The sequence below is a fragment of the Mustelus asterias genome, chromosome 1, assembly GCF_964213995.1.
Source record: "Mustelus asterias chromosome 1, sMusAst1.hap1.1, whole genome shotgun sequence".
Lineage (NCBI taxonomy): Eukaryota > Metazoa > Chordata > Chondrichthyes > Carcharhiniformes > Triakidae > Mustelus > Mustelus asterias.
Genome location: NC_135801.1, coordinates 186336777 through 186408865, shown reverse-complemented (window position 1 = coordinate 186408865; position 72089 = coordinate 186336777). Strand labels below are relative to the sequence as shown.

General features: G+C 46.6%; 1 protein-coding gene across 4 annotated transcripts; it reads right to left on the bottom strand.

The window, feature by feature from the left end:
• Positions 1 to 12191: 12191 nt before the first annotated feature.
• Positions 12192 to 39798, bottom strand: LOC144500753 (apolipoprotein L3-like). Of its 4 annotated transcripts, none has more exons than XM_078224165.1 (4): positions 39022 to 39798; positions 37881 to 38116; positions 31037 to 31113; positions 12192 to 13732 (listed from the first exon to the last, which is right to left on the bottom strand). In XM_078224165.1, exons 3-4 carry the CDS (start codon positions 31051 to 31053, stop codon positions 13000 to 13002), a joined length of 750 nt encoding a protein of 249 aa, XP_078080291.1. In that variant the 5' UTR covers positions 31054 to 31113; positions 37881 to 38116; positions 39022 to 39798; the 3' UTR covers positions 12192 to 12999. The 4 variants fall into 4 exon arrangements, with proteins under 4 accessions (XP_078080291.1, XP_078080280.1, XP_078080301.1 ...); XM_078224154.1 differs by having other exon boundaries at positions 37881 to 37994; positions 39022 to 39282; XM_078224175.1 differs by having other exon boundaries at positions 37881 to 37974; positions 39022 to 39097.
• Positions 39799 to 72089: the final 32291 nt, after the last annotated feature.

The following is a 72089-nucleotide window of genomic DNA, read 5'->3' as shown; positions in this document are numbered from 1 at the left end:
ATGCTGGAAATTGAAATATAAACAGAAAATGTGGGGAAAAACGCAGCAGGTCTGGCAGTATCTGTGGAGAGAGAAAACGAGTTAACCAGTGGGATTGTTATAATGTAACCAATGGCAACATGCTGTGAGGGTCAGCTGGTCAGTATAAATAGAAAGTGGATGGTGAATGTGGGCAGCATTTGTGGCCCAGAGCAGTGCAATGAAGTTTCCTAATTAAACCTATACTTTGATTTACTTTTGTGAAGTTAGTTCTTTTATTGCTTTCTACTGGGCTATCCTTACTGCCGAATCATGCAGAAGGAGGCCATTCGGACCATCGAGTCTGCACCGATCACAATCTCACCCAGGCCCCATTCCCATAACCGCACATATTTACCCGCTAATCCCCCTGACACTAAGGGGCAATTTATCATGGCCACCCAACCTAACCCACACACCTTTGGACTGTGGGAGGAAACCGGAGCACCCGGAGGAAACCCACGCAGACACGGGGAGAATGTGCAAACTCCACACAGACAGTGACCCAAGCCGGGAATTGAACCCGGGTCCCTGGCGCTGTGAGGCAGCACTGCTAACCGCTGTGCCACCGTGCCACCCCATGTTTTGAACAGGTGTTCTGTGGTCTCGTCCATGGCAAGGCCAGTTGCAAGCGGGAATGGAAAATTTGGCGTTCCGGCCGAAACTGTGCATCAGAAAATCCCAGCTGCCAATGAGGACGGAAGATTTTGGCGAACGTTTCGAGTCCGCATGGCTCTTCAGAGCTGACGAACGGACTGGAAATGTTAACTCTGTTTCTCTCGCCACAGGAAAAAATAAAATACGTCTTGCAGTTAAGGATGCCTGGAAAATAGGCACTTCAAGACTTTCCATTGTCAATCTGGAATAGTTAGTCTTAGTGTCATCTTTACAGTAAAATCCAACTCTACTGTACCCATCAGTATAGCTTGATAGCAAAGAGTGAGTTAATATTGTTCCTTGCATCCCTTTGTCCGCAAACTCACTGAAAAGGAGCAATTACTATAACCTAAAATAAACTTTCGCTCCAGAAATAATTAGCTTTCAATTGTTAATGATTTTATCAGAATCTATTCAAGTTATTAGAACTAGACCATAACTACAAACTATCGTTTCCCCACTGATAACTTGTACTTACAGATTCCAATTCTTCACAGTGGGTTGATTTAGTTAAGAGTTTGCAGCAACCTTGATGCACTTTGCACAGACTGAGGGTGACAAACTGAAAATATGACATTTAATATAAGTGGAGTTATTTCAGCCAACCAATAAAAATCAAAAGTTTCTGCTCAGTAAACAGGACGCCGTTTAGTGCCTGGTTATAGCGAAAAGGCAAATGAAGATTTATCTGGAAACAAATTCTCAGAAAAGTCCCCGAACGGGGAGAGAGAAGTTTCACATTGGTGGAGGCAGGGCGGTGGAGGGAGGTTTCATCGAGGTATTGGAAAGGGAATTGGGTTGCTATCTGAAAAAAAAGAATGTGCAGGGTTACAGGGATAAGCAAAGGTGGGACTTAGCTAGAATGTTCTATCCAGGAGCTCGAGGAGCTCGATGGACCGAATAGCCTCCTTTTGTGTTGTAAAGCTTCCATGCACAGGAGACACTGTACACAGGAGAGATGGGGTGCACGGGAGACATGCATTTCATTCTACTCTTCTCCCCTATTACTGAACCTGCATGCTGGCTTTTTGTGATTTATGCAAGAGGACCCCCAGATCCCTCTGTGCTGCAGCTTTCTGCAGTCTTTCTCCATTGGAATAACATTCAGCTCCTTTATTCTTCTGACCAAAGTGCATGACTTCACATTTCCCTGCAATGTTTTCCATCTGCCAAGCTTTTACCCACTCTCTTAACCTGTCCCTATCCCTCTGTAGACTCTGTGGGTAGAATCTTTCCATTCCGCCCACCACGGGAATCGTAGCAGACGGGAAAGGACTGTGCAAAGGTCTGTTGACCTCGGGTAGGATTTTCTATTGAGGATCGTCATCCTCAATATTTGCCTTTCCACCTATTTTTGTATCATTCACAAACTTGGAAACAGTGCATTTACTTCCCTCGTCCAAGTTGTTCATATATATTGTAAATAATTGTGGCCCCAGCACTGATCCGTGCAGCACTCCATGAGTTACATGTGGCACGGTGGCACAATAGTTAGCACTGCTGCCTCACAGTGCCAGGGACCCGGGTTTGATTCCCGACTTGGGTCACTGTCTGTGTGGAGTTTGCCCATTCTCCCCGTGTCTGCGTGGGTTTCCTCCGGGTGCTCCGATTTCGTCCAACAGACATGCTTTTGAGGTACATTGGCCATGGTAAATTGACCCTCAGTGTGCTAAACAGGTGCCTGGAGTGTGATAACTAGGGGATTTTCACAGTAACTGCATTGCAGTGTTAATGTAAGCCGACTTGTGACTAATAAATAAACTTTATGTGGCCATCCTGAAAATGCACCTCTTTTCCCAACTCTCCGAGTGGGATCTTGAGTTCATGTTTGCTGTCCGCGGGAATGGTGACGCGGGTTCAAAATGTGGCGAGTTTGGAAAAGTGTGATTCTCAACGGCGAGATCGCCTTTTCCGACTTTCAGCTAACCTCATCAACGGAGTGATGTGGAAAATGCCTGGGAAGGGTGGAATCTAATTTGAATGCACCAGCATTTCATTAGCAAGCACTCACTCCGGATATTGAGCCCGCACCCAATGTTCAGCGTCACGTCAGCACCATTTGCAACAGCTTTACATAAACGTGAACCTGGCGCCATCACCCTCAAGGGGGATATCGGAGGTGAGCATTCAGGCAGCCATTTTTTCCTGGGCAGTCCAACACTTGAGGGGCACCAAGGAGAATGTTGGCGATGCACGCAATTGCGGTTCAGGGCCGGGAGTGAGGGTCACGGTCACCATCGGGGGACGGTGGGGAGGGGGGAAGGGTTCGGGGTGTATGCGTGTGGGGCACTCAGAGAGCTTACCTCTCCTTCAGATCGAGTCGCCACTTGCTCCAATGGGATATGCTGGCTGCCAAGTAGGTATCGCTTCACGGTTCCACCTTGCTGGGTTACTGTTCAAACAGTAGCTGAGTGGGTCCCCTTTGTTATTGGAGCTGCAAATTTTGTGGCTGGTGGCCACAACAGAGGGGCAGTACTGAGTACAACAATGAGGTCCTGGCGTCCTGCTTTGGGAGAGGCCAGGCTGCAAGTGCAGTGTGGGGGTATCAATGATGGGGAGCTACTCTGCCTCATGGGGCATAAAGATCCTCTCACTTGAGAGAGGGCGAATGTAGTGAAGCCTACAACCCTCCCTCTGTCAATAGTGTGAGGCCAGAGGGGGATTACAGGACAGGAAGTTCAAATCCACTTCTCTGCGAACTCTGACTGTCAGGTCCAGCAGTGGGACTGCGTTGATTGTTCCCATGCAAGGCTGCTTAACTGCACACCATTGAAGATCCCAAAGAATGAAGTGAATTGCATACCTCTAGAAATCAACTGTGTCTCGTCAAGATGATTGTTGTTGCCAGAGCGACTAACTGACAAATCTTGGAGAAGACCAGCATGCCGGTTTAATAGCCTGAGCTAGATCTAATTGCACAGCCTGGGGACAAAGGTTAAGCCCCAAGAATGTAGGTGTGCCTTTCTATTCAAGCCTCAGCAGTACACAACTCACACTGTGGAGAACCGCCTGGCAATGTTGGATGGCCATGACGTGGAGATGCCAGGGTTGGACTCCTGAAGGGGCTGTGTTCCGAAAGATTGTACTACCAAATATTGGACTTTAACCTGGTGTTGTGAGACTTCTTACTATGTTGGATTGTGACAGCAGACATCATCCACCCTGTTCAATATCAGGACTGGGCACCATTTTTAACATGCCCAGGCAGGTTGCAGGCCTTGTTGTCATGCATTCTGTTGTTGCACTTCAGCACTGTGGGGCTTGTAGGAAGGGACTAAAAAGGAAATTAGGAGAGCCAGAAGGGGTCACGAGAAGGCCTTGGCAGGTAGGATTAAGGAAAACCCTCAGGCATTCTCTAAATATGTGAAGAGTAAAAGGATGAGACGTGAAGGAATAGGGCCTATAAAAGGTGAAGGCGGGAAAATCTGTACGGAACCAGTAGAAATGGCAGAGGTGCTTAATGAGTATTTTGCCTCGGTTTTCACAGAGGAGAAGGATCTGGGTGGATGTACTGCGGGCGTGCGGTGGACTGAAAAGATTGAGTATGTGGAATTTAACAAAGAGGTTGTGCTGGAATCTTTCAATGGCATCAAGATAGATAAGTCGCCGGGTCCAGATGGGATGTACCCCAGGTTACTGTGGGAGGCGAGGGAAGAGATTGCAGAGCCTCTGGCGATGATCTTTGCGTCGTCGATGGAGACGGGAGAGGTGCCGGAGGATTGGAGGATTGCGGATGTGGTTCCTATTTTCAAGAAGGGGAATAGGGATAGCCCAGTAAATTACCGACCGGTGGGTCTAACCTCAGCGGTTGGTAAGCTGATGGAGAAGATCCTGAGGGACAAGATTTATGAGCATTTAGAGAGGTTTAGTATGCTCAAGAATACTCAGCATGGCTTTGACAAAGGCAGATCGTGCCTTACGAGCCTAGTGGAGTTCTTCGAAAATGTGACCAAACACATTGACGAAGGGAAAGCGGTAGATGTGGTTTATATGGATTTTAGCAAGGCGTTCGATAACGTCCCCCATGCAACGCTTCTGGAAAAAGTGAGAGGGCATGGGATCCAAGGGGCTGCTGCCCTGTGGATCCAGAACTGGCTTGCCCAAAGGATGTGGGGATGCTGGCGTTGGACTGGGATGAACACAGTAAGAGTTTTAACAACAACAGGTTAAAGTCCAACAGGTTTATTTGGCAGCAAATACCATTGGCTTTCAGAGCGCTGCTCCTTCGTCAGATGGAGTGGAAATGGAGTGGAAAAGCCCAAAGGAGGCAGAGAGTGGGTATAGATGGGTCTTTTTCTAAATGGAGGTCGGTCACCAGTGGTGTGCCCCAGGGATCTGTTCTGGGACCCTTGCTGTTTGTCATTTTCATAAATGACCTGGAGAGGAAGTGGAGGGATGGGTTGGTAAGTTTGCCGATGACACGAAGGTTGGTGGGGTTGTGGATAGTCTGGAGGGATGTCAGAAGTTACAGAGGGACATAGATAGGATGCAAGACTGGGCGGAGAAGTGGCAGATGGACTTCAACCCAGATAAATGCGTAGTGGTCCATTTTGGCAGGTCAAATGGGATGAAGGAGTACAATATAAAGGGAAAGACTCTTAGTAGTGTAGAGGATCAGAAGGACCTTGGGGTCCGGGTCCATAGGACTCTAAAATCGGCCCCGCAGGTGGAGGAGGTGGTTAAGAAGGCGTATGGTGTGCTGGCCTTTATCAATCGAGGGATTGAGTTTCGGAGTCCGGGGATAATGATGCAGCTATATAAGACCCTCGTCAGACCCACTTGGAGTACTGTGCTCAGTTTTGGTCGACTCATTGCAGGAAGGATGTGGAAAAGATTGAAAGGGTGCAGAGGAGATTTACAAGGATGTTGCTTGGATTGAGTGGCATACCTTATGAGGATAGGCTGAGGGAGCTCGATCTTTTCTCCTTGGAGAGATGTAGGATGAGATGAGACCTAATAGAGGTATATAAGATGTTGAGAGGCATAGATCGGGTGGACTCTCAGCGGCTTTCCCCCAGGATGGAAATGGCTGCTACGAGAGGACACTGGTTTAAGGTGCTGGGGGGTAGTAACAGGGGAGATGTTAGGGGGAAGTTTTTCACACAGAGGGTGGTGGGCGAGTGGAATCGGCTGCCGTCAGTGGTGGTGGAGGCAAACTCAATAGGGTCTTTTGGATGAGTACATGGGACTTAATAGGATGGAGGGTTATAGGTAGGCCTAAAAGGTAGGGATATGTTCGGCACAACTTGTGGGGCCGAAGGGCCTGTTTTGTGCTGTAGTTTTTCTATGTTTCTATGTTTTATGTGGAGATGCTGGCGTTGGACTGGGGTAAACACAGTAAGAAGTTTAACAACACAAAGTTAAAGTCCAACAGGTTTATTTGGTAGCAAAAGCCACACAAGCTTGTGTGGCTTTTGCTACCAAATAAACCTGTTGGACTTTAACCTGGTGTTGTTAAACTTCTTTCTATGTTTTATAGCATAGGTGCGCAGTGGGGGAATGAGCATGTCAGAAGCCATGAGATAGTAGATGTTCCACACTATTCATCCTGCTGAAATAAAGCTATGTGGGGATGTGGCTGTAGAGGGGATGGTGTGAGGGGGAACAGAAATTCACACAAGCACTGGGATGGAAGTCAGGACTCACTTTTGATACCCCAGTGCTCACTGTGGTGTTCTCACTCTTTCAGTGAGAGTGGAAGCTCTGTGAGTGAACGATAGAGTCATAGAGGTTTACAGCTTGGAAACAGGCCCTTTGGTCCAACTTGTCCATGCCGCCCTTTTTTTAAAAAAATCCCAATTGCCCGCATTTGGCCCATATCCCTCTATACCCATCTTATCCATGTAACTATCTAAATGCTTTTTAAAAGACAAAATTGTACCCACCTCCACTGGTACCTTTGGCAGCTTGTTCCAGACACCCATCACGCTCTGAGTGAAAAAATTGCCCCTTTGGACACTTCTGTATCTCTCCCGTCTCACCTTAAACCTATGCCCTCTAGTTTTAGACTCCCCTGTCTTTGGGAAAAGAGATTGACTATCTCGCTGATCTGTGCCCCTCATTATTTCATAGACCTCTATAAGATCACCCCTCAGCCTCATTTGCTCCAGAGAAAAAAGTCCCAGTTTTTCCAGCCTCTCCTTATAACTCAATCCATTAAGTCCCGGTAGCATCCTAGTAAATCTTTTCTGCACACTTTCTAGTTTAATAATATCCTTTCTATAATAGGGTGACCAGAATTGCACACAGTATTCCAAGTGTGGCCTTCCCAATGTCTTGTACAACTTCAACAAGACGTCCCAACTCCTGTATTCAATGTTCTGACCAATGAAACCAAGCATACCGAATGCCTTATTCACCACTCTGTCCACCTGGGACTCCAGTTTCAATAAGCTATGAACATGTACCCCTGGATCTCTTTGTTCTGTAACTCTCCCCAACTCCCTACTATTAACTGAATAAGTCCTGCCCTGGTTCAATCCACCAAAATGCATCACCTCACATTTGTCTAAATTAAACTCCAACTGCCATTCGTCAGCCCACTGGCCCAATTGATCAAGATCCCGTTACAATTGGAGATAACTTTCTTCACTGTCCACTATGGCACCAATCTTGGTGTCATCTGCAAATTTACTAACCACGCCTCCTATATTCTCATCCAAATCATTAATATAAATGACAAATAACAGTGGACCCAACATTAATCCCTGAGGCACACCGCTGGTCACAGGCCTCCAGTTTGAAAAACAACCGTCTACGACCACCCTCTGGCTTCTGTCAAGAAGCCAATTTTGTATCCATTTAGACACCTCGCCCTGGATCCCGTGAGATTTAACCTCATGCAACAACCTACCATGCAATACCTTGTCAAAGGCCTTGCTAAAGACAACATCAACTGCACTGCCCTCATCTACCTTCTTGGTTACCCCTTCAAAAAACTCAATCAAATTTGTGAAACATGATTTTCCACTCACAAAGCCATGCTGACTGTCCCTAATCAGTACTTGCATCTCTAAATGCCTGTAGATCCTGTCTCTCAAAATACCTTCCAACAACTTACCCACCACAGATGTGAGGCTCACTGGCCTGTAGTTCCCAGGCTTTTCCCTGCGGCTCTTTTTAAACAAAGGCACAACATTTGCCACTCTCCAATCTTCAGGCACCTCACCCACGACTATCGATGATTCAAATATCTCGGCTAGGGGACCCGCAATTTCCTCCCTAGCCTCTCACAATGTCCTGGGATAGACTTCATCAGGTCCCGGAGATTTATCTACCTTGATGCGCTTCAAGACTTCCAGCACCTCCTTCTCTGTAATATGTACACTCCTCAAGACATCACTATTTATTTCCCCAAGTTCCATAACATCCATGCTTTTCTCAATAGTAAATACTGATGAGAAATATTCATTTAGGATCTCACCCATCTCTTGTGGATCTGCACATGGATGACCTTGTTGATCCTTAAGAGGTCCTACTCTCTCCCTTGTTACTCTTTTGCCCTTTATGTATTTGTAGAAGATCTTTGGATTCTCCTTTGCCTTTTCTGCCAAAACAATCTCGTGTCCCATTTTTGCCCTCCTGATTTCTCTCCTATACCTCCTATACTCTTCAATGGATTCACTTGATCCCAGCTGCCTATGCATGTCATGTGCCTCTTTCTTCTTCTTGACCAGGGCCTCAATATCCCGAGTCATCCAGGGTTCCCTACTTCTGCCAGCCTTGCCCTTCACTCTAAGAGGAATGTGTTTACCCTGAACCTTGGTTAACACACTTTTGAAAGCCTGCCACTTACCAGAAATCCCTTTGCCTTCCCACAGACTCCCCCAATTAACTTTTGAAAGTTTCTGCCTGATACCATCAAAATTGGCCTTGCCGCAATTTAGAATTTTATCTTTTGGGCCAGATCTATCATTCTCCATTGCTGTCTTAAAATGAATAGAATTATTGTCACTGGTTCCAAAGTGATCCCTCACTTCTGTCACCTGCCCTTCCTTATTTCCCAAGAGGAGGTCAAGTTTTGCTCCCTCTCTAGTCGGGCCATCCACATACTGAATGGGAAATTCCTCCTGAACACACTCAGCAAACTGTGCAATTTATTATTGTAACTATGTACAGTGGTGATCTCTCTGCACTAGTGCCCGCTTACACCAGTGCCATTTAGGTGCCTATCACTTGTTATTTTTCCTCATACTCCCACTATGTCCAGGTGTTTCCTTAGGATCCACAGCTGATGTTTGAGGAGGCCTGCTGACTTCCACACCCCGTTGACTGAGATGATCTTGGTGGGCGTCCCCTGGGGGGCCTTGACCTCGAGGACCTTGCCTCCTTTCAGGTATTGCAGTGCTGTCCTTATTGGTGTGTGGGGCTGAAGGGAAGAGGGACTCATATAGGCTGGACACCCCCAGCGTCTCCTGGGCGGAGGGCCCCAGGCTGTGAACTAGACTGCGTCCAGTTCTGGTCGCCGCACTACCAGAAGGACGTGGAGGCGTTAGAGAGAGTGCAGAGAAGGTTTACCAGGATGTTGCCTGGTATGGAGGGTCTTAGCTATGAGGAGAGATTGGGTAAACTGGGGTTGTTCTCCCTGGAAAGACGGAGAATGAGGGGAGATCTAATAGAGGTGTACAAGATTATGAAGGGGATAGATAGGGTGAACGGTGGGAAGCTTTTTCCCAGATCAGAAGTGACGTTCACGAGGGGTCACGGGCTCAAGGTGAGAGGGGCGAAGTATAACTCAGATATTAGAGGGATGTTTTTTACACAGAGGGTGGTGGGGGCCTGGAATGCGCTGCCAAGTAGGGTGGTGGAGGCAGGCACGCTGACATCGTTTAAGACTTACCTGGATAGTCACATGAGCAGCCTGGGAATGGAGGGATACAAACGATTGGTCTAGTTGGACCAAGGAGCTGCACAGGCTTGGAGGGCCGAAGGGCCTGTTTCCTGTGCTGTACTGTTCTTTGTTCTTTGTTCTTTAGACGATCCTCACCCCTTCGGGTGCCCGATGTGCCTGGTGCTCCTCCATGGAATAGAGGGGCAGCGGGAGTAATATCCTCTGGCGCAGACACTCATGGATTCCCACAAGTGCCTGCATCATGCAGTTTAAGCCCTGCACCATGGAGCTCATGTCCTCAGACATGGAGATCATCAAATCATCGAATGATACAGTGCAGAAGAGGCCCTTTGGCCCATCAAGTCTGCACCGACACATTAGAAACACCTGAACTCCCTCCTAATCCCATCTACCAGCACTTGGCCCATAGGCCTGAATGTTATAATGTGCCAAATACTCAGCCAGGTACATTTAGAGGATGTGAGACATCCCGCCTCCACCACGCTCCCAGGCAGCACATCCCAGACCGTCACCACCCTCTGGGTAAAAAACAGTTTTTCCTCAAATCCCCCCTAAACGTCTTGTCCGTCATCTTGAACGTTTGTCCCCTCGTGACTGACCCTTCATCTAAGGGGAACAGCTGCTCCTTATCCACTCTGCCCATGCCCCTCATAATCTTGTACACCTTGATCAGGTCGCCCCCTCAGTCTTCTCTGCTCCAACAAAAACAGCCCAAGCCTACCCAACCTCTCTTCATAACTGTTCCAACACAGGCAGCATCCTGGTGAATCTCCTCTGAACCCCTTCCAGTGCAATCACATCCTTCCTATAATGTGGCAACCAGAACTGCACACAGTGCTCGAGCTGTGGCCCCACAGCCATACAACTCCAACATGACTTCGCTGCTTTTGTAATCTATGACTTGATTGATAAAGACAAGTGTCCCATATGCCTTTTTCACCACAGCACTAACATTCCCTGTTGCCTTCAGAGATCTGTGGACAAACACGCCAAGGTCCCTTTTTTCCACAAAACTTCCTGGTGTCCTACCATTCATTGAATACTTTGTCAAATTACTCCTTCCAAAGTGTATCACCTCACAATTTTCAGGGTTAAATTCCATCTGCCACTTATCTGTCCATTGGACCATTCCTTCTATATCTTCTTGAAACCTAAGACTGTTAACCAACCGGCCAATCTTTGTGTCATTTGCAAACTTACTAATCCTACCCTCCACATAGTCAATGTCATTTATGTAAATGAATATAGGGGGCCCAACATAGATCCCCGTGAAACGCCACTGGACACTGGCTTCCAGTCACTAAAGCAGCCTTCTGTCATCATCCACTTTCTAGAATCCCTACAATACAGGAGGAGGCCATTCGGCCCATCAAGTATGTACCAACCACAATCCCACCCAGGCCCAATTCCCGTAACCCCAAGCATTTACCCTGCTAACCCCTTTAAGGTGAATTTAGCATGGCCAATCAACCTAACCCATACATCTTTGGACTGTGAGAAGACTCGGAAGAAACCCATGCAGACACGGGGAGAAAGTACAAACTCCACACGGACAATGACCCGAGACAGGAATTGAACCTGGGATCCTGGTGCTATGAGGCAGCAGTGCTAACCACTGTGCCACTGTACTGCCCTGTACACTGAATCCCATACAAATTTACCTTCGTTACAAGTCTCCCATGTGGAACCTCATCAAATGCTTTGCTGAAATCCATATAAACTACATCAACTGCACTACCCTGGTCTACACACCTGGTCACCTCTCAAAAAATCATGAAGTGAACCATGGTGTGGACATCTCCTGCCATGGAGGGCACCTCCTGCGCCAAGGTCTCCACTGCAGACCCCACCGTCAGTGTTGGCCTCATTACACTGGAGTGATGAAACATCTCCTTGGGCAGAAGGCCCTCCCGTCGGCCTTGCAGGGACGCTGTCATCCCTTTCTGATGCTGGTGACTCTGCCTTTGCACTTCCATCAACTCTGGGATGACAGAACCAATGGGCACATCATCAGGTAGGAGCCCACCAGTGTCCTGGCCTCTGGTATCCCTTGGAGTGCCGGTTCCCTGGGAGATTCCTGCCTCCACCTGCAAAGGTCAGTATATCGCCTGGCGTAGAGAGACATGGTAGGCAATGCGCTGTCAATGCCCCCAGCACAGTTTGGCACTGCCAGCCTGGGGGAGCAGGGGAAGAGGAGGGGGCGATGGCCAGGGAATGGGAGTGATGCCAGCGATGATTGGTTGTTGGGGGGCGGGGGGGGGGGGTGGGTCACAGATAATATTAAGGTTAATATTTGTTCATGATTGGAGCGCCCTTTAAAAAGGCGCCCTGATCTCAGTGAAGCCGGTTCCCGGCTTTAAGAGTCCCCGTCTCGCCAGACTGACAGTGCAAACCACTCCCACTGTTTTCATTGCCAGTTAAAGTGACAAGATCTGGAGAGAAAATTGGCTGGTGGAGATGGAGAGTTCCACACCGCGTTCTCACCAGAACTGACGCTCTGCCAATTTCCCATAAGATTCACCCATTCTCTGTTGGTTTTTCTCTTCTTATTTGACTGTAATTTAGTTGATTTCATCGAACTTTCACCCAATTTGCCATTTAATAAATTCACCTTGGTTCGGACAAGACTTAACCAATCGTGATAAAAGTAGGAGCCTTTTGATAATACATTTTAAAGATGTTTATTAAATGAAAAAGATATGTTGAACAAAATAGCTTTTTACAACTTCATCCGGTGATCAGTCTGTTGAAACATATCCCTCTTGGACGCGAGTTCTCCAGAATTCAGCCTCGGGGGGTCTTCAATACTTGACTACCAATGAAGTTCCTCGGAACATTTGCTTTTAACCCCTAAGTGACCATTACCCTATATCAGAGTTCGATTCTTTCCAAGTTAATAATTAGTCCTTTTTGTTGCTAAGTTAATTTTAAAAGTAATAAGATCTTTTCATGCTTTGACTGATTTTGTACAATTTACATTAATAAAATGTTATTAATGCCACTTAAAACCCAATTTCTTCTCAGGCCATGGCACACTTTTCAATGCTTATCAGAGTCTGCCACACCTTACCTGAACTATACATTCTTTCCATAGACAGCAAACAGACTTAAGTGACTTTAACAAGCTGACAGCGAAAGTTTCAAATAAAACCCAGGCTTCCTGATATATAATTGATTCACACAAATACATCAATTGTAACTCAATTAAGGCTCACTACATGCTTAATCATCATTTCTGACTGGTGATTATCTTAATAGAGTAATGTTGATTAGTACATTTGGTTAATGCAAAATACAGAACGCAGAATACAAAATAGCTCTTTATGTTTGTGTCAAGATGGCCCCTTGACCTTGTCGATTTTCATGACTCAGGCCTATTTATGCTTACCAGGAACATGAAAGGTTTCTAATAATTTGGGGAGAATTGTTCTGAACATTGTCAGATTGAATTCCACCTCTCAGCCATAAAAAATTTACAACTTCATCAGTTCATTGTAAACTTTTTCATATTCTTGTACTTCCTGCTCTATAATTTCAGCTGCTTCCCGTATCTTTGCAGCAACTTCAGTCTTACTTCCACTTGCCAGGTCCTTTGCATCTGTCATTACAGAATAGATATCCCACGCTATGAAGAATGCTGACAGAACTCCTGAGACGCTTTTGAATAGTGTTAAGCTCTTTTTGGTCACTGCTGAAGCCACTGAACTAACAACAGTCAAGCTTTTTGAGAGAGTTCCCGATGTACGAATAAAAACATCTTTTGCTAAATCTCCCTCATTCCCTTGAATCCATGATTGAATTCTACGACTCACCTTCTGTAAACTGTCTGCCATGATTTTGCTCTCATTTTGATATTCTTCTTGAATTTTAGCTACTCTTTCCTGTTTCTGTGTTTGGGTAGCAGATTCAGTAGCGGTGGCTGCAATGTTAGTGGCACCACCAGCTACACCCAACCCCACCCCGACCCCAGTTAGGGCTAAAGAGGTACCTAATGTGAACGGAGCAGCAATTAATCCAGCAATGCTGAGAATTCCTCCTGCAATTCCAATAGAAGATCCTGTGACATTCGCATAGGTGGCAGTTTTGTGAAAGTCGTCAATCTCATCTGCAATTGTTACCAGCTCACGGCTGCTTTCTGTCATCTTCTTCTGATAGCAAAGGAAATTCTTTTTAAAATCCTCGATATCCGCATTCCCCTTCATGACACTAAGATTGAAGACACAATAATTTTCTTATTTAATACGCAGTATCACAAATACTGACATAACACAGATGCACATCAAATGCAAACCAGACGACAGCTTCCCTCATTAAGCATTTCGCAAATTCATTCTCTACAAAAACACTGTTAGAGGGGAGGGAGGGGTGGCGGTAGCAGCAGCTAATGGAAAAGGAAACCAATCAGGGATATCGACAAAAGAACATGAGGGGCCCGATTTTACCATTTTCATTCCAAGTGCTGAATCTGGGCGCAATTCAGATCCGACTTGGAAATCTGCTTTCAGGCGCCCCGATACGCACTTAGCCTGAAAAAAAAAATCACCAGTCTGAATCGCGCTGTGGGCGGGGCTTAGCGCACCCAAAATGATCGGAGCTCTGAACTGCGCATGCGCAGTGAGGACAAAATTTTGAAAATCGCGTCGCTGTCACATTGCTCCTGGGCCGCAAAAAGTGGATAAAACAGACCAGGAGCGATGGCCCCAAAGACATCACCCCTACAACACAACTGTCCCCCTTATCCACCCACCCACCCCCCCGCTACCCAGACCGATCATGACCCCTGCCCCCTTTCTCCCCCACCAATCACCCGCAGAGTGGCAGCGGACCTCCCCTGCCCCCCCGAGATCCATCTGGCCTTCCCTCCCCACCCAACAATGAACTGGACTCCCCCACACCCTCCACAGAGAATGCTCGGGCCTCCCCCACTCCCCCCAAGAGAATGTTCGGGCCTCCCCCCACCCGACAATGATCTGGCCTCCCTCTCCCCCATCCATTAGAAAATGATCGGGCCTCCCTTCTCCTGCGCCCCTCCTGCCCCCACCCCCCCACCAGAGAATGATCTGGCCCACCTGCCCCTCCCCCCCACCACCGATCTGAGTCAGAGAGCCGTTGGAAGCTCTGAACTTAGTTCTTCAGAAGCTGGAACGCCCGAAACAGACCTTTGCTGAGCATGTCTGTTTGACGCCCAATCTGGACGCGTGAATGTGATGGTAAAGGGGGAAATGCTGATAAAGTTGGGTGGGCAGTTCATTAATTCAATTTAAATGCATGCAAATACATTTACATACTGCAGTCACTAAAACACAAGGAGGGCCTTAGTTGAACTGCCTCAAAATAAGAATCTTTCTCATCTCCCTAGCAACGAATTTGCTGCTCAGTATGTGGGTTGGAAAGTGTAGGGGAATGTTGTTACAACTGTACAGGGCCATTGTGGGACTATGGGCGGAGCTTTCCAGTTCCACCCACTCCTAGACTGGAAATTCCCCCCCACGATCAACGGACCTTTCACTGGTCAGTCAAATTATCCATCTCGCCTACGATGATTCATGTGGTGGGCAGGACTGAAAATGTTTATTCTTACCTGGAACAAAAGAAAAATGGGTAAGAGGGCCAATCCGTAGCTGACAAAGGAAATTAGAGAGAGTATCCAATCCAAGGAAGAAGCTTACAGATTGGCCAAGAAAACTAATAGGCCTGAGGATTGGGAGCAGTTTAGAATTCAGCAAAGAAGGACAAACGGATTGATTAAGAAGGGGATAATACAGTACGAACAGGGAACATAAAGACTGACCCTAAGAGTTTCTATAGATACGTGAAGAGAAAGAGGTTGGTGAAGACAAATGTGGGTCCCCGACAGACAGAAACGAGGGAATGTATAATAAGGGACAAAGAAGTGGCCGAGCAACTGAATACGTACTTTGGTTCTGTCTTCACAAAAGAGGACACAAATTAGATACCAGAAATGTTGGAGAATGCAAGATTTAGTGAGAGGGAAGAACTGAGGGAGATCAATATTACTTGAGAAATGGTGCTGGGAAAATTGATGGTATTGAAGGTGGATAAATCCCAAGGGCCTGATCATCTACATCCCAGAGTACTTAAGGAAGTGGCTCTAGAAACAGTGAATGCATTGGTGGTCATCTTCCAGGATTCTATGGACTCAGGAACATTCCCTGCAGATTGGAGGGTAGCGAATGTCACTCCAAAATTCAAAAAGGAAGGTAGAGAGAAAACAGGGAATTATAGACCAGTAAGCTTAACATCGGTAGTGAGGAAAATTCTCAAATCCATTCTCAAAGACTTTATAGCGGAGCATTTAGAAAAGCAGGGGCAGGATCAGACAGAGTCAGCATGGATTTATGAAGGGGAAATCATGCTTGGCAAATCTGTTGGAATTCTTTGAAGATGTAACTTGTAGAGTTGACAAGGGGGAGCCAGTCGATGTGGTATATTTGGACTTTCAGAAAGCGTTTGACAAGGTCCTGCATAAGGGATTATCGTGCAAGATTAAAGCGCATGGGATTGGGGGAAGTGTATTGAGATGGACAGAAAACTGGATGGCAGAGAGAAAACAAAGAGTAGGAATATTGGCAGGCAGTAACTAATGGGGTACCACAGGGATCGGTGCTGGGACCCCAGCTATTCACAATATATATTAATGATTTGGATGAGGGAACAAAATGTAACATCTCAAAGTTTGCAGATGATACCAAGTTGGGTGGGAGGGTGAACTGTGATGAGGATGCAGAGATCCTTCAGCATGATCTGGAAGGTTTGGTGAATGGCAGGACTGATGTATGAGGACAGATTGATTAGGTCAGAATGTTTTTGCTGGAGTTCAGATGAATGAGGGGAATCGCAAAGAGACTTATAAAATTCTAACAGGACTAGACAGGGTAGATGCAGGGAGGATATTCCTGATAGTGAGGGAGTCCAGAACCAGGTGTCACAGTCTGAGGATTCGGGGTAGACCATTTAGGACGGAGGTGAGGAGACATTTCTTCACCCAAAGAGTGGCGAGCCTGTGGAATTCATTACCACAGGAAGTAGTTGATGCCAAAACATGATTGTGATAAATGGCAGAGCAGGCTTGAAGGGCCGAATGGACTTCTCCTGCTCCTATCTTCTATGTTTCTATGACTGGAAGATTTCAACTTATATCTTATTTTTATTATTTCACATGATGTGGGCATCATTGGCCAGGCCATCATTTATTGCCTATCACTTATTGCCCTTGAGGAGGGGGCAGTGAGCTGCCTTCTTGAGCCACTGCAGTCCATGTTGTGTAGGTACACTCAGTGCTGTTAGGGAGTGGGCTCTAGGATTTTGCCAGTGACTGTGAAGGAACGGTGATACATTTCCAAGTCAGGATGGTGAGTGGCTTGGAGGGGAACTTGCAGGTGGTGGTGTTCCCATGCATCTGCTGCCCTTACCTTTTGAGCAGCATGTGGGTTTAGAAGGTGCTATCAAAGAAACCTTGGTGAGTTGCTGCAGTAGACAGTACTGTTGCTGCTGTGCCTCCATGGTGGAGGGATTGAATGTTTAAAGTGGCCGAGGGAGTGCCAATCAAGTGGCTGTTTTGACCATGATGATGTCGAGCTTTTTGCATCCTATTGGAGCTGCACACATCCAAGCAAATGGAGGATATTCCGTCACATTTCTGACTTGTCAATGGTGGACAGACTTTTGGGATTCAGGAGGAGAATTACCACCTAACCACTTGAGGTTCAACTATAAAGGTAGTTTTGGTAGTACTTGGTTCACGAGGATTCTGTCATACTTTCCTCAATTTCATTGGGTGTAGCACATTGGCTTACCAGCCACTTCATCCCTTGGACAAACAACAACACTACTTGCTGGCACAATTGGGTCAGTCAGTAACACTGGCTCTTGAGATGGCTCCTGTCTCTGCAAATGAACTGTGTGTTTCTCCAAGAACTTATTCTGCACTTTCACTTCCTAAGACAGTGATGTCATCCTGGCCACAACTCCGTTGATCCAAATTGGTCCGCTACCAAAATTCTTTACAAAAACCAAAGAACAAAGAACAGTACAGCACAGGAAACAGGCCCTTCGGCCCTCCGAGCCTGTGTCGCTCCTTGGTCCAACTAGACCAATCGTTTGTATCCCTCCATTCCCAGGCTGCTCATGTGACTATCCAGGTAAGTCTTAAACAATGTCAGCGTGCCTGCCTCCACCACCCTACTTGGCAGCGCATTCCAGGCCCCCACCACCCTCTGTGTAAAAAACATCCCCCTAATATCTGAGTAATACTTCGCCCCTCTCACCTTGAGCCCGTGACCCCTCGTGAACGTCACTTCTGATCTGGGAAAAAGCTTCCCACCGTTCACCCTATCTATCCCCTTCATAATCTTGTACACCTCTATTAGATCTCCCCTCATTCTCCATCTTTCCAGGGAGTACAACCCCAGTTTACCCAATCTCTCCTCATAGCTAAGACCCTCCATACCAGGCAACATCCTGGTAAACCTTCTCTGCACTCTCTCTAACGCCTCCACGTCCTTCTGGTAGTGCGGCGACCAGAACTGGACGCAGTACTCCAAATGTGGCCTAACCAGCGTTCTATACAGCTGCATCATCAGACTCCTTTACTCTATACCCTGTCCTATAAAGGCAAGCATACCATATGCCTTCTTCACCACCTTCTCCACCTGTGTTGCCACCTTCAAGGATTTGTGGACTTGCACACCTAGGTCCCTCTGTGTTTCTATACTCCTGCTGACTCTGCCATTTATTGTATAACTCCTCCCTACATTATTTCTTCCAAAATGCATCACTTCGCATTTATCCGGATTAAACTCCATCTGCCACCTCTCCGCCCAATTTTCCAGCCTATCTATATCCTGCTGTATTGCCCGACAATGCTCTTCGCTATCCGCAAGTCCAGCCATCTTCGTGTCATCCGCAAACTTGCTGATTATACCAGTTACACCTTCTTCCAAATCATTTATATATATCACCAGATCATCTATTTCAAATCGCACTTGCGACTTTCGACAAACAATGGTTCCTTTTCCAACAACTCTGCCTTGTCTCTACTCTTCATGGCAAATTTGGAACGACACGGCTTAATTCGATTCTCAAGTATCAATACCTCAGTAGCTCAGCTGGAGTTTCTCCAGTCGAGGTATGTGGGATGGTCCTAAATGCTAACAAGAACTATGCCATCTTGTTTAAAAAGAGATAGAAGGAAATGTCAAACAATTATAGGCCATCTAGCCAAGTTTCCCCGAGTTCCATGTGCTTCCACCTCTCAAGTCTCCCATTTGGGACCTTGTCAAAATCTTTGCTAAAATCCATATGAACAACATCAACTGAACTTCCCTCATCCACACATTCAATCACACTTTCAAAGAAAACTATCAAATTTATTAGGCATGACCTCCCTCTGACAAAGTCATGCTGACTAGCCCTAATTAGTCCACGCCTTTCCAAGTGGACACTAAATCTCCACTTCAGAATTTTCTCCAACAGTTTCCCTGCCACTGACGTGAGACTCACAGGTCTGTAATTTCCTGATTCATCTCTACCACTCTTCTTGATAAGTGGAACTACATTAGCCATCCTCCAGTCTTGTGGCACTTCCCATGTGGCCAAAGACCAATTAAAAATTCATGTCAGAGCCCCTGCAATTTCCTGCCTCACCTCCCACACACATAGAAAATAGGTGCAGGAGTAGGCCAATCAGCTCTTCGAGCCTACATCACCATTCAATATGATCATGGCTGATCATGCACTTTGTGTCCCACTCGTGCTTTCTCTCCCTTGATCCCTTTAGCCACAGGGGCCACATCCAGCTCCCTCTTGAACATGTCTAACGAACTGGCTCCATCAGCTTTCCGTGGTAGCGAATTCCACAGGGTCACAACTCTGAGTGAAGAAGTTCTTCCTCATCTCAGTCATGAATGGCTTACCCCTCATCCTTAGACTGTGACCCCTAGTTCTGTACTTCCCAATATCAGAAACATATTTCCAGCAACTCGCCTGTCCAGTCACATTAGGATTTTATATGTTTCTATGAGATCCCCTCTCATTCTTCTAAATTCCAGTGAGTACAAGCCTAGTCGATTAGTCTCTTCATATGTCAGTCCTGCAATTCCAGGAATCAGTCTGGTGAACCTTTGTTGGACTCCCTCAATAGCAAGAATGTCCTTCCTCAGACTAGGAAACCACTCTGCACACCATACTCAAGGTGTGGCCTCATCAAGGCCCTGTATAACTGCAGCAAGGCATCCTTGCTCCTGAACCCAAATACCCTTGCTATGAAGGCCAGCATGCCATTAGCTTTCCTCATCGCCTGCTGTACTTGCATGCCAGCCTTCAGCGACTGTTCTGCCATGACACCCAGCTCACGTTGCACTTCCCCTTTTCCTAAATTGCCACCATTCAGATAAAAACATAGAAGATAGGAGCAGGAGGAGGCCATTTGGCCCTTCGAGCCTGCTCCGCCATTCACTATGATCATGGCTGATCGTCCAACTCTGTAGCCTAATCCTGCTTTTTCCCCATAATCTTTGATCCTATTCGCCCCAAATGCTATATCTAGCCATGTCTTGAATATATTCAAAGCTTTGGCATCAGATAATAATCTTCCTTCCTGTTTTTGCCACCAAAGTGTATAACCTCACATTTATCCACATTATATTGCATTTGCCAAGTTATTGCCCACTCAGCCAGCCTGTCCAAGTCACCCTGCAGTCTCTTAGCATCCCCATCTGGGCCTGGGGATGTCCATTTTCAAGCCTGTCACAGCCTCCAATATCTCCTCACTGATTATGTGAAACTGTGCAAGTTCCCCACAGTCCCTCTTCCTGAATTCCGTACCTACATAGAGGAGGAATTTCTGGAGTGTATACGAGATAGTATTCTGGTCTAATACGTGGAGGAACCAACAAGGGAACAGGCCATTTTGGACTGGATATCATGCAATAGGAAAGCATTAGTTGGCAATTAGTTGTGAGAGAACCCTTGGGGATGCGTGACCATAATATAATAACATTCTTTGTCAAGGTGGGTAGTGATGTAGTTGATTGTGACCAGGGTCCTGAATATCAATAAAGGTAACTATGATGGTATGAGGCATGTTAGATTGGGAAACATTGCTGAAAGGAAGGACAGTGAACAGGCAATGGATGGCATTTAAAGAATGAATAGGTGAACTCCAGAAGCTGTTTATTCCTGTTTGGCGGAAGAGTGGTAAGGGAATTGTGGCTAAACCATGTCTTACAAGGGAAATTATAAACTGTATTAGATTAAAAAAGCATACAGATTGGCAAGAAAAAGCATTAGATCTGAGGATTGGGAGCAGTTTAAAAATCAACAAAGGAGGACCAAGGGATTGATTAAGAAGGGGAAAATAGAGTAGGAAAATAAACTAGCAATGAACATAAAAACTGACCATAAAACTTTCTATCGTAAAGAGTGAAAGTTTGACAAAAACGAATGTCGGCCCCTGAGACCCAGAAATGGGAGAATTCATAACAGAGAACAAAGAAATGGCTGAGGAATTAAATTTGCACTGTATTTCTGTCTTCACAAAGGAAGAAATGAATAATGTCCTGGAAGTTCTGAGAGAAACAAGTTTTAGAGAGGAGCTGAAGGAAATCAGCATTAGTAGAGAAATGGTTTTGGGAACATTTATGGGATTGAAGGTGGATAAATCTCCAGGTTCTGATCATCTTCATCCCAGAGTATTTAAGGAAGTGACCCTGGAAATAGCAGATCCATTGGCGGTTATTTTCCAAAATACTTTGGATATTGGACTGGTTCCTATAGATTGGAGGGTAGCTAATGTGAGCCCGCTATTTAAAAAGGGAGGTAGAGAGAAAACAGGGAACTATAGACCAGTGACCCCAACATCGGTACTGGGGAAGTTGCTCTCGATGTTGTCTGAAAGCCCCAAAAGTGGCAACCTAAGTATAAGCAGGTGGGCCTGTATTTTGCTGATGAGTTTTAAAGCAGGGGTTTAAGTTTATAAGAGAAATCTTGCTTGAATAGGAACTCATAAGGATAGATTAGCAGTTAAGAACTGTAAATTGGCACATTTAAGTATTATTCAATTGTTAAATGTGAATCTAATTTATTTGTTATAGTTAAACTGTGTTGTTGAATAAAATTTGCTTTGATAAAAGCTTCCTGTTGGGTCATAAAGTCAAGTTTGGAGTGAAACATCATATCCTCACCTTATGTCAAAATAGCAAATTGTTGCAATCTAGTCTGACTTCTTAATATACCATAGGAACCATAGACCAGGTGGGTCTTGACCCCACAGAGAGCCAATGGACCACAGCAGCCCTCTGCCACTCAGGGTCAGGAAGAGGCAGGCTCGAAGCCCATAAACACAAAAGGCAGGCAGGCACAGCTTCCGCTCTGAGGCAGACACCACAAGGCAGCAACTTTCTGCACAATATATAGTCGCTCGCTCACTCCCTGGCTGCTTGAGAACATAATCTGGAGGGATAATCTGAAGGATATGGAACACAAGGCAACAGTGAGATCAACTCTCCCATCCCTTGAAGAAGTACGAGAAAGTGGTGAACCGGTCGGGATGCATGCTCACACGGCAAATCTAATTCTCCGTCACAGAACTGTGATTCTAACTACCGGAGAGAAAGGGCTAGAATGGCCAGACATGATCCAAAGCCAGCCCTGCACGTGGGAGGAACGGGAGCTGAATGAATCCCAGCCAAATCTGGACTCTACCTACAGCAGCCCAAGGGAGAGCAAACCCTCCACATCCACACAAAATAACAGGTTCTTAACGGCACCCTGGGCACCGGCTGCAGATCATTGCAGAATCATTTTAAACAATGGGAGGAAGCCTGGACACATGATAACACACTACAGCTAGACCCCGAAGCTGCCAATCCCCACCCCAACCTGCCAGCCCTCACCCTAACCCAGCCCACAAACACTCCTCCTTCCCTAACACACACCACCTCGACAACCACCCTACCCCTCCAGAACACAACAAAAGCTCCCAACCTACCAGCCCTCCCAACACACACCACTTCAACAACCACCCCAAACACCTAAAATACAACAGAACCCATGCACTTGCTACCTTCTTCCCCCAGGTGTCGGCCGCCTCTTACACCCACTCAATACCCACCACCCCTCCCATTTGTCCACCACTCCTTCTACGTACCTGCCAAATGAACCCTCTTCCTCAAACAAGACTAACATGAATAAAATGGATGAGATCCAACAGACAAGAAGCCAGCAAACTACAATATGAAGGACAAGACACCAGAAAGGGCAAAAAGGGTTAGACGTGAGCTGAAAGTTTCAGGGCAATCCTCCATACGTTAAAGGACTCAGAAGAAATCTTGACAGTTTAAAAGTGACCAACTCTGGCTGCTGCCTGATGGAAAGCTTCCCAGAAGGCTCGGCAGGACAAGCATAGCCGGCCTCGGACTGGGATAAGGAAAGGTGTGAGCCAGCCTGGAATATGCAAGCGGCCAGTGGAAGTAGAAAGGCAGACACACCTGTGATCTAATCATTGGAACAAAGGCAGATGGAGACCAGCAGACGAATAAGTAAACAAATCAGCGGGGGGCAATGGCCATGGAAATCGGGATGTGGAGATGCCGGCGTTGGACTCCCACAGTTGCGTGGACCTGCAGAGTTTCACTGGCTGTCTTGTCTGGAGACAATACACATCTTTTTAGCCTGTCTTGATGCTCTCTCCACTCCCATTGTTTTGTTTCTTAAAGACTTGATTAGTTGTAAGCATTCGCATTCCAACCATTATTCATGTAAATTGAGTCTGTGTCTTTATAAACTCTGTTTGTGAACAGAATTCCCACTCACCTGAAGAAGGGGCTTAGAGCTTCGAAAGCTTGTGTGGCTTTTGCTACCAAATAAACCTGTTGGACTTTAACCTGGTGTTGTTAAACTTCTTACCATGGAAATCGGCCCATCCCACTAATGGGATACCATTCAGGAAGCTCCAGAGGGACATCAAAAGGACGTTAAAATATCAATCAAGGCAGTTTCAGCCTTTTGTGTTGGACTTGACTCAATTTAAACCAAGACTGCGGGTGATCGAAAGCCCATTGTCTTTGAAAGCATCTACGGGGCGGAGTCATAGAAATCATAGAAACCCTACAGTGCAGAAGGAGGCCATTCGGCCCATCGAGTCTGCACCGACCACAATCCCACCCAGGCCCTACCCCCCACATATTTTACCTGCTAATCCCTCTAACACACGCATCTCTGGACTCTAAGGGGCAATTTTTAACCTGGCCAATCAACCTAACCCGTATATCTTTGGACTGTGGGAGGAAACCGGAGCACCCGGAGGAAACCCACGCAGACACGAGGAGAATGTGCAAACTCCACACAGACAGTGACCCGAGCCGGGAATCGAACCTGGGACCCTGGAGCTGTGAAGCAGCAGTGCTAACCACTGTGCTACCGTGGTCGATCGGACCCTTTTGAAAAGTCAAGACTTAAAAAGATACAGGTTCAAGGCAGAAGGGGGCTTCAATGCTTCAGGTCTCACAGGTACTGCAGAGTAGTTTTCAGAGTTGTGGTACTTGACAGCCGTTTTGGAAAAGTTGGCTGGAGAGTGTGGCTGTTCGAATGGGCAGGAGTCAAGATTAAGAAAGCAGACAAGCTCCACTTCCAGAATCGCAAACTCCCAGCACTGAGACGTTCGAGCTCACCACAAAGGATTTTTGGATTGTGAGTATCCCAGCCGACCCTGTGAAGTTCCCGAAGATAGGATAGAGGTTGAGGGAGAGGGGAGGGGTGGTGTATTGTAATTTTAAAGTTCAGTAATCTTGTTTGAAATGTGTAAAGTAAGATTTTACTCGTGTCTGTTAGCATTTCTCCCATAGTGATAGCATAAAGCATAAGTTTAATTCATGTGTGGAGTGTGGCATTGGAGAGGTTGATTCTATTGTTAAATAAATCACTAAGTTTGAAACTTGTTTTGGAGTTCATCTTGCCTCTTGTTCTCTCATCAACGCACTCTGGTGAGGCCACAGTTTCAATATCCCTTACCATAAATCCGGAGTCCAGAACCAAGGGAGATCTGAGCGATTCGAACCCGCTCACTCCAGGGAGACTGCTGGTCAGGAGGTAAAGGATCAGAGTCTCTCTGTTTCTCTCTCTTGGGAACCCACTCGAGTGGTGTGGGTACAGGGTGGCTATTGTCCCACCAACAAGGGAGAGAATCACTCGGGCCTTGGTGGCTGTTTTGGGATGGCTGTGTGATATAAGGATCAGGCTACCGGTCAGGTATAAACGGTGAGCCTGGTTCAGCGCTCTCTCCTGCGGGGCTGCCCCAGTGCGGCATTCCCTGACCGTTTGGAAGTTGTTGGAGAGACACTCACAGCTATCGGCAGACCCCCAAATACCGGCCCACAAGTGGAGTAAGAAAGATCCTGCTACAAAAGAAAAGTGGCAGAGCAAGAAAAAAAGGGAACATGTCCCCTCTGTCCGCCCTGAAAAACAATAACATACCTTAGGGTTTCTGATTTGAGAACCCGACACAGTGGGTCTCTATTTTTCCAGTTTGTTGTGCTGTCACAGGTAAAGAGACCAGAAAGTTTAAGGCCATGACAATCTATTCTGGAACTCGAGGGGGTGAGGTGCTATGCATTGACTATGTGTACCCCTGGCTAATGCTCGAGGGTAAATTCTTGAGCCGACAAGAACAATTGCAACATTGTATTCCAGCAGAAGCAATTGGTGGAATTGTCTCGTCTTCCTGGAAAAGCTGTAAATGTGGCTTGCGGTTTGTAATGATAGTAAAATGTTGCCCGTATATGTATTGTTGAAACATTTTTGGTGCCGTAGATAACAGTCAGCCTTTTTATTCTGTCTGGGAACACCCCGTTCCACGTCTGATAAGGCTTTTGATACAATTGTCATACATATGATCCATTGTGTGGGATAACACAGCCCCAACCCCATATGGTGATGCATCACATTCAAGTACTATCTACCTACAGGGATCAAAATGCACTAATAAGCATGTTAACTGAAGTGCCTGCTTAACTTGGTTAAACGTTTAACCTGTGGCGCTTTCCAACACCGTCTCTGGTGCTTTTTTAACAGTGCATGCAACGATGCTAGTAATTCCGACAGATTTGGAAGGAACCACCATTAATGGTTGACCATTCCAAGGAAAGGCCAGAGTTCTGAGGTGTTCCTAGGGGGCAGTGTTTTCACTTGGGGTCCTCCATGGGGTGTAACACCTGAGCATCTACCCAATAACCAAGATAAGCCACCTCATTTGCCTTGAAAGTGCACTTTTTTCTTTTAAGGCGCTCTACCGCCTCCTCAAATCTCTTCAAAACTTCTTCCAAATTGGCCAATGTTTCTCTTCGGTGGATCCTGTTATTAAACTATCATCCAAAAAAATGACAACTCTGGGCAAACCCTCCATAGTTCGTTGGAAGATGGCACAAGCCAACAAAACCCTAAACAGTAGACATGTAAAATGAGACAGACCTTTATAAAAATTTATGGTGATGACATAAACTCTTGATGTGTCATTTAATTCTAACTACAGGCAAGCATGGCTCATGTCCAATGTGGTATATGTCAGACCCCCAACCAACTTCGCATACAGATCCTCCATTTTGGGGATGAGGTATCAACCATTTTCACAGCCCGGTTCACCATCAGTTGTCGTCCCCCCTGATACCGAGGGTTTTGTCTGGTTCAACTATTGGCACAATGTGTGCTGCCCACTGTGCAAATTGTACAAGTCTAATATCTGTCAGTCATTTTAGCTCTGTACTAATATATAGGGCCCAGGTCTTGCTCAAAGCAATCTCGCTGTGACTACTGGATCCACATAGATTTTTCCTTGCAATCCTTTGATCTTTTCCAGTTCCTGCGAAACACATCCTGTATTTTCTGATGACTTCTCGGTGTCCAGATCACCAACAACCTGTCCTGATGCCTCCATGCTGACAAGAAAGCCCACAAATGCAGCTACAAACTCGGGGGGCTAAGGAAATTCGGCATGTCTGCTACCACTGTCACCAACTTTTACAGATGCACCATAGGTTGTATCAAAGCTTGATATGGCTCCTGCTCTGTCTAAGACCACAAGAAACAACAAAGGGTTGAGAACGTAGCCCAGTCCATCACGCAAACCAACCTCCCATCCATTGACTGTCTACACTTCCCACTGCCTCGGAAAAGCAGCCAGCCTAGTCAAGGACCACACCTTGGACATCTCCTCTTCCACCTTCTTCAGTCGGGAAAAATAAATAGTTTGGATGGGGCACTTTTTGTGCAGTGTGTGCAGGAGGGTTTCCTGACACAATATGTGGATAGGCCGACAAGGGGTGAGGCCACATTGGATTTGGTACTGGGAAATGAACCGGGCCAAGTGTTAGATTTGGTTGTGGGAGAGAACTTTGGAGATAGTGACCACAATTCGGTGTCTTTTGTTATTGCAATGGAGAGGGATAGGGCCGGACGGCAGGGCAAGGCTTACAATTGGGGCAGAGGTAATTATGATGCGATTAGGCAAGAATTAGGGGGCATAAGATGGGAACAGAAACTGTCAGGGAAAGGCACTGATGAAAAGTGGAACTTTTTCAGGGAACAAATACTGGGTGTCCTTGATAGGTATGTCCCTGTCAGGCAGGGAGGAAATGGCCGAGTGAGGGAACCGTGGTTCACAAAAGAGGTGGAATGTCTTGTGAAAAGGAAGAGGGAAGCTTATGTAGGGATGAGGAAACAAGGTTCAGATGGCTCGATTGAGGGTTACAAGTTAGCAAGGAACGAGCTGAAAAAGGGGCTGAGGAGAGCTAGGAGGGGACATGAGAAGTCCTTGGCGGGTCGGATCAAGGAAAACCCCAAGGCTTTTTACTCTTATGTGAGGAATAAAAGAATGACCAGGGTGAGGTTAGGGCCGGTCAAGGACAGTGGTGGGAACTTGTGTATGGAATCAGTAGAGATAGGCGAGGTGATGAATGAATACTTTTCTTCAATGTTCACCAAGGAGAGGGGCCATGTTTTTCAGGAAGAGAAGGTGTTACAGGCTAATAGGCTGGAGGAAATAGATGTTCGGAGGGAGGATGTATTGGCAGTTTTGAATAAACTGAAGGTCGATAAGTCCCCTGGGCCTGATGAAATGTATCCTAGGATTCTTTGGGAGGCGAGGGATGAGATTGCAGAGCCTTTGGCTTTGATCTTTGGGTCCTCGCTGTCCACGGGGATGGTGCCAGAGGACTGGAGAGTGGCAAATGTTGTTCCTCTGTTTAAGAAAGGGAATAGAAATGACCCTGGTAATTATAGACCGGTTAGTCTGACTTCGGTGGTTGGTAAATTGATGGAAAAGCTCCTTAGGGATGGGATTTACGACCATTTAGAAAGATGCGGATTAATCCGGGATAGTCAGCACGGATTTGTGAAGGGCAAATCATGCCTCACAAATTTGATAGAATTTTTTGAGGAGGTAACTAGGTGTGTTGATGAAGGTAGGGCGGTTGATGTCATATACATGGATTTTAGTAAGGCGTTTGATAAGGTCCCCCATGGTCGGCTTATGATGAAAGTAAGGAGGTGTGGGATAGAGGGAAAGTTGGCCGATTGGATAGGTAACTGGCTGTCTGATCGAAGACAGAGGGTGGTGGTGGATGGAAAATTTTCGGACTGGAGGCAGGTTGCTAGCGGAGTGCCGCAGGGATCGGTGCTTGGTCCTCTGCTCTTTGTGATTTTTATTAATGACTTAGAGGAGGGGGCTGAAGGGTGGATCAGTAAATTTGCTGATGACACCAAGATTGGTGGAGTAGTGGATGAGGTGGAGGGCTGTTGTAGGCTGCAAAGAGACATAGATAGGATGCAAAGCTGGGCTGAAAAATGGCAAATGGAGTTTAACCCTGATAAATGTGAGGTGATTCATTTTGGTAGGACAAATTTAAATGTGGATTACAGGGTCAAAGGTAGGGTTCTGAAGACTGTGGAGGAACAGAGAGATCTTGGGGTCCATATCCACAGATCTCTAAAGGTTGCCACTCAAGTGGATAGAGCTGTGAAGAAGGCATATAGTGTGTTAGCTTTTATTAACAGGGGGTTGGAGTTTAAGAGCCGTGGGGTTATGCTGCAACTGTACAGGACCTTGGTGAGACCGCATTTGGAATATTGCGTGCAGTTCTGGTCACCTCACTATAAGAAGGATGTGGAAGCGCTGGAAAGAGTGCAGAGGAGATTTACCAGGATGCTGCCTGGTTTGGAGTGTCGGTCTTATGAGGAAAGGTTGAGGGAGCTGGGGCTGTTCTCTCTGGAGCGGAGGAGATTGAGGGGAGACTTAATAGAGGTTTATAAAATGATGAAGGGGATAGATCGAGTGAACGTTCAAAGACTATTTCCTTGGGTGGATGGAGCTATTACAAGGGGGCATAACTATAGGGTTCATGGTGGGAGATATAGGAAGGATATCAGAGGTAGGTTCTTCACGCAGAGAGTGGTTGGGGTGTGGAATGGACTGCCTGCAGTGATAGTGGAGTCAGACACTTTAGGAACATTTAAGCGGTTATTGGATAGGCACATGGAGCACACCAGGATGGTAGGGAGTGGGATAGCTTGATCTTGGTTTCAGATGAAGGTCGGCACAACATCGTGGGCCGAAGGGCCTGTTCTGTGCTGTACTGTTCTATGTTCTATGTTCTAAATCACGTACCAACCGACTCAAGAACAGCTTCTACCCTGCCGCTATCAGCTTTCTGAATAAACCTATCTTGCATTAAGTTGATCTTTCTCTACACCCTAGCTATGACTGTAACACTACATTCTGCACCCTCTTCTTCCTTTCTCCCCTATGTTTAAAGTTTTAAGTTTATTTATTAGTGTCTCAAGTATGTTTACATTAACACTGCAATGAAGTTACTGTGAAAATCCCCCTAGTCGCCACACTCCGGTGCCTTTGGGTACACTGACGGAGAATTTAGCATGGCCAATACACCTAACCAGCACGTCTTTTGGACTGTGGGAGGAAACTGGAGCACCCGGAGAAAACCCACGCAGACACGGGGAGAAAGTGCAGACTCTGCACAGACAGTGACCCAAGCTGGAAATTGAACTCAGGTCGCTGGCACTGTGAGGCAGCAGTATGGCTGCTGCTCTGACCAAGACCGCAAGAAACTACAAAGGATTGAGAATGTAGCCCAGTCAATCTCACAAACCAGCCTCCCATCCATTGACTCCATATACACTTCCCGTTGCTTGGGAAAAGCAGGCAGCATAATTAAGGACCCCATGCACATTCCCTCTTCTACCTTCTTCTGTCGGGTAAAAGAGACAAAAGTCTGAGGTCAAGTACCAATCGACTCAAGAACAGCTTCTTCCCTGCTGCCATCAGATTTTTGAATGAACGGACCATTTATTAAGCTGATATTTCTCTTCACCCTATCTGTGAATACAACATATTCTACACCCTCTCCTTTCCTTCTCCCCTCTGCACTCGATGAATGGTATGCTTTTTCTGTATAGCGTGCAAGAAACAATACTTTTCACTGTATACGAATACATGTGACAATAATAAATCAAATCCCAGTACAGGTGCCAGAGGGAAGAGGGTGTGACCAGCCATGGTAGCGGGGTGGAAGGGGAGGGGACACAGAGGGTGCAAAGACATTGTTAGCTGAGTAGGTAGCAAGATGGAAGATGGTGTATAACTTGGGGAAGTGTGAAGTTATTCACTTTTGTTTTTTTTTAAAAAGGTGAGACACTTGTAAGTTCTGTTGTGCAAAGAGACTTCAAAAAGACAAAAAGGATAAGCTCTGGGGACCCAGGTTCAGATCCCGCCATGCCAGATGGTGAAGTCGGAATACAATAAAAATCTGGAATTAAAAGTTTAATGATGACCATGAAACCATTGTTGTAAAAACCCATCTGGTTCACTCATGTCCTTTAGGGAAGGAAATCTGCCGTCCTTACCTGGTCTGCCCTACATGTGACTCCAGAGCCACAGCAACGTGGTTGACTCTGAAATAGCCGAGCATGAGGAAACCGGAGCACCTGGAGAAAACCCACGCAGACACGGGGAGAAAGTGATAGCAGTGACCTTACCTGAGAATCAAGGTACTGTGAGGCCACCGTGCTGGCCCAAGTTGCAAAAGTTTGGAATTCTCAGAGGGTCGAGGATGCTTCATTGTGAACGTATTTTAGGCTGGGATAAACAGATTTTTGGTCTCAGGGAATTAAGGTATATGGGAAGAGGGCGGGAAAATGGAACGCAAGCCTGGGTCCAGCAGTGAGAGTATTGGTTGGAGTAGCAAGCTCGATGGACCATGTTGTTTAGTCCTGCTGCTATTTCTCATGTTATTATGTTCTGAAATTCACTTGTCACGGAGAAGCATTATCTAACTGATGGATTTCCAAGAATCGATGATCAACCAACTCATCTCCAGCCAGAAACTGAGGATACTTCACATGTGGAGAATGAAAAAGATGACAAGGAAGATAATCTTACTTTCTCACCAATTCAACTGCAGCTTACAAAGTGTTTCACATTACCTGTCATCATCTGCCATTGTAGCAAAGAAGATGTCCAGTTGCAAGTTTTACAATGACTTCAAACAAATTCTTCTAATCTAAAGACAAGGATGTGACAAAGATCAATTTGTTGCATAAAAACAACATTTAATGCAGAAGTAATCAAGCAGGCTGGTTATCAGGTGAAAAACCGAGAGAAATACATTTCAAAAATTGTTTTCTAGTTAACTACAGCCAGGCAAGTGGGAAATCCTTGCACGTACTCTGCCCAAAACATGTCTCTCTGAGAAGGACACACCCAGGGCTGAAACGTTCTGACTGTTCATGCCAGGTCCATTCTCCGACAGCATGGTGAGGAATCAATGGGTAAGCCCATTGACAGCGATGAGGCCAGGAGATCCTGCCGGTGATTGGCACGCCACCTCCCCACCTCAAGAAACACACTGCAGGGAGGCAAGAGAGTCCTGCCAAAGGCTTTTAGTGAATGTAATCCACATTGATGAGCCAAGTGCAGGAGCATCATTCCCCTCTTTATTTGTGAAAGGTGAGACACATGTCATGTTGCTGTTTTTGCGTACTGTGGAGGAGCAGGACATGTTGGATTGAAACTTACAATTTCTGCATTTAACTGCACACATGCAGCCCTGGGAAACTGATGCCTGAAGCATGTGTGATCTCAGTGTGATCTGCAACATGGCAAGGAGCTACACCTTGCTAATCCCCGCTCGGGCTCACTTACCCACAACTGAGCTTGCAGACCATGAGGAGGACATTGACAGTGTGACAATTCAAGTGCTTCACACATACAGGCAGCTCCATGACCGCTTAATTGTAAAAAGGATGGTCCGTGACAACAAAATAGTTTCCTCATGAGCTCTGCACTTGGAACACCACGTTTTCGCTCTGTAATGATTTTGTTAGTAAGAAGTTTAACAACACCAGGTTAAAGTCCAACAGGTTTATTTGGTAGCAAAAGCCACATGTGTGGCTTTTGCTACCAAATAAACCTGTTGGACTTTAACCTGGTGTTGTTAAACTTCTTACTGTGTTTACCCCAGTCCAAAGCCAGCATCTCCACATCATGATTTTGTTAGCCATTGAGAAATAATGCAGCCTTTCAATATATTGCCCCAGTGATGCGCGATATAACTCACGAGGCTAGAGATGCTCGAGGAAATAAAGGCTTTTATTGACTACTACAATAGAGCTACCATATATAATACACGATCCCAGACTACAGGGTCCCAGACAGAGCAGTGACCTTTATACCTCTCCCAGGAGGCGGAGCCCGACTGGGATGTACCATAATAACTATAATACAGGTAGAACAGCCCAACCCTAACCCCAACAGTAACATGTAGAACAACCCAACCCTAACCCCAACAGTAACATATATACAGACTCATGGTACTGGCCAGACCCTGGCTCAGTACTACCTGGTGGGAACCAATGATGGTTCACCACACCCAGCTCTCAAATTCAGGATCAAACGGCTCTACATTCCCGATTATAGGCATCTTAAGGTTTCATTTTATCTTTGAAAATCACTTCCTTCTCCCTCTAACTGCACACTGCAATCTTCCGACGACTGATGTAGCTTTTCCTCGTTGCCAGTGATATAAATTTGGAGGTGATTGGTTGTGGCTCCAACAAGAAAAGGTTTATTAAGCTAGTATTTTACATGGATATACAAGATAAGGATCAGACAGAACCTGTGAACAAGTCTACTCTCTTCTCCTGCCTGGCTCCAACTGAGGGTATTTTCTGCACTGTATGACTCTGACTTAAAGGCCTCATGAAGCAGTGACAAGGAAGGAAAATGTGCCATGACCTTGATGCCCATAGAGTCTGCACTCTACAACTAGGCTAAATGGTCAGGATCCAGACCGTATGCAGCCAGGAAACACAGGCAGTGGTCCACAGTTACGTCCCACAATCAGACAGCTCTGAGATTGCCTCAGATGGTGCTCAATACATCAGGAACCAGTGTACCTATTATATGTACCCAAATCAGAGTTCAACACAGAGTCAAAGGTAGGGTTCTGAAGACTGTGGAGGAACAGAGAGATCTTGGGGTCCATATCCACAGATCTCTAAAGGTTGCCACTCAAGTGGATAGAGCTGTGAAGAAGGCCTATAGTGTGTTAGCTTTTATTAACAGGGGGTTGGAGTTTAAGAGCCGTGGGGTTATGCTGCAACTGTACAGGACCTTGGTGAGACCACATTTGGAATATTGTGTGCAGTTCTGGTCACCTCACTATAAGAAGGATGTGGAAGTGCTGGAAAGAGTGCAGAGGAGATTTACCAGGATGCTGCCTGGTTTGGAGGGTAGGTCTTATGAGGAAAGGTTGAGGGAGCTAGGGCTGTTCTCTCTGGAGCGGAGGAGGCTGAGGGGAGACTTAATAGAGGTTTATAAAATGATGAAGGGGATAGATAGAGTGAACGTTCAAAGACTATTTCCTCGGGTGGATGGAGCTATTATAAGGGAGCATAACTATAGGGTTCATGGTGGGAGATATATGAAGGATATCAGAGGTAGGTTCTTTCCTCAGAGTGGTTGGGGTGTGGAACGGACTGCCTGCAGCGATAGTGGAGTCAGATACTTTAGGAACATTTAAGCAGTTATTGGATAGGCACATGGAGCACACCAGGATGATAGGGAGTGGGATAGCTTGATCTTGGGTTCAGATAAAGCTCGGCACATCATGGGCCGAAGGGCCTGTTCTGTGCTGTACTGTTCTATGTAAAACTACAGCACAGAAACAGGCCCTTCAGCCCTCCAAGCCTGCATCGACCATGCTGCCCGGCTTAACTAAAACCCCCTACTCTTCCGGCGACCATATTTCTCTATTCCCATCCGATTCATGCATTTGTCAAGAAGCCCCTTAGAAGTCACTACCGTAACCGCTTTCACTACCTCCCCGGCAACGGGTTCCAGCCACCCACCACTGTGTAAAACATCTGCCTCGTACATCTCCTTTAAACCTTGCCCCTCTCACCTTAAACCTGTGTCCCCTAGTAATTGACTCTTCCACCCTAGATAAAAGCTTCTGACTATCCACTCTGTCCATGTCTCAATCTTGTAGATTTCTATCAGGTCTCCACTCAAGCTCTGTCATTCCAGTGAGAACAAACCAAGTTTCTCCAATCTCTCCTCATAGCTAATGCCCTCCATACCAGGCAACATCCTGGTAAATCTTTTCTGTACCCTTTCCAAATCCTCCACATCTTTCTGGTAGTGTGGCGACCAGAATTGAACATTATATTCCAAGTGCGGCCTAACTAAGGTTCTATAAAGCTGCAACATGACTTGCCAATTTTTAAACTCAATGCCCCAGCCGATGAAGGCAAGCATGCTGTATGCCTTCTTGACTACCTTCTCCACCTGCATTGCCACTTTCAGTGATCTGTGTACCTGTACACCCAGATCCCTCTGCTTATCAATACTCTTCAGGGTTCTGCCATTTACAGTATATTTCCTATCTGTATTAGACCTTCCAAAATGCATTACCTCACATTTGTCCGGATTAAACTCCATCTGCCATCTCTCCTCCCAAGCTTCCAACCGATCTATATCCTGCTGTATCCTCTGATGGTCCTCATCGCTATCCACAAATCCACCAACCTTTGTGTCATCCGCAAACTTACTAATCAAACCAGTTATTTCTAAATGGGAATAAATCCTGTCTCGAAGAATCCTCTCCAATAATTTCTCTACCACTGATGTAAGGCTCACCGGCCTGTAATTACCTGGATTATTCTTGCTACCTTCTTAAAAAAAGGAACAACATTGGCTATTCACCAATCCTCTGGGACCTCCCCTGTAGCCAGTGAGGATACAAAGAATACTCTCAAGGCCCCAGGAATTTCCTCCCTTGCCTCTCAGTATTCTGGGGTATATCCCATCAGGGGACTTGTCTACCTTAATGTTTCTCAAGAACCCCAATACCTCCTCCTTTTTGATCTCAACATGACTCAAACTATCTACACATCCTTTCCCAGACTCATCATCCACCAAGTCCTTCTCTTTGGTGAATACTGTCGCAAAATACTCATTTAATACCTTACCTATTTCCTCTGGCTCCACGCATAGATTCCCTTCCTTGTCCTTGAGTGGGCCAACCCCCTCCCTGGCTCCCTCTTTATATATGTATAAAAAGCCTTGGGATTTTCCTTAATCCTGCTGGCCAATGCTTTTCGTGACCCCTTTTATCTCTCCTGACTCCTTGCTTGAGTTTGCTAGTGCTTATCCACGGTCATCCCTTTAAGTAACTTTTCCCAATCTATCAAGGCCAACTCATGCTTCATATCTTCATAGTTTCCTTTATTAAGATTCAGCATCCTAGTCAACAAATCAACTACTTCACTCTCCATCTTGATAAAATTTTTTATCATGTTATGGTCACTCATCCACAAGTGGATGTTAGATTGGCAATGATTCCCTTCTTATTACACAGTACCCAGTCGAAGATGGTCTGCTCTCTAGTTGGCTCCTCCACATATTGGTCAAGAAAACCATTCTGTATACACTCCAGGAAATCCTCCTCTACAGCATTGTGGTTAATTTGATTTGCCCAATCAATGTGCAGATTAAAATCGTGATGTGGAGATGCCGGCGTTGGACTGGGGTAAACACAGTAAGAAGTTTAACAACACCAGGTTAAAGTCCAACAGGTTTATTTGGTAGCAAAAGCCACACAAGCTTTCGGAGCTCTAAGAGGTGAAGGGGCTTAGAGCTCCGAAAGCTTGTGTGGCTTTTGCTACCAAATAAACCTGTTGGACTTTAACCTGGTGTTGTTAAACTTCTTACCAGATTAAAATCACCCATGATCATCAATATTCCCTTATCACGTGCATCTCTAATTTTGTGTTTAATGCCATTCTCAACATCACCACTGCAGTTTGGGGGTCTATATATGACACCCACAAATGTTTTTTGCTCCTTGGTATTTCTCAACTCTACCCATACAGACTCCACGTTGTCAGAGCTAACATCCTTTTTCACTATTGTGTTAATTTCCTCTTTAACCAGTAGTGCCACTCCCCCAACTTTTCTTTTATGCCTGGCCTTCCTAAATACCCTGGGACATTCAATTTGCACCCCTGGTCACCCTGCAGCCATGTCCCCATAATCCAAATTATGTTGATATCTATTTGCGTGATTAGTTCGTCCACTTTATTGCAAATTCTCCGCGCATTAAGGCACAGAGCCTTGAAGCTTGTCTTGCTCCCAATATTTTCCCTATAGCCCTGTTCGAACTTTGTCCTTGGTTTCTCTGCCGATCATTTTTCTTTTTCCCTTTTCTGCCTTGTTTTTGTCATTGCTCCCTCCTTCTATGTTCCCATCCCCTGACATCTTAATTTAAACCCTCCCCAACCATTCTAGCAAACACTGCCCCTCGGACATCAGTCTCAACCCTGCCCAGGTGTAACCCGTCCAATTTGTACAGGTCCCACCTCCCCTAGAACTGCTCCCAATGCCCCAGGAATCTGAAATCCTCCCCCGGACACCATCTCTTCAGCTACATATTTATCCGTCATATCCTGTCATTTCTACTCTGACTAGCACGTGGCACCGGTAGTAATCCTGAGATCACTACCTTTGAGGTCCGATTTCTTAACTTTCTGCCTAGCTCCCTGTATTCTGCTTTTAGGACCTCATCCCTTTTTGTTAAACCTATGTCGTTTGTACCGATGTGTACCACAACCACTGGCTGTTCATCCTCCCCCTCCAGAATGTCCTGCAGACGCTCCGAGACATCCTTGACTTTAACACCAGGGAGGCAACATACCATCCTGGAGTCTCGTTTGCGGCCACAGAAACGCCTGTCTATTCCCCTTACAATTGAATCCCCTATAACTATTGCACTGGCACACTTTTCACCCCTCCCCTCTGCAGCAGAACCAACCCTGGTGCAACAAGTTTGGCTGCTGCTGCTTTCCCCACTGAGGTCATTCCCCTCAACAGTATCTAAAGAGGGTATATCTGTTCTGCAGGGGAATGACCACAGGAGATTCCTGCATTACCTGCCTATCCCTCTTGCTCTGACTTGTGGTCACCCATTCCCTTCCTGCAGAGTCTGAGCTTGACCACCTCTCTATACGTGCTATCCACAATACTCCCTGACTCACAGATGCTCCACAGTGTCTCCAGCCACCGCTCCAGCTCTGAAACTTGAGCTTCCAGGAGCTGTAGCTGGAGACAATTCTTGCACACATGCTGACCCAGGGGACTGGAACTGTCCCCAGCCTCCCACATAGAGCAATAGGAGCAAACCACAGCTCTGAGCTCTCCTGTCATGTCTTACCCCTTTAAATTAAACTTTTGAAAGATGTTTTGTTACAGATTATATCCAATTCTCAGGTCCTTCTTTCCAGCTCCTCATTACTACTGAATATAACCTTTACAAACTATAAACAATTACAGTGCCAAGAGAAAAAAGAAAAGAGAAACTACTTCCCATCACTTACCTGCTGGCTGTGATGGCACGGTTCGATTTCCTTCTCCCTCTCACTTGCCCGCAAGTCTCCCTCACAGGTCCAACTCTCCCGAAGATGAGCACCTCTTCCCCCTCAGAACCAAATTACCACTCAGCTCCAAATTCCCGATACCCTCACTCTGGCTGCAATCTCCCTCCCACAGGCACACTGGTCATGCACTTGCTAAAACCACTGCCTTATATACAGCTGAGGTGTGCTGGGACAACTCGCACACACCAAAATTCCTAAGTGTTCACACCTATTGAGGCCCTAATCAGGCTTCAATTGATTGACAGATAACTGCCACTTAGCGAACTGGTCAGTTGCTTATTGACCTTTAAACCACACTCCTGATTGTTAAAGAGAAAAAAAGAGAAACACTTACCAACGGTTACCCACTCAGCTCCAAACTCCCGAAACCTTCATTCCGGCTGCAGTCTGTCTCCCCCTGGCATGCGCAGGCTCACTGGTGTTCACACCTATTGAGGTCCTTCTCAGGCTTCAATTTATTGGTAATTCAAGTGATAAGATAATTCAATTAATTTATCATCCGTGAAAGTGTTTACCCACCGGAGTACCCACTGGTTTTGGAGGGGTTGGGGAGGGTTGGCAAGGGGTCACCTTTAATGGGATCGGAAGAGCAGACCACATGTTTATCAACCAACTCACGTCAAAGCCAAATACAGAGGATGATTCATATTTGAGGAATTAAAAAGGCAACAAGGAAAATACGGCAGATGCTGGAAATCTGAAATTAAAACAGATAATGCTGGAAAAACCCAGCTGGTCTGGCAGCGTCAGTGGAGAGAGAAACAGAGATAATTGGCTGGAATTCTCCAATCTCGCCCACAGCCAGGATTCTCCAGTCCCGCTGCAGTGAACAGAGAGGTTTGGCTGAGTGCCAAATTCTCCGTGGCGGCCGTGGCGGGCTAGAGAATTCCAACCAACGTTATCCAGTCCTTATGACTCTTCAACCAAACTCTTCTTCAAGGAAGATAATCTTACTTCCTCATCAATTCAAGTAAAATTAATCAAAAGAAAGTTACATTAACTTTGGTGAGTTTATTTTCCATTCTTGAATACAGGAGTAATTTTTCACAAGGTGACTTCAAAGCAATTTTTCTGATTTAAGGGGAAAAAAATGAAAAACACCAACAGGTTGTATTTAAGCAACATGTTTAACAAGGTAGTAATGAAAAAGGAGGGGCGTGAAGTTGAAACCGAGAGATTAAAACATTAAACAGCGGCCTTGCAGCTAAAAAGTTGTAACACATCGAGAAAATCGGCGTTTCAAAATTTCCCATTGAGAATCCCCGTGTTAGCTTCACCTCAAATTCCATCCCCACTGTTCGAACACCTTCATTGCAATGACTTGAATCTACTATTATTCCTCACACCCCTTTGTCTGCAAACTCACTGGAAAGGAGTTTAGCATAAATAATCTGGCCAGATCCAAGATTAATGAAATTAACAGAGCTAAACCATAACTACAAAATATCATTTCGCCACTGATCACTTATACTTACAAATTCTGAAACAATGATTGTGGATTGCAGATTTACAGCGATGTGATTTGCTGCAGAGTTTGCCGCAACTTCACTCACAGAGCAGACTCCAGACCGCTCTTTTATATGTACGTACACTGTGAAAGTGAAACTGTCACATTTACAGAATGCTCGATTATTTCAGCCAAAAAGAACAAAGGACAAAGACCAAAGACAATTACAGCATAGGAACAGGCCCTTTGGTCCTCCAAGCCTGCACCGACCATGCTGCCCGACTTAACTAAAACCCCCTACCCTTCCAGGGACAATATCCCTCTATTCCCATCCTATTCATGTATTTGTCCAGACGCACTGTAATAGTCAATTAATTTACTACCATCTACTAAATACCAACATGTAAAATCTTTGGTAATTATCAAGAGACCATAGAACATAGAACAGTACAGCACAGGAACAGGCCCTTCAGCCCACAATGTTGTGCGAAACATGACACCAAATTAAACTAATCCCTTCTGCCTGCCCTCTGTCCATATCCCTCTATTCCTTGCATGTGCATCTGCTTATTTAACAGCCCCTTAAACACCCCCATCATATCTGCCTGCACCACCACCCCTGGCAGTGCTTTCCAGACACCTGCCGCTCTCTGTGTAAAATACTTGTCCATCACATCTCCTTTGAATTTCCCCCCCTCTCACCTCAAGTGCGTGCCCTGGTATTAGACATTTTAGACATCTTAGGCATTCCTGATTTTCAATTAAATTTATCACTGTGAAACTGAAAGCACAACATATTTCAGATAAAAATATTTCTTTCCTAATGTCAGAAGGACACTGTTTTCCACAATGACCAGCATTAATGGTGCTTCAAAGTGAAAGCAGAAGAAACTTGTAAACAAATATTCAACAAAAAATCCCCAACGTCTCTTGAGGTTATTTATTGAAGCCAATGTGACCACAAGGTGCTGTGTCCACTGTTATATTAACAATTTGGATGAGAATTTATGGGGCATGGTTAGTAAGTTTGCAGATGACACCAAGATTGGTGGCACAGTGGGGAGTGAAGAAGGTTATCCAGGATTGCAACAGGATCTTGATCAAATGGGGAATGGGCCAGAAGTTGGGCCAGGAATACCAGGCAACACAGGTTCGAGCACGAAGGAGGAACTGAAGGAAATCCTTATCAAGAAATTGTATTGGGGAAATTGCTGGGATTAAAACCTCATAATTCCCCAGGCCCTGATGGTCTGCATCCCAGAGTATTCCAGGAAGTGGCCCTGGAAATAGTGGATGCATTGGTGATAATTTTCCAGCATCCTATAGACTCTGGAAGAGTTCCAGTGGATTAGAGGGTAGTTAATGTAACAGCACTTTTTAAAAAAGGAGGAACAGTAAGAAGTCTCACAACACATGTTAAAGTCCAATAGGTTTATTTGGTAGCACGAGCTTTCGGAGTCTCGCTCCTTCATCAGGTGAGTGAAGAGTTGAATTCACAAACAGGGAATGTTTTTTTTATTAAAGATGCCCCCTGTTTTGAATCCCCAACTCTTCATTCACCTGATGAAGGAGAAGCACACCGAAAGCTCGTGCTACCAAATAAACTTGTTGGACTTTAACACTGTGCCTACCCAAGTCCAACGACGGCACCTCCACATCATAAAAAAGGGGGAGAGAAAACGGGAAATTATAGACATCAGTGGTGGGGAAATGCTGGAGTCACTTATTAAGGATGTAATTACTGAGCATTTGGAAAGTGGTGACAGGATCGGTCCAAGTCAGCATGGATTCACTAAAGGGAAATCGTGTTTGACAAATCTTCTGGAATTTTTTGAGAATGTGACCAGTAGAGTGGACAAAGGTGAACCAGTGGATGTTGTGTATCTGGACTTTCAATCGGCTTTTGACAAGGTCCCACACAAGAGATTAGTGAGCAAAATTAAAGCTCATGGTATTAGGGGTAATGTATTGACATGGACAGAGAACTGGTTGGCAGACAGGGAGCGGAGAGTGGGAATAAACAGATCCTTTTCAGGGTGGCAGGCAGTGACTATTGCGGTATTGCAGGGTTCAGAGACTGCATCGATTGGGCTTCTACTCACTAAAATTTAGAAGAATGAGAGGGAATCTGATAGAAACATATAAAATCCTGATGGGACTGGACAGGCCAGATGCAGGAAGAATGATCCCAATGTTGGGGAAGTGCAGAACGAGGGGCCACAGTCTAAGAATAAGGGGTAAGTCATTCAGGACTGAGATAAGAAGAACTTCTTCACTCAGAGTTGTGAACCTGTGGAATACACTACCACAGAAAGCTTTTGGGGCCAGTTCATTAGATATATTCAAGAGGAAGCTGGATGTGGCCCTTGTGGCTAAAGAGGTCAAGTGGCATGGAGAGAAAGCAGGAGTGGGATACTGGGATACTGAAAGTGCATGATCGGCCATGATCATATTGAATGGTGGTGCAGGTTTGAAGGGCCGAATGGCCTACTCCTACTCCTACACCTATTTTCTATGTTTCTATGAATGGCTGATGGAGTTTAATTTAGAAACATTCGAGATGATGCATTTTGGTAGATTGAACCAGGGCAGGACTTACTCAGTTAATGGTAGGGCATTGGGGAGAATTATGGAACAAAGTGATCTAGGGGTACAGCTTCATAGCTCCTTGAAAATGGAGTCACAGGTGGACAGGGTATGACGAAGGTACTCGGCATGCTTGGATTCATTGAACATTGAATATAGGAGTTGGGACATTTTGTTGAAGTTGTACAAGACATTGCTAAGGCCACACTTGGAATACTGTGTACAGTTCCGGTCACCTGTTATAAAAAGTACATTATTAAACTAGAAAGAGTGCAGAAACGATTTACTAGGATGCTTCCAGGACTTGATTATTTGAGTTATACGGAGAGGTTGGATAGACTGGGACTTTTTTCTCTGGAGCGTAGGGTGATCTTATAGAGGTCTATAAAATAATGAGGGGCATATATCATCTAGAAAGTGAATATTTTTCCCAATGGTAGGGGAGTCTAAAACTGGAGGCCACAGGTTTAAGGTGAGAGGGCAGAGATACAAAAGGTTCCAGAGGAGCAATGTTTTGACACAGAGGGTGGTGAGTATCTGGAAGGAGCTGCTAGATATGATGTGGAGATGCCAGCGTTGGACTGGGGCAAACACAGTAAGAAGTCTCACAACACCAGGTCAAAGTCCAACAGGTTTATTTGGTAGCACAAGCCACTAGCTTTCGGAGCGCTGCTCCTTCATCAGGTGAGTGTGAACTGAAATCCCACTCCCCTGATGAAGGAGCAGCGCTCCGAAAGTTAGTGGCTTGTGCTACCAAATAAACCTGTTGGACTTAAACCTGGTGTTGTGAGACTTCTTACGGAGCTGCGAGAGGCAGTAGTAGAGGCGGGTACAATTTTGTCTTTTAAAAAGCATTTAGACAGTTACATGGGAAATAATGGTAGAGAGGTACATGGGCCAAATATGGGCAATTGGGACTAGCTTAGTGGTTAAAAACTGGGAGGCCTGGACAAGTTGGGCCGAAGGGCCTGTTTCCATGCTGTAAACCTCTATGACTCTATTAATCAAGCTCAGTTTGCTGCTTGGGATTTTTAGGGCAGGGTCGCATTCTCTCTGTCTCTTTTTCCCTCTGCATTTTGAGACTGGAATCTGCCAGGAAAATAGTCTCTTTCTCTGAGATTCTGCAGTTTGGGCGTGAAATTTTTCCTGGAGGTTGATGTACGGATCAGAAGACAGGTGTCTGTCTGGATCTCTGTGCAGAAGTGACAAAAGGCTGGAAACATAGCACCCATGTGATCATATCTATTTTGTGCTCATTCTAAGAGGAATTTATGTCTATGTGACCCATTGGAACTAGAAAGATAGCTAGTTGTTGAAGATTGTACCATGTCATGGTTAAGTATTTCCAATCGGTAAATTTATGCTAATTGTGTTTGTCATGTTTTAACCATGTTGTTAAAAATGTAGTGTGTTTTAATAAAAGCTTCCCAGTGGGTCAATCGAAACGTACCTGGAGTGAAACACCTTGTGCTCACCCTAATGCCAAAATCACAAATGTTGGGCTGTGGGCTAACTTCATCACATACCTTGGAGTTTCTGATCTGGTCTCTAACAGAATAGGCAATGAAAACCCAGAAACCCATTCGCCTTTTGAAATACAGGAGCCCCTGCTTGACTGACAGCTCCGGCTCTCTGATCTCTGCTGTCAATTTCACATCTTTTATTAACACAAGGTTAAGAGTGCTTGCAGTTTAAGTAATTTCAACTTTCAGGGACTGCATGATTGACAGTTCTCTTGCAGTGCAGAGTGAGTGATTCGGTATGGAGGTGCAATAGCTTGGCCTGGGCAAGGGGGTGGCGGCACGTGGTAGTTCTTTTGGGCAGACACACATTGGCATGAGGGCCAATAGGGGGCGTGGGTGAGCTTCAAATGTCATGGATGAGGCATAGAAAGTGTGTGGGGGCTGAAGGGTGGAGGGCCTCTCTTTGTTACTCTAACCGGGACCAAGTCCCGAAGCAGTGAGGTAGGTCTTTTGAACAGGTCACTTCCCCATCGGCAGCCACTGTGACGACCTCCAAGCCTGCCGGGAGAGAATTCCAGGATAACCCAGTGCGGCGAACCCTCATCTACAAAGATCTTTACCATTCCCTCATGGAACTTCCCTCTTGGGAAATTCATGCTTCAGGCCAAAAGCTGTATTTGGACTCGTCAGCTTAATTTCTTTCAATTAGTCGGTCACGGGATGTCAACAAAATTATAAAAGACACCCTTATTCCCGGGAAAACGTGCATATTGACATTAAAAATATCCTAAAACCAAAAAATGTTAACATCTTAAAACATTAATTGCTCTCCTGCCCTGTTTGGAGATCTCCAGCCCAATCACCGAATGAGTTAGCCTTACCCAGAGGGGTCCCATTACCAGTTACAGAGACACACTTCTACATGAAATATCGATAAAGAATGTCTGTACATTCATTGACTGTCAATTCATTTCCTCCCATCTACTTAATACCAACATGTAAAATCTTTGGTAATTATCAAGCGACCGTTCTATATATTCTTGACTTTCAATTAAATTCTTAACTGTGAAACTGAAAGCACACTATTTCCCGTAAATGGACGAGTTTCAGATAAAAATATTCTGAACTAAGAGAGAAAGGATGTTGTGCACATGGGAAACAATCATGCACTGCATCGAGAATACATCTAAAGCCAAAAGTCATCCTGGGCAACCTGCCAACCTGAAACATCAACAGGCCATGTAAAATTGCTTGTAATTGAAACTTATTTTTATGCGTTCTTGAACTGAGTGGCTTGCTAGGCCATTTCAGAAGGCACTAAAGAATCAACCACATTGATGTAGCTCTGGAGTCACATGTAGGCCAGACCAGGTAAGGACGGTAGATTTCTTTCCCAATAGGACATTAGTGAACCAGGTGGCTTTTTACGACAATCGACAATGGTTTCATGGTCACCATCAGTCTTTTCATTCTGTATTATTTACTGAATTCAAATTCCACCATCTGCTGTGCTGGGATTCAAAACCGGATGCGCAGAGCATTGCCCTGGGTCTCTGGAGCACAAATCCGAGGGAGGTGATGGCCTTGTGATATTATCATGAGACTATTAATCCAGAACCTAAGCTGATGTTCTGGGTACCTGGATTTGAATCCCGCCACAGCAGCTGGTGGAATTTGAATTCAATAAAAAATATCTGGAATTAAGAAGCTACTTTTCATGTCTCACAAATTTGATTGATTTTTTTAAAGGGGGAACCAAGATGGTAGATGAGGGCAAAGAACAAAGAACAATACAGCACAGGAACAGGCCCTTCGGCCCTCCAAGTCCACGCCGCTCCCTGGTCCAAACTAGACCATTCTTTTGTATCGCTCCATTCCCACTCCGTTCATGTGGCTATCTAGATAAGCCTTAAACATTCCCAGTGTGTCCGCCTCCACCATCTGGCCCGGCAGCGCATGCCAGGCCCCCACCACCCTCTGTGTAAAATACGTCCTTCTGATATCCGTGTTAAACCTCCCCCCCCTCACCTTGAACCTATGACCCCTCGTGAACATCACCACCGACCTGGGAAAAAGCTTCCTACCGTTCACCCTATCTATGCCTTTCATAATTTTATACACCTCTATTAGGTCACCCCTCATCCTCCGCCTTTCCAGTGAGAACAACCCCAGTTTACCCAATCTCTCCTCATAACTAAGCCCCTCCATACCAGGCAACATCCTGGTAAACCTCCTCTGCACTCTCTTCAAAGCCTCCACGTCCTTCTGGTAGCGTGGCAACCAGAACTGGACACAGTATTCCAAATGCGGCCGAACCAACGTTCTATACAACTGACCAAAGAGGTGGATGAAGGTAAAGCGGTTGATGTGGTGTATATGGATTTCAGCAAAGCGTTTGATAAGGTTCCCCATGGTAAGCTTTTGCAGAAAATAAGGACACATGGAATTGAGGGTGATTTAGTGGTTTGGATCAGGAATTGGCACGCTGGAAGAAAACAGAGGGTGGTGGTTGATGGGAAATATTCATCCTGGAGTTCAGTTACTAGTGGTGTACCGCAAGGATCTGTTTTAGGGCCACTGCTGTTTGTCATTTTTATTAATGACCTGGATGAGGGCGTAGAAGGATGGATTAGTAAATTTGCGGATGACACTAAAGTCGGTGGAGTTGTAGACAGTGCGGAGGGAAGTGGCAGGTTACAGAGGGACATAGATAAGCTGCAGAGCTGGGCTGAGAGGTGGCAAATGGAGTTCAATGCGGAAAAGTGTGAAGTGATTCACTTTGGAAGGAGTAACAGGAATACAGAGTACTGGGCTAATGGTAAGAAACTTGGTAGTGTGGATGAACAGAGGGATCTGGGTATCCATGTGCATAGATCCCTGAAAGTTGGCACCCAGGTTGATAGGGTTGTTAAGAAGGCGTACGGTGTGTTAGCTTTTATTGGTAGAGGGATTGAGTTTCGGAGCCAGGAGTTCATGCTGCAACTGTACAAAACTCTGGTGCAGCCGCACTTGGAGTATTGCGTACAGTTCTGGTCGCCGCATTATAGGAAGGATGTGGAAGTGTTGGAAAGGGTGCAGAGGAGATTTACCAGGATGTTGCCTGGTATGGTGGGAAAATCGTATGAGGAAAGGCTGAGGGGCTTGAGGTTGTTTTCGTTAGAGAGAAGAAGGTTAAGAGGTGACTTAATAGAGGCATACCAGATGATCAGAGGATTAGATAGGGTGGATAATGAGAGCCTTTTTCCTCGGATGGTGATGGCTAACATGAGGGGACAAAGAACAAAGAACAAAACAGCACAGGAACAGGCCCTTCGGCCCTCCAAGCCCGTGCCGCTCCCTGGTCCAAACGAGACCATTCTTTTGTATCCCTCCATTCCCACTCCGTTCATATGGCTATCTAGATAAGTCTTAAACGTTCCCAGTGTGTCCACCTCCACCACCTTGCCTGGCAGCGCATTCCAGGCCCCCACCACCCTCTGTGTAAAATATGTCCTTCTGATATCTGTGTTAAACTTCCCCCCCTTCACCTTGAACCTATGACCCCTCGTGAACGTCACCACCGACCTGGGGAAAAGCTTCCCACCGTTCACCCTATCTATGCCTTTCATAATTTTATACACCTCTATTAGGTCACCCCTCATCCTCCGTCTTTCCAGTGAGAACAACCCCAGTTTACCCAATCTCTCCTCATAACTAAGCCCCTCCATACCAGGCAACATCCTGGTAAACCTCCTCTGCACTCTCTCCAAAGCCGCCACATCAAAGAACAAAGAACAAAGAAAAGTACAGCACAGGAAACAGGCCCTTCGGCCCTCCAAGCCTGTGCCGCTCCTTGGTCCAACTGGACCAATCGTTTGTATCCCTCCATTCCCAGGCTGCTCATGTGACTATCCAGGTAAGCCTTAAACGATGTCAGCGTGCCTGCCTCCACCACCCTACTTGGCAGCGCATTCCAGGCCCCCACCACCCTCTGTGTAAAAAACGTCCCTCTGATGTCTGAGTTATACTTCGCCCCTCTCAGCTTGAGCCCGTGACCCCTCGTGATCGTCACCTCCGACCTGGGAAAAAGCTTCCCACTGTTCACCCTATCTATACCCTTCATAATCTTGCATACCTCTATTAGATCTCCCCTCATTCTCCGTCTTTCCAAGGAGAACAACCCCAGTCTACCCAATCTCTCCTCATAGCTAAGACCCTCCATACCAGGCAACATCCTGGTAAACCTTCTCTGCACTCTCTCCAAAGCCTCCACGTCCTTCTGGTAATGCGACGACCAGAACTGGACGCAGTACTCCAAATGCGGCCTAACCAGCGTTCTATACAGCTGCATCATCAGACTCCAGCTTTTATACTCTGTACCCCGTCCTATAAAGGTAAGCATACCATATGCCTTCTTCACCACCTTCTCCACCTGTGTTGCCACCTTCAAGGATTTGTGGACTTGCACACCTAGGTCCCTCTGTGTTTCTATACTCCTGATTACTCGGCCATTTATTGTATAACTCCTCCCTACATTATTTCTTCCAAAATGCATCACTTCGCATTCATCCGGATTAAATTCCATCTGCCACCTGTCCGCCCAATTTTCCAGCCTATCTATATCCTGCTGTATTGCCCGACAATGCTCTTCGCTATCCGCAATTCCAGCCATCTTCGTGTCATCCGCAAACTTGCTGGTAGCGTAGCGTGGCAACCAGAACTGGACACAGTATTCCAAATGCGGCCGAACCAACGTTCTATACAACTGCAACATCAGACCCCAACTTTTATACTCTATGCCCCGTCCTATAAAGGCAAGCATGCCATATGCCTTATTCACTACCTTCTCCACCTGTAACGTCACCTTCAAAGATCTGTGCACTTGCACACCTGGGTCCCTCTGCGTATCTACACCCTTTATGGTTCTGCAATTTATCGTATAGCTCCCCCCTACGGTTGTTCAACCAAAATGCATCACTTCGCATTTATCTGGATTGAACTCCATCTGCCATTTCTTTGCTCAAATTTCCAGCCTATCTCTATCCTTCTGTAGCCTCTGACAATGTTCCTCACTATCTGCAAGTCCAGCCATTTTTGTGTCGTCCGCAAACTTACTGATCACCCCAGTTACACCTTCTTCCAGATCGTTTATATAAATCACAAACAGCAGAGGTCCCAATGCAGAGCCCTGCGGAACACCACTAGTCACAGGCATCCAGCCAGAAAAAGACCCTTCCACTACAACCCTCTGTCTTCTGAGACCAAGCCAGTTCTCCACCCATCTAGCCACCTCCCCCTTTATCCCATGAGATCCAACCTTTCGCACCAACCTACCATGAGGGACTTTGTCAAATGCTTTACTAATGTCCATATAGACGACATCCATGACCCTTCCCTTGTCAACCATTCTAGTCACTTCTTCAAAAAACTCCACCACGTTAGTGAGGCATGACCCCCCGCTCACAAAACCATGCTGACTATCGTTATTGAGTTTATTCCTTTCTAAAAGCGCATACATCCTATCTCTAAGAATCTCTAGGGATCTGTTGTGGGCAAAGTATTGGAAAGGATTAGAAGAGATAGGTTTTATAATCAGCGGGAAAGGAATAATTTGATTTGGGATCGTCAGCACGGTTTTGTGAAGGGTAGGTCGTGCCTCACAAACCTTATTGAGTTCTTTGAGAAGATGACCAAAGAGGTGGATGAAGGTAAAGCGGTTGATGTGGTGTATATGGATTTCAGCAAAGCGTTTGATAAGGTTCCCCATGGTAAGCTTTTGCAGAAAATAAGGACACATGGAATTGAGGGTGATTTAGTGGTTTGGATCAGGAATTGGCTCGATGGAAGTAAACAGAGGGTGGTGGTTGATGGGAAGTATTCATCCTGGAGTTCAGTTACTAGTGGTGTACCGCAAGGATCTGTTTTGGGGCCACTGCTGTTTGTCATTTTTATTAATGACCTGGATGAGGGCGTAGAAGGATGGATTAGTAAATTTGCGGATGACACTAAAGTCGGTGGAGTTGTAGACAGTGCGGAGGGAAGTGGCAGGTTACAGAGGGACATAGATAAGCTGCAGAGCTGGGCTGAGAGGTGGCAAATGGAGTTCAATGCGGAAAAGTGTGAAGTGATTCACTTTGGAAGGAGTAACAGGAATACAGAGTACTGGGCTAATGGTAAGAAACTTGGTAGTGTGGATGAACAGAGGGATCTGGGTGTCCATGTGCATAGATCCCTGAAAGTTGGCACCCAGGTTGATAGGGTTGTTAAGAAGGCGTACGGTGTGTTAGCTTTTATTGGTAGAGGGATTGAGTTTCGGAGCCAGGAGGTCATGCTGCAACGGTACAAAACTCTGGTGCAACCGCACTTGGAGTATTGCGTACAGTTCTGGTCGCCGCATTATAGGAAGGATGTGGAAGTGTTGGAAAGGGTGCAGAGGAGATTTACCAGGATGTTGCCTGGTATGGTGGGAAAATCGTATGAGGAAAGGCTGAGGGGCTTGAGGTTGTTTTCGTTAGAGAGAAAAAGGTTAAGAGGTGACTTAATAGAGGCATACCAGATGATCAGAGGATTAGATAGGGTGGATAATGAGAGCCTTTTTCCTCGGATGGTGATGGCTAACATGAGGGGACAAAGAACAAAGAACAAAACAGCACAGGAACAGGCCCTTCGGCCCTCCAAGCCCGTGCCGCTCCCTGGTCCAAACGAGACCATTCTTTTGTATCCCTCCATTCCCACTCCGTTCATATGGCTATCTAGATAAGTCTTAAACGTTCCCAGTGTGTCCACCTCCACCACCTTGCCTGGCAGCGCATTCCAGGCCCCCACCACCCTCTGTGTAAAATATGTCTTTCTGATATCTGTGTTAAACTTCCCCCCCTTCACCTTGAACCTATGACCCCTCGTGAGCGTCACCACCGACCTGGGGAAAGGCTTTCCACCGTTCACCCTATCTATGCCTTTCATAATTTTATACACCTCTATTAAGTCTCCCCTCATCCTCCATCTTTCCAGGGAGAACAACCCCAGTTTACCCAATCTCTCCTCATAACAAAGCCCCTCCATACCAGGCAACATCCTGGCAAACCTCCTCTGCACTCTCTCTAAAGCCTCCACGTCCTTCTGGTAGTGTGGCGACCAGAACTGGACGCAGTATTCCAAATGCGGCCGAACCATCGTTCTATACAACTGCAACATCAGACCCCAACTTTTATACTCTATGCCCCGTCCTATAAAGGCAAGCATGCCATATGCCTTCTTCACCACCTTCTCCACCTGTGACGTCAACTTCAAGGATCTGTAGACTTGCACACCCAGGTCCCTCTGCGTATCTACACCCTTTATGGTTCTGCCATTTATCGTGAGAGGGAGGTCATGCCTCACTAACCTGGTGGAGTTTTTTGAAGAAGTGACCAGAATGCATCACTTCGCATTCATCTGGATTGAACTCCATCTGCCATTTCTTTGCCCAAATTTCCAGCCTATCTATATCCTTCTGTAGCTTCTGACAATGCTCCTCACTATCTGCAAGTCCAGCCAATTTTGTGTCGTCCGCAAACTTACTGATCACCCCAGTTACACCTTCTTCCAGATCGTTTATATAAATCACAAACAGCCGAGGTTCCAATACAGAGCCCTGCGGAACACCACTAGTCACAGGCCTCCAGTCGGAAAAAGACCCTTCCACTACCACACTCTGTCTTCTGTGACCAAGCCAGCTCTCCACCCATCTAGCCACCTCCCCCCTTATCCCATGAGATCCAACCTTTTTCACCAGCCTACCATGAGGGACTTTGTCAAACGCTTTACTAAAGTCCATATCGACGACATCCACGGCCCTTCCCTCATCAACCATTCTGGTCACTTCTTCAAAAAACTCCACCAGGTTAGTGAGGCATGACCTCCCTCTCACAAAACCATGCTGGCTATCGTGAATGGGTTTATTCCTTTCTAAATGCGCATACATCCTATCTCTAAGAATCTTCTCCAACAACTTCCCCACCACGGACGTCAAGCTCACCGGCCTATCATTACCCGGGTTATCCTTCCTCCCCTTTTTAAATAACGGGACCACATTAGCTATCCTCCAGTCCTCTGGGACCTCACCTGTGTCCAGTGACGAGACAAAGATTTCCGTCAGAGGCCCAGCGATTTCATCTCTCTTCTCCCTGAGCAGCCTTGGATAGATTCCATCAGGCCCTGGGGATTTGTCAGTCTTTATATTCTCTCACAAACCTAACACTTCCTCCCTTGTAATGGAGATTTTCTCCAACGGTTCAACACTCCCCTCCAAGGCACTCCCAGTCAACACATCCCTCTCCTTTGTGAATACCGACGCAAAGTATTCATTTAGGATCTCCCCTACTTCTTTGGGCTCCAAGCATAATTCCCCACTTTTGTCCCTGAGAGGTCCGATGTTTTCCCTGACAACCCTTTTGTTCCTAACGTATGAATAAAATGCATTGGGATTCTCCTTAATCCTGTCTGCCAAGGACATTTCGTGACCCCTTTTTGCCCTTCTAATTCCTCGTTTGAGTTCTTTCCTACTTTCTTTGTACTCCTCCAGAGTTCCCTCCGTTTTTAGCTGCCTGGACCTAACGTACGCCTCTCTTTTCTTTTTGACCAATCCCTCAATTTCCCTGGTTATTCACGGTTCTCGAATCCTACCCTTCCTATCCTTTCTTTTTACAGGCACATGCCTGTCCTGTAGCCCTAACAACTCTTCCTTAAAAGACTCCCACATGCCAGATGTAGATTTATCCTCAAACAGCCTCTCCCAATCAAGAGCTGCCAATTTCTGCCTAATCCCACTAAAGTTAGCCTTCCCCCAATCCAACACCTTCCCCTTGGGACACCACTCATCTTTTTCCATCACTATCCTAAAGCTAACAGAATTGTGGTCACTATTTGCCACATGTTCCCCAACCTAAACTTTGAAGAGCTGACCGGGCTCATTCCCCAGTACTAGGTCCAGTATAGCCCCCTCTCTAGTCGGGCTATCTACATATTGTTCCAAAGAACCCTCCTGTACGCATTTTACAAATTCCTCCCCATTCAGAGTCCCAGCTCTCAGCGATTTCCAGTTTATACCAGGGAAATTGAAGTCTCCCACTACAACAACCCTATTTTTCCTGCACCTATCCAGTATCTCCTTACATATCCGTTCTTCCACTTCCCTTGGGCTGTTGGGGGGCCTGTAGTACACCCCCAACATAGTGACTGCGCCCTTCCTCTTTCTAAGCTCCACCCAGAGTGAATTGTTACACGACCCCTCTGAAGTGTCCTCCCTCTGCACCGCTGTAATATGCTCTCCAACTAATACTGCTACTCCACAACCTCTTTTGGCCCCTCCTCTGTCTCGCCTAAAACACCTGAACCCCGGAATATTCAGCTGCCAGTCCCATCCCTCTTTCAACCAAGTCTCTGTCACCGCAACCACATTCAAATTCCTCGTGAGCATTAAGGCCCTAAGTTCGTCTGTCTTACCTGCTACGTTCCTTGCATTGAAGTATAAGCACTCCAGACCTCCAGGCCCAGTGAGGTCATCCTCCCCCAGAGTGCTCTTCTTCTTTGCCAGCCTTGTCCCAGCCCCAAGCTCGTCCCCAGCCTCTACACTTGTGGACCTAATATTTTGATCCCCACCCCCCTGCCATACTAGTTTAAACCCCTCCCAACTGCACTAGCTAAACTCCCAGCCAGGATATTTGTGCCCTTCCAACTTAGTTGTGACCCGTCCTTCTTGTATAGGTGCCATCCTCTCCTGAAACCTTCCCATTGATCTAGGAAAATGAAGCCCTCCCTCCTGGACCAGTCCTTTAGCCAAGCATTCAATTGTACTAACTCCCTATTCTTAGCCTCACTGGCACGAGGCATTGGGAGCAGCCCAGAGATGGCCACCCTGAAGGCCCTACTTTTTAGTCTATTTCCCAACTCCCTGAATTGCTCTCGTAGGATCCCCCTGCTCTTCCTATCTACGTCATTTGCACTAATGTGTACAATGACATCCGTTTCTTTATCTTCCCCTTTTAAGATGCCTCCTATCCGCTCGGAGACATCCATTACCCCTGCACCAGGTAGGCAGACTACCATCTTGGAGTCCCGTTCGCACCCACAGAATCGCCTGTCCGTGCCCCTAAACGACGCATCCCCCACCAATATTGCTCTCCTAACCCCTCTCTTTCCTTTCCGGGCTACAGAGCCTGACTCTGTGCCAGTGACCTGGACATAGCTTTAAATTGAGGGGTGAGACATATAGGACAGATGTTAGAGGTAGGTTCTTTACTCAGAGAGTATTATGGGCGTGGGATGCCCTGCCTGCAGCAGTAGTGGACTCGTCAACATTAAGAGCATTCAAATGGTTATTGGATAAACATATGGATGATATTGGAATAGTGTAGATGAGAGGGGCTTTAGATTGGTTTCACTGGCCGGCGCAACATCGAGGGCCGAAGGGCCTGTACTGCGCTATAATGTTCTATGTTCTATGTTCCTCTCCAACAACTTCCCTGCCACGGACGTCAAGCTCACCGGCCTATAATTTCCCGGGTTATCCTTCCTAGCCTTCTTAAATAACGGGACCACATTAGCTATCCTCCAATCCTCTGGGACCTCACCTGTTAGCCAACTGATAGCCAAGTTCCGCACACACGCGGACGGCCTCAACCCGGGATATTGGGTTCATGTCACACTATTTGTAACGCCCACAGTTGCGTGGACCTGCAGAGTTTCACTGGCTGTCTTGTCTGGAGACAATACACATCTTTTTAGCCTGTCTTGATGCTCTCTCCACTCCCATTGTTTTGTTTCTTAAAGACTTGATTACTTGTAAGTATTCGCATTCCAACCATTATTCATGTAAATTGAGTCTGTGTCTTTATAAACTCTGTTTGTGAACAGAATTCCCACTCACCTGAAGAAGGGGCTTAGAGCTTCGAAAGCTTGTGTGGCTTTTGCTACCAAATAAACCTGTTGGACTTTAACCTGGTGTTGCTAAACTTCTTACTGTGTTTACCCCAGTCCAACGTCGGCATCTCCACATCATGACCTCACCTGTGTCCAGTGACGAGACAAAGATTTGCTTCAGAGGCCAAGCGATTTCACCTCTCTTCTCCCTGAGCAGCCTTGGATAGATTCCATCAGGCCCTGGGGATTTGTCATTCTTTATATTCCCTAAAAAACCTAACACTTCCTCCCTTGTAATGGAGATTTTCTCTAATGGGTCAACACTCCCCTCCAAGACACTCCCAGTCAACACATCCCTCTCCTTTGTGAATACCGACGCAAAGTATTCATTTAGGATCTCCCCTACTTCTTTGGGCTCTAAGCATAATTCCCCACTTTTGTCCCTGAGAGGTCCGATTTTTTCCCTGACAACCCCTTTGTTCCTAACGTATGAATAAAATGCCTTGGGATTCTCCTTAATCCTGTCTGCCAAGGACATTTCGTGACCCCTTTTTGCCCTTCTAATTCCTCATTTGAGTTCTTTCTTACTTTCTTTGTATTCCTCCAGAGTTCCCTCCGTTTTTAGCTGCCTGGACCTAATGTACGCCACTCTTTTCTTTTTGACCAATCCCTCAATTTCCCTGGTTAGCCACGGTTCTCGAATCCTACCCTTCCTATCCTTCTTTTTTACAGCCACATGCCTATCCTGCAGCCCTAACAACTCTTCCTTAAAAGACTCCCACATGCCAGATGTGGATTTACCCTCAAACAGCCTCTCCCAATCAACAGCTGCCAATTTCTGCCTAATCCCACTAAAGTTAGCCTTCCCCCAATCCAACACCTTACCCTTGGGACACCACTCATCCTTTTCCATCACTATCCTAAAGCTAACAGAATTGTGGTCACTATTTGCCACATGTTCCCCTACTAAAACTTTGAAGACCGGACCGGGCTCATTCCCCATTACTAGGTAGTGCAGTTGATGTTGTCTACATGACTTTAGCAAGGCTTTTGACAAGGTATTGCATGGTAGGTTGTTGCATAAGGTTAAATCTCACGGTATCCAGGGTGAGGTCCCTAAATGGATACAAAATTGGCTTCTTGACAGAAGCCAGAGAATAGTTGGAGAGGGCTGTTTTTCAAACTGGAGGCCTGTGACCAGCGATGTGCTTCAGAGATCAGTGCTGGGTCCACTGTTATTTGTCATTTATATTAATGATTTGGATGAGAATATTGGAGGCATGGTTAGTAAGTTTGCAGATGACATCAAGATTAATGGCATTGTGGACAGTGAAGAAAGTTATCTCCGATTGCAATGGGATCTTGATCAATTGGGCTAGTGGGCTGAAGAATGGCAGATGGAGTTTAATTTAGATAAATGCAAGGTGATGCATTTTGGTAGATTGAACCAGGGCAGGACTTACTCAGTTAATGGTAGGGCGTTTGGAAGAGTTACAGAACAAAGAGGTCCAGGGGTACATGTCCATAGCTCCTTGAAAGTGGAGTCACAGGTGGACAGATTGGTGAAGAAGGCATTCAGCATGCTTGGTTTCATTGGTCAGAACACTGAATACAGGAGTTGGGACGTCTTTTTGAAGTTGTACAAGACATTGGTGAGGCCACACTTGGAATACTGTGTGCAGTTCTGGTCACCCTATTATAGAAAGGATGTTATTAAACTAGAAACAGTACAGAAAAGATTTACTGGGATGCTACTGGGACTTGATGGTTTGAGTTATAAGGAGGGGCTGGTTAGACTGGGACTGTTTTCTCTGGAGCGTAGAAGGCTGAGGGGTGATCTTATGGAGGTCTACAAAAGTGAGGGTACAGAGCAGCTAGAGAGTTAATATCTTTTCCAAGGGTAGGAGAGTCTAAAACTAGAGGGCATAGGTTTAAGGTGAGAGGGGAGAGATACAAAAGTGTTCAGCGGGGCAATGTTTCACATAGAGTGTGGTGAGTGTCTGGAACAAGCTGCCAGAGGTAGTAATAGAGGTGGGTACAATTTGGTCTTTTAAAAAAGCATTTAGACAGTTACATGGGTAAGACGGGTATAGAGGGATGTGGGCCAAATGCGGGCAATTGGGACTAGCTTAGTGGTAAAAACTGGGAGGAGTAGACAAGTTGGGCCGAAATGCCTGTTTCCATGCAGTCAACGTCTCTGACTCTATTGATCAAGCTCAGTTTGCTGCATGGGAGCGTTAGGGAGGGGTCGCTTTCTGTCTGTCTCTTTTTCTCTCTGGATTTTGAGACTGGAATCTGTCAGGAAATTAGTCTCTTTCTCTAAGATTCTGCGATTTGGGGGTGAAATTGTTCCTGGAGGTTGATGTATGGGTGGCAAAAAAGAGGTGTCTGTCTGGATCTCTGTTCAGAAGTGTCAAAAGGCTGGAAACATAACACCCATGTGACCATATCTATTTTGTGCTTATTCTAAGAGGAATTTATGTCTATGAGGATACTGCTTACATTGAAACTATAGAGGTAGCTAGTTGTTGAAGATTGTACCATGTCATGGTTAAGTATTTCTAATTGGTAAATTTGTGCTAATTGTGTTTGTCATGTTAAAAATAAAGTTTGTTTTAATAAAAGCTTCCCAGTGGGTCAATCGAAACGTACCTGGAGTGAAACACCTTGTGCTCATCCTAATGCCAAAATCACAAATGTTGGGCTGTAGGCTACCTTCATTACATACCTTGGAGTTTCTGATCTGGTCTCTAACAGAATTGGCAATGAAAACACAGAAACCCATTCGCCTTTTGAAATACAGGAGCCCCTGCTTGACTGACAGCTCCTGCTCTCTGATCTCTGCTGTCAATTTCACATCTTTTATTAACACAAGGTTAAGAGTGCTTACAGTTTAAGTAATTTCAACTTTCAGGGACTGCATGATTGACAGTTTTCTTGCAGTGCAGAGTGAGTGATTCGGTATGGAGGTGCAATAGCTTGGCCTGGGCAAGGGGGTGGGGGCACGCGGAAGTTCTTTTGGGCAGACACACATTGGCATGAGGGGCAATCAGGGGTGTGGGTGAGCTTCAAATAGCATGGATGAGGCATAGAAAGTGTGTGGGGGCTGAAGGGTGGAGGGCCTCTCTTTGTTACTCTAACCGGGACCAAGTCCCGAAGCAGTGAGGTGGGTCTTTTGAACAGGTCACTTCCCCATCGGCAGCCACTGTGACGACCTCCAAGCCAGCCGGGAGAGAATTCCAGGATAACCCAGTGCGGCGAACCCTCATCTACAAAGATCTTTACCATTCCCTCATGGAACTTCTCTCTTGGGAAATTCATGCTTCAGGCCAAAAGCTGTATTTGGACTCGTCAGCTTAATTTCTTTCAATTATTCGGTCACGGGATGTCAACAAAATTATAAAAGACACCCTTATTCCCGGGAAAACGTGCATATTGACATTAAAAATATCCTAAAACCAAAAAATGTTAACATCTTAAAACATTAATTGCTCTCCTGCCCTGTTTGGAGATCTCCAGCCCAATCACCGAATGAGTTTGCCTTAACCAGAGGGGTCCCATTACCAGTTACAGAGACACACTTCTACATGAAATATCAATAAAGAATGTCTGTACATTCATTTACTGTCAATTCATTTACTCCCATCTACTTAATACCAACATGTAAAATCTTTGGTAATTATCAAGCGACCGTTCTATATATTCTTGACTTTCAATTAAATTCTTAACTGTGAAACTGAAAGCACACTATTTCCCGTAAATGGACGAGTTTCAGATAAAAATATTCTGAACTAAGAGAGAAAGGATGTGGTGCACATGGGAAACAATCATGCACTGCATCGAGAATACATCTAAAGCCAAAAGACATCCTGGGCAACCTGCCAACCTGAAACATGAACAGGCCATGTAAAATTGCTTGTAATTGAAACTTATTTTTATGCGTTCTTGAACTGAGTGGCTTGCTAGGCCATTTCAGAAGGCACTAAAGAATCAACCACATTGATGTCGCTCTGGAGTCACATGTCGGCCAGACCAGGTAAGGACGGTAGATTTCTTTCCCGATAGGACATTAGTGAACCAGGTGGCTTTTTACGACAATCGACAATGGTTTCATGGTCACCATCAGTCTTTTCATTCTGTATTATTTACTGAATTCAAATTCCACCATCTGCTGTGGTGGGATTCAAAACCGGATGCGCAGAGCATTGCCCGGGGTCTCTGGAGCACAAATCCGAGGGAGGTGATGGCCTTGTGATATTATCATGAGACTATTAATCCAGAACCTCAGCTGATGTTCTGGGTACCTGGATTTGAATCCCGCCACAGCAGCTGGTGGAATTTGAATTCAATAAAAAATATCTGGAATCATAGAATCATAGAAACCCTACAGTGCAGAAGGAGGCCATTCGGCCCATCGAGTCTGCACCGACCACAATCCCACCCAGGCCCTACCCCCACATATTTTACCCGCTAATCCCTCTAACCTACACATCCCAGGACTCTAAGGGGCAATTTTTTTTTTTTTTTTAACCTGGCCAATCAACCTAACCCGCACATCTTTGGACTGTGGGAGGAAACCGGAGCACCCGGAGGAAACCCACGCAGACACGAGGAGAATGTGCAAACTCCACACAGACAGTGACCCGAGCCGGGAATTGAACCCGGGACCCTGGAGCTGTGAAGCAGCAGTGCTAACCACTGTGCTACCGTGCCGCCCCATTAAGAATTAAGAAGCTACTTTTCATGTCTCACAAATTTGATTGATTTTTTTAAAGGGGGAACCAAGATGGTAGATGAGGGCAAAGAACAAAGAACAATACAGCACAGGAACAGGCCCTTCGGCCCTCCAAGTCCACGCCGCTCCCTGGTCCAAACTAGACCATTCTTTTGTATCCCTCCATTCCCACTCCATTCATGTGGCTATCCAGATAAGCCTTAAACATTCCCAGTGTGTCCGCCTCCACCATCTGGCCCGGCAGCGAATTCCAGGCCCCCACCACCCTCTGTGTAAAATATGTCCTTCTCATATCTGTGTTAAACCTCCCCCCCCTCACCTTGAACCTATGACTCCTCGTGAACATCACAACCGACCTGGGAAAAAGCTTCCCACCGTTCACCCTATCTATGCCTTTCAGAATTGTATACACCTCTATTAGGTCACCCCTCATCCTCCGTCTTTCCAGTGAGAACAACCCCAGTTTACCCAATCTCTCCTCATAACTAAGCCCCTCCATACCAGGCAACATCCTGGTAAACCTCCTCTGCACTCTCTTCAAAGCCTCCACGTCCTTCTGGTAGCGTGGCAACCAGAACTGGACGCAGTATTCCAAATGCGGCCGAACCAACGTTCTATACAACTGCAACATCAGACCCCAACTTTTATACTCTATGCCTCGTCTTATAAAGGCAAGCATGCCATATGCCTTATTCACTACCTTCTCCACCTGTGACGTCAACTTCAAAGATCTGTGGACTTGCACACCTAGGTCCCTCTGCGTATCTACACCCTTTATGGTTCTGCAATTTATCGTATAGCTCCCCCCTACGTTAGTTCTACCAAAATGCATCACTTCGCATTTATCTGGATTGAACTCCATCTGCCATTTCTTTGCCCAAATTTCCAGCCTATCTATATCCTTCTGTAGCCTCTGACAATGTTCCTCACTATCTGCAAGTCCAGCCATTTTTGTGTCGTCCGCAAACTTACTGATCACCCCAGTTACACCTTCTTCCAGATCGTTTATATAAATCACAAACAGCAGAGGTCCCAATGCAGAGCCCTGCGGAACACCACTAGTCACAGGCATCCAGCCAGAAAAAGACCCTTCCACTACCACCCTCTGTCTTCTGAGACCAAGCCAGTTCTCCACCCATCTAGCCACCTCCCCCTTTATCCCATGAGATCCAATCTTTTGCACCAACCTACCATGAGGGACTTTGTCAAACGCTTTACTAAAGTCCATATAGACGACATCCATGACCCTTCCCTTGTCAACCATTCTAGTCACTTCTTCAAAAAGCTCCACCAGGTTAGTGAGGCATGACCTCCCTCTCACAAAACCATGCTGACTATCGTTAATGAGTTTATTCCTTTCTAAAAGCGCATTCATCCTATCTCTAAGAATCGCGAGGGATCTGTTGTGGGCAAAGTATTGGAAAGGATTAGAAGAGATAGGTTTTATAATCACCTGGAAAGGAATAATTTGATTTGGGATCGCCAGCACGGTTTTGTGAAGGGTTCGGTCGTGCCTCACAAACCTTATTGAGTTCTTTGAGAAGGTGACCAAAGAGGTGGATGAGGGTAAAGCAGTCGATGTGGTGGATATGGATTTCAGCAAAGCATTTGAAAAGGTTCCCCATGGTAAGCTTTTGCAGAAAATAAGGACACATGGGATTGAGGGTGATTTAGTGGTTTGGATCTGGAATTGGCTAGCTGGAGGAAAGCAGAGGGTGGTGGTGATGCGCTATTCAGACACGAGGCTTCAAGCTCAGTAAATGAAAGGCTTTTATTTACTGTTAACGAAGCTACCAGAACTTATATACACTATCCAAGACTGAAGGGGTCCCGGCCAGAGCAGGGACTCTTATACCTCTCCCAGGAGGCGGAGCCCGACTGGGATGTGCCACAACACTACAGTACAAAGGTGTAACAACCCCACCCTAACCCCAACAGCAACAATAGCACAATCCAACAGTAACATATGTACATCCTTGTAGTCCTGGCCAGCCCCTGGCTCAGCACTATCCAGTGGGAACTAACGATGGTTCACCACATTCACCCCTCCTTTGAGAACAAAGGCCGGCGGGGTACAAAAAAAACAGAATAAAGTGTCAGCAGTCTATAAGTTCAGACGGTCAGGGGGACCGCACCGTCGTTGTGACCTCCTCAATACTGGCGGTGACACCGGAGTAGGCACTTGCGGTGGCGTTCTCCCCAAAGCGGTGTCCAGCTGTTCTTCCACGGACTCACAGGCCGGTTGACCCTGAGGTGACGGTAGTCCATGGGATCCTGACACGCCCTGCGGTGGCGACCATCTTCTGGGCTCAGGCAAGCTGTACATGGGAGTAAAATGGTTAAGCAATGGTCCCGATGCTGCCCGCGCCGTGTCCGCGGAAGAAACAAGAGATCAAGGGTTTGTTACAGGGGGTATGGGAGCGACAGGGGTTGCTACGTCCCCTGCTGGCGCCAGGTCTCGGATCGAGACCGTGTCCTCTCGTCCGTCAGGGTATGCCACATAGACATACTGAGGGTTGGCGTGGAGGAGATGGACCTGTTCGACCAACGGGTCGGACTTGTGGGCCCTTTCATGTCGCCGCAGGAGGACGGGTCCTGAGTACGTCAACCAAGACAGTAATGAGGTCCCCGAGGAAGACTTCCGAGGGAATGAGAACATCCTCTCGTGGGGTGTAGCATTGGTTGCCGTACACAGGAGGGAGCGAATAGAATGGAGCGCATCATGGAGCACCTCTTGACATGCGGGAGACTGGAAGACCTTTTGACTTCAACGCCAGTAAGACAGCCTTCCAGACTGTAGCATTCTCACGTTCCACGTGTCCATTACCCCTAGGGTTGTAGCTCGTGGTCCTATGAGAGGCAATCCCGTATGAGAGCAGGAATTGCCTCAAGTCATCACTCATGAACGACGAGCCCCTGTCGCTATGGATGTAGCTGGGGTATCCGAACAGAGTAAAGAGATCACGGAATGCCTTGATAACAGTGGCAGCGGATGTGTCAGAGCAGGGAACAACAAAAGGGAACCGAGAGTACTCATCAATGATATTGAGGAAGTACACATTCCGATCTGTTGAGGGAAGGGGGCCCTTAAAATCGACTCTCAGTCTCTCGAAGGGACGAGTGGCCTTGACTAAATGTGCCCGGTCAGGTCGGTAAAAGTGCGGTTTGCATTCCGCGCAAACCCAACAGCTCCTTGATACTGACCTGACGTCCTCCACCGAGTAAGGCAGGTTGCGGGCTTTTATAAAGTGGTAGAGCCGGGTGACCCCAGGATGGCACAGGTCATTATGGAGGGAGTGCAAACGGTCCTCCTGTATACTAGCGCATGTTCCACGCGAGAAGGCATCCGAGGGCTCATTGAGTTTCCCTGGACGATACACGATGTCGTAGTTATAGGTGGAGAGCTCAATTCTCCACCGCAAGATCTTGTCATTCTTGATCTTGCCCCTCTGCGTGTTGTTAAACATGAACGCCGCGGACCGCTGGTCCGTGATCAGGGTGAACCGTTTTCCCGCCAAGTAATGGCGCCAGTGCCTGACGGCCTCCACAATGGCCTGGGCCTCCTTTTCCACCGCTGAGTGCCGATTTTCGGGGCCTTGGAGGGTGCGGGAAAAAAATGCGACGGGCCTGCCCGCCTGGTTAAGTGTGGCGGCCAGGGCAAAATCAGATGCATCGCTCTCCACCTGAAAGGGAATGGACTCGTCTACAGCGTGCATCGTGGCTTTCGCGATGTCGGCTTTCAATTTATCGAAGGCCAATCTGGCCTCTGGCGTTAAGGGAAAAGTCGTGGACTTAATGAGCGGACGGGCTTTATCCGCGTAGTTGGGAACCCACTGCGCATAATAAGAGAAGAAGCCTAAGCATCTTCTCAGTGCTTTTGCACTAGCAGGTAAGGGAAGTTCAGAAAGGGGGCACATACGGTCTGGATCAGGGCCAATGACCCCGTTTGCCACCACGTATCCGAGGATGGCTAATCGGCGCGTACGAAACACACACTTCTCCCTGTTGTAGGTCAAGTTCAGGCGAGATGCATTGCGTAATAAGTTCAGGAGGTTTGTGTCGTGGTCCTGCTGGTCATGGCCGCAGATGGTGACATTATCCAGGTACGGGAAGGTAGCCCGCAGCCCGTTCTGGTCCACCATTCGGTACATAGCATGCTGGAAGACCAAGACCCCATTGGTGACATCAAAGGGAACCCTGAGAAAGTGATACAAGCGACCATCCACCTCAAAAGCCGTGTATTGTCGGCCCTCTGGGCGAATGGGGAGTTGGTGGTAGGCAGACTTGAGGTCTATGGTGGAGAACACCCGGTACTGCGCAATCTGATTGACCATATCAGATATGCGCGGGAGGGGATACGCATACAGCTGCGTATATCGGTTAATGGTCTGACTGTAGTCAATGACCATCCGGGGTTTGTTCCCGCTCTTGACCACCACGACCTGTGCTCTCCATGGACTAGCACTGGGTTGTATGATCCTTTCTTTGAGGAGCCGCTGAACCTCAGATCTAATGAAGATCCGATCCTCAGTGCTGTAACGCCTACTTTTCGTCACGATGGGCTTGCAGCCTGGCACAAGATTCTGGAACGAGGAGGTTGTGGTGATCTTCAGCGTCGAGAGGCTGCAGGCGGGGCGCGTTGGGCAATTTGGAGGCTGCTGCTGTTTTCCCACTGCCAGTGAAGGGAGTGGCCCACCGTACTGTAGGATTACACTCCTCAAGTGGACCATGAAGTTTAGTCCGAGAAGTATTGGCGCGCAAAGATACGGCAACTCAAGGAGCTTGAAGCGCTCGTAAACTGTGCCTTGTACTTTCAAGGTTACCACGCAACTCCCTAGCACGGCAACAGACCAGGACCTTGATGCCATAGAGATTGTCTGTTTGGCAGGTTGAATCTGGAGTCCACACCGCTTCACAGTGTCAGGGTGGATAAAGCTCTCAGTGCTCCCGCTGTCAAACAGACAATAAATCACGTGGTTATTTACCTGGATATTCATCATAGATCTGTCAAGTCTATGAGGCTTGGCCTGGTCCAGGATGATCGACGCCACCGTTGGTTCATGAGCGCCACTGCAGGCAGCTGAAATCGATGAGGAGGACCCCTGCTGGTCGTTCGTGGTCAGTGTCGACCAACATGGCTGCCCCCATGAATCGCACGTGGGTGAGGGCGCCAAACTCAGCAACCCCTGGTGGTCATACTCCTCCGACTCCGTCGACCGTAATGGCGTCGTCCTGGTCTCGCATGTGGACGGACCCCGTGACGACTTCGACGATGAAGACCTGGGCTCTGAAGAATCACAGGCCGCACTGCCGTTCCTGGGTTTAGATCGGCACTTTTGATTAATGCCCTTTTTTACCGCATGCGGTGCACAACACAGCTTTAGTGGGACACTTTTGCCGAGTATGCTTCGCTCCTCCACAGAAATAGCACCGCGGGCCGCTCGGGGCTGCAGTCGTCGTCTGGCCCGAATGGGAGCACGCCATTACACAGCATTTCGAACCCGAGGGACGAGGAGGGATTTGCGATTGCTCCTGCCACGTTGTCTCCACATGGTCCTCTAGATTTAAAACTAAGCTCTTGGAGGCCGACTCGAGCATCTCTGCTAACTCGATGGCCTGGGTAAGATTAAGGTTACCCTTCTCCAACAGTTTAAGTCGAATGTACGACGATACGACCCCGGTCACAAACGCATCTCGGGCGAGGTTGTACATGCTCTGCTCAGCCGACACAGCTTTGCAGTCACAGCCCCTGGCTAGATGTAGGAGCTCATTCGCATAGCCCTCCATCTTTTTGCCAGACTGCCGTCGTCGAGTGGCTAGGAGGTAAAGACCGTGTATCTCATTAGGTGGTTTGGTATAGCGCTTCTTTAGAAGCTCAAGGGCCTTAGGATATTAGTGGCCGCACGGATCGCGAGGTAGACAGTGTCGCTTACCCTCGCATGGAGGACCCGGAGTCTGTCATCATCTGTGGTGACCGCTGCGGAGGCTGCCAGGTAGTCTTCGAAACACTTCAGCCAGTGGTCGAAGGTGTTAGAAGCGCCCACTGCACGTGGATCTAGCGTAAGGCGTTCTGGCTTCAGAATTTGCTCCATTCTCTCTCTTTTTTTTTCGACGAGAGTTTAACGACAGTAAATAAAATTGATGCGCTATTCAGACACGAGGCTTGAAGCTCAGTAAATGAAAGGCTTTTATTTAGTGTTAACGAAGCTACCAGAACTAATATACACTATCCCAGACTGAAGGGGTCTCGGCCAGAGCAGGGACTCTTATACCTCTCCCAGGAGACGAAGCCCGACTGGGATGTGCCACGAGACTACAGTACAAAGGTGTAACAACCCCACCCTAACCCCAACAGCAACAATAGCACAATCCAACAGTAACATATGTACATCCTTGTAGTACTGGCCAGCCCCTGGCTCAGCACTATCCAGTGGGAACCAACGATGGTTCACCACAGGTAGTTGATGGGAAATATTCATCCTGGAGTTCAGTTACTAGTGGTGCACCGCAAGGATCTGTTTTGGGGCCACTGCTGTTTGTCATTTTTATTAATGACCTGGATGAGGGCGTAGAAGGATGGATTAGTAAATTTGCGGATGACACTAAAGTCGGTGGAGTTGTAGACAGTGCGGAGGGAAGTGGCAGGTTACAGAGGGACATAGATAAGCTGCAGAGCTGGGCTGAGAGGTGGCAAATGGAGTTCAATGCGGAAAAGTGTGAAGTGATTCACTTTGGAAGGAGTAACAGGATTACAGAGTACTGGGCTAATGGTAAGAAACTTGGTAGTGTGGATGAACAGAGGGATCTGGGTGTCCATGTGCATAGATCCCTGAAAGTTGGCACCCAGGTTGATAGGGTTGTTAAGAAGGCGTACGGTGTGTTAGCTTTTATTGGTAGAGGGATTGAGTTTCGGAGCCAGGAGGTCATGCTGCAACTGTACAAAACTCTGATGCAGCCGCATTTGGAGTATTGAGTACAGTTCTGGTCGCCGCATTATAGGAAGGATGTGGAAGCATTGGAAAGGGTGAGGAGGAGATTTACCAGGATGTTGCCTGGTATGGTGGGTAAATCGTATGAGGAAAGGCTGAGGGGCTTGAGGTTGTTTTCGTTAGAGAGAAGAAGGTTAAGAGGTGACTTAATAGAGGCATACAAGATGATCAGAGGATTAGATAGGGTGGATAATGAGAGCCTTTTTCCTCGGATGGTGATGGCTAACATGAGGGGACAAAGAACAAAGAACAAAACAGCACAGGAACAGGCCCTTCGGCCCTCCAAGCCCGTGCCGCTCCCTGGTCCAAACGAGACCATTCTTTTGTATCCCTCCATTCCCACTCCGTTCATATGGCTATCTAGATAAGTCTTAAACGTTCCCAGTGTGTCCACCTCCACCACCTTGCCTGGCAGCGCATTCCAGGCCCCCACCACCCTCTGTGTAAAATATGTCCTTCTGATATCTGTGTTAAACTTCTCCCCCTTCACCTTGAACCTATGACCCCTCGTGAACGTCACCACCGACCTGGGGAAAAGCTTTCCACCGTTCACCCTATCTATGCCTTTCATAATTTTATACACCTCTATTAAGTCTCCCCTCATTCTCCATCTTTCCAGGGAGAACAACACCAGTTTACCCAATCTCTCCTCATAACAAAGCCCCTCCATACCAGGCAACATCCTGGTAAACCTCCTCTGCACTCTCTCTAAAGCCTCCACATCCTTCTGGTAGTGTGGCGACCAGAACTGGACGCAGTATTCCAAATGCGGCCGAACCATCGTTCTATACAACTGCAACATCAGACCCCAACTTTTATACTCTATGCCCCGTCCTATAAAGGCAAGCATGCCATATGCCTTTTTCACCACCTTCTCCACCTGTGACGTCAACTTCAAGGATCTGTGGACTTGCACACCTAGGTCCCTCTGCGTATCTACACCCTTTATGGTTCTGCCATTTATCGTATAGCTCCTCCCTACATTGTTTCTAAAAAAATGCATCACTTGGCATTCATCAGGATTGAACTCCATCTGCCATTTCTTTGCCCAAATTTCCAGCCTATCTATATCCTTCTGTAGCTTCTGACAATGCTCCTCACGATCTGCAAGTCCAGCCAATTTTGTGTCGTCCGCAAACTTACTGATCACCCCAGTTACACCTTCTTCCAGATCGTTTATATAAATCACAAACAGCAGAGGTTCGAATACAGAACCTTGCGGAACACCACTAGTCACAGGCCTCCAGCCGGAAAAAGACTCTTCCACTACCACCCTCTGTCTTCTGTGACCAAGTCAGCTCTCCACCCATCTAGCCACCTCCCCCTTTATCCCATGAGATCCAACCTTTTTCACCAGCCTACCATGAGGGACTTTGTCAAACGCTTTACTAAAGTCCATATAGACGACATCCACGGCCCTTCCCTCGTCAACCATTCTGGTCACTTCTTCAAAAAACTCCACCAGGTTAGTGAGGCATGACCTCCCTCTCACAAAACCATGCTGGCTATCGTTAATGAGTTTATTCCTTTCTAAATGCGCATACATCCTATCTCTAAGAATCTTCTCCAGCAACTTCCCCACTACGGACGTCAAGCTCACCGGCCTATAATTACCCGGGTTATCCTTCCTCCCCTTTTTAAATAACGGGACCACATTAGCTATCCTCCAGTCCTCTGGGACCTCACCTGCGTCCAGTGACGAGACAAAGATTTCCGTCAGAGGCCCAGCGATTTCATCTCTCGTCTCCCTGAGCAGCCTTGGATAGATTCCATCAGGCCCTGGGGATTTGTCAGTCTTTATATTCTCTAACAAACCTAACACTTCCTCCCTTGTAATGGAGATTTTCTCCAATGGTTCAACACTCCCCTCCAAGACACTCCCAGTCAACACATCCCTCTCCTTTGTGAATACCGACGCAAAGTATTCATTTAGGATCTCCCCTACTTCTTTGGGCTCCAAGCATAATTCCCCACTTTGTCCCTGAGAGGTCCGATGCTTTCCCTGACAACCCTTTTGTTCCTAACGTATGAATAAAATGCCTTGGGATTCTCCTTAATCTTGTCTGCCAAGGACATTTCGTGACCCCTTTTTGCCCTTCTAATTCCTCGTTTGAGTTCTTTCCTACTTTCTTTGTACTCCTCCAGAGTTCCCTCAGTTTTTAGCTGCCTGGACCTAACATACGCCTCTCTTTTCTTTTTGACCAATCCCTCAATTTCCCTGGTTATTCACGGTTCTCGAATCCTACCCTTCCTATCCTTTCTTTTTACAGGCACATGCCTGTCCTGTAGCCCTAACAACTCTTCCTTAAAAGACTCCCACATGCCAGATGTAGATTTATCCTCAAACAGCCTCTCCCAATCAACAGCTGCCAATTTCTGCCTAATCCCACTAAAGTTAGCCTTCCCCCAATCCAACACCTTCCCCTTGGGACACCACTCATCTTTTTCCATCACTATCCTAAAGCTAACAGAATTGTAGTCACTATTTGCCACATGTTCCCCTACCGAAACTTTGAAGACCTGACCGGGCTCATTCCCCAGTACTAGGTCCAGTATAGCCCCCTCTCTAGCCGGGCTATCTACATATTGTTCCAAAGAACCCTCCTGTACGCATTTTACAAATTCCTCCCCATTCAGAGTCCCAGCTCTCAGCGATTTCCAGTTTATACCAGGGAAATTGAAGTCTCCCACTACAACAACCATATTTTTCCTGCACCTATCCAGTATCTCCTTACATATCCGTTCTTCCACTTCCCTTGGGCTGTTGGGGGGCCTGTAGTACACCCCCAACATAGTGACTGCGCCCTTCCTGTTTCTAAGCTCCACCCAGAGTGAATTGTTACACGACCCCTCTGAAGTGTCCTCCCTCTGCACCGCTGTAATATGCTCTCCAACTAATACTGCTACTCCCCAACCTCTTTTGGCCCCTCCCCTGTCTCGCCTAAAACACTTGTACCCCGGAATATTCAGCTGCCAGTCCCGTCCCTCTTTCAACCAAGTCTCTGTCACCGCAACCACATTCAAATTCCTCGTGAGCATTAAGGCCCTAAGTTCGTCTGTCTTACCTGCTACGTTCCTTGCATTGAAGTATAAGCACTCCAGACCTCCAGGCCCAGTGAGGTCATCCTCCCCCAGAGTGCTCTTCTTCTTTGCCAGCCTTGTCCCAGCCCCAAGCTCGTCCCCAGCCTCTACACTTGTGGACCTAATATTTTGATCCCCACCCCCCTGCCATACTAGTTTAAACCCCTCCCAACTGCACTAGCAAAACTCCCAGCCAGGATATTCGTGCCCTTCCAACTTAGTTGTGACCCGTCCTTCTTGTATAGGTGCCATCCTCTCCTGAAAACTTCCCATTGATCTAGGAAAATGAAGCCCTCCCTCCTGGACCAGTCCTTTAGCCAAGCATTCAATTGTACTAACTCCCTATTCTTAGCCTCACTGGCACGAGGCATTGGGAGCAGCCCAGAGGTGGCCACCCTGGAGGCCCTACTTTTTAGCCTATTTCCCAACTTCCTGAATTGCTCTCGTAGGATCCCCCTGCCCTCCCTATCTACGTCATTTGCACTAATGTGTACAATGACATCCGTTTCTTTATCTTCCCCTTTTAAGATGCCTCCTATCCGCTTGGAGACATCCATTACCCCTGCACCAGGTAGGCAGACTACCATCTTGGAGTCCCGTTCGCACCCACAGAATCGCCTGTCCGTGCCCCTAAACGACGCATCCCCCACCATTATTGCTCTCCTAACACCTCTCTTTCCTTTCCGGGCTACAGAGCCTGACTCTGTGCCAGTGACCTGGACATAGCTTTAAATTGAGGGGTGAGACATATAGGACAGATGTTAGAGGTAGGTTCTTTACTCAGAGAGTATTATGGGCGTGGGATGCCCTGCCTGCAGCAGTAGTGGACTCGTCAACATTAAGAGCATTCAAATGGTTATTGGATAAACATATGGATGATATTGGAATAGTGTAGATGAGAGGGGCTTTAGATTGGTTTCACTGGTCGGCGCAACATCGAGGGCCGAAGGGCCTGTACTGCGCTATAATGTTCTATGTTCTATGTTCCTCTCCAACAACTTCCCTGCCACGGACGTCAAGCTCACCGGCCTATAATTTCCCGGGTTATCGTTCCTAGCCTTCTTAAATAACGGGACCACATTAGCTATCCTCCAATCCTCAGGGACCTCACCTGTGTCCAGTGACGAGACAAAAATTTGCTTCAGAGGCCAAGCGATTTCACCTCTCTTCTCCCTGAGCAGCCTTGGATAGATTCCATCAGGCCCTGGGGATTTGTCAGTCTTTATATTCCCTAAAAAACCTAACACTTCCTCCCTTGTAATGGAGATTTTCTCTAATGGGTCAACACTCCCCTCCAAGACACTCCCAGTCAACACATCCCTCTCCTTTGTGAATGCCGACGCAAAGTATTCATTTAGGATCTCCCCTACTTCTTTGGGCTCTAAGCATAATTCCCCACTTTTGTCCCTGAGAGGTCCGATTTTTTCCCTGACAACCCCTTTGTTCCTAACGTATGACTAAAATGCCTTGGGATTCTCCTTAATCCTGTCTGCCAAGGACATTTCGTGACCCCTTTTTGCCCTTCTAATTCCTCGGTTGAGTTCTTTCCTACTTTCTTTGTATTCCTCCAGATCTCCCTCTCTTTTTAGCTGCCTGGACCTAACGTACACCACTCTTTTCTTTTTGACCAATCCCTCAATTTCCCTGGTTAGCCACGGTTCTCGAATCCTACCCTTCCTATCCTTCTTTTTTACAGGCACATGCCTGTCCTGCAGCCCTAACAACTCTTCCTTAAAAGACTCCCACATGCCAGATGTGGATTTACCCTCAAACAGCCTCTCCCAATCAACAGCTGCCAATTTCTGCCTAATCCCACTAAAGTTAGCCTTCCCCCAATCCAACATCTTACCCTTGGGACACCACTCATCCTTTTCCATCACTATCCTAAAGCTAACAGAATTGTGGTCACTATTTGCCACATGTTCCCCTACTAAAACTTTGAAGACCGGACCGGGCTCATTCCCCATTACTAGGTAGTGCAGTTGATGTTGTCTACATGACTTTAGCAAGGCTTTTGACAAGGTATTGCATGGTAGGTTGTTGCATTAGGTTAAATCTCACGGTATCCAGGGTGAGGTCCCTAAATGGATACAAAATTGGCTTCTTGACAGAAGCCAGAGAATAGTTGGAGAGGGCTGTTTTTCAAACTGGAGGCCTGTGACCAGCGATGTGCTTCAGAGATCAGTGCTGGGTCCACTGTTATTTGTCATTTATATTAATGATTTGGATGAGAATATTGGAGGCATGGTTAGTAAGTTTGCAGATGACATCAAGATTAATGGCATTGTGGACAGTGAAGAAAGTTATCTCCGATTGCAATGGGATCTTGATCAATTGGGCTAGTGGGCTGAAGAATGGCAGATGGAGTTTAATTTAGATAAATGCAAGGTGATGTATTTTGGTAGATTGAACCAGGGCAGGACTTACTCAGTTAATGGTAGGGCATTGGGGAGAGTTACAGAACAAAGAGGTCCAGGGATACATGTCCATAGCTCCTTGAACGTGGAGTCACAGGTGGACAGATTGGTGAAGAAGGCATTCAGCATGCTTGGTTTCACTGGTCAGAACACTGATTACAGGAGTTGGGACGTCTTTTTGAAGTTGTACAAGACATTGGTGAGGCCACACTTGGAGTTCTGGTCACCCTATTATAGAAAGGATGTTATTAAACTAGAAACAGTACAGAAAAGATTTACTGGGATGCTACTGGGACTTGATGGTTTGAGTTATAAGGAGGGGCTGGTTAGACTGGGACTGTTTTCTCTGGAGCGTAGAAGGCTGAGGGGTGATCTTATGGAGGTCTACAAAAGTGAGGGTACAGAGCAGCTAGAGAGTTAATATCTTTTCCCAAGGGTAGGAGAGTCTAAAACTAGAGGGCATAGGTTTAAGGTGAGAGGGGAGAGATACAAAAGTGTTCAGCAGGGCAATGTTTCACACAGAGGGTGGTGAGTGTCTGGAACAAGCTGCCAGAGGTAGTAGTAGAGGTGGGTACAATTTGGTCTTTTAAAAAAGCATTTAGACAGTTACATGGGTAAGACGGGTATAGAGGGATGTGGGCCAAATGCGGGCAATTGGGACTAGCTTAGTGGTAAAAACTGGGAGGAGTAGACAAGTTGGGCCGAAATGCCTGTTTCCATGCAGTCAACGTCTCTGACTCTATTAATCAAGCTCAGTTTGCTGCATGGGAGCGTTAGGGAGGGGTCGCTTTCTGTCTGTCTCTTTTTCTCTCTGGATTTTGAGACTGGAATCTGTCAGGAAATTAGTCTCTTTCTCTAAGATTCTGCGATTTGGGGGTGAGATTTTTCCTGGAGGTTGATGTATGGGTGGCAAAAAAGAGGTGTCTGTCTGGATCTCTGTTCAGAAG